This window comes from Haemaphysalis longicornis, unplaced genomic scaffold (assembly GCF_048455015.1).
Source record: "Haemaphysalis longicornis isolate Haplotype H1 unplaced genomic scaffold, Haemaphysalis longicornis Haplotype H1 scaffold_6, whole genome shotgun sequence".
Classification (NCBI taxonomy): Eukaryota; Metazoa; Arthropoda; class Arachnida; order Ixodida; family Ixodidae; genus Haemaphysalis; species Haemaphysalis longicornis.
In genome coordinates this window covers 89,000,462-89,072,550 of record NW_027526407.1, presented here as the reverse complement: position 1 = coordinate 89,072,550, position 72,089 = coordinate 89,000,462, and the positions used below count along the sequence as shown (strand labels likewise).

General features: G+C 46.5%; 1 long non-coding RNA gene across 1 annotated transcript; it reads right to left on the bottom strand.

Annotated features, from left to right (window-relative positions):
* Positions 1 to 13,943: 13,943 nt before the first annotated feature.
* Positions 13,944 to 48,962, bottom strand: LOC144141749 (uncharacterized). Its single transcript, XR_013316688.1, has 4 exons — positions 48,873 to 48,962; positions 31,410 to 31,561; positions 27,821 to 27,924; positions 13,944 to 14,203 (listed from the first exon to the last, which is right to left on the bottom strand). It is a non-coding gene; the product is annotated as an uncharacterized LOC144141749 (long non-coding RNA).
* Positions 48,963 to 72,089: the final 23,127 nt, after the last annotated feature.

Genomic DNA, 72,089 nt, shown 5'->3' with positions numbered 1-72,089 from the left:
TGACGATGTATACGAAATACTGCATGCTTATCAGCCAAGTGTAATGTGTGTTCAGGAAACACATCGGAAATCTAAAAACACAAATTTCTTGAACAGTTACTTGATATACTGAAAGGACTGGGATGGCTGCACGCACTCTTCTGGAGGTGTGGCCATAATTGCCCGGAAATCCTTAGCCTGCCACCCTGTCACTCTGAACACTGTCCCTGAGCCTGTAGCAATTCGAACAATAATATTTAATAGGTTGATAACGGTATGCTCCATATATATTCCTCCAATTCTTTCACTTTCGAGTCTGACTTCGATGCGTTGGTTGACCAGCTGCCCGAACCATACACCTTAACAGGCGACCTTAATGCTCACAATTCTCTATGGGGCTCTTCTCGCACGGATGCCCGGGGTCGCCTGATAGAGAGGTTTCTTACATCCTCTGGAGCATGCCTTTTCAACAATAAACAGCCTACATACCATAACATAGGACACAACACATACTCATATCTTGACTTGGCTATTGGCTCTGCAGTTCTCTTTCCTCTTCTCGAGTGGGGTGTGGGCACTGAACCATATGGCAGTGACCACTTCCCCACCTCACTAACATACATAGGTAAATGCCCATGCAGTCCATCTTCCCATAATAGGTTCAATGAAGCACGAGCTAACTGGAATACATTTACAGAGACATCCAAACTTCACCACACATCCATAGGACACCTACATGTTGAAGAAGCTACCCAACTCCTCACGGCGCGCATCCTCGACGCCGCCGAAAAGTCCATTCCCCACGCCTCTGGTGCCCCGCGCAACCAGCGGAGGCCGTGGTGGAATGAGGACTGTAGGCGGGCGCGAGAGGCCCAGAACAAGGCGTGGGGTATCCTTCGTCGGTACCCCACGTCGGGAAACCTCTTCTTGTTCAAACAGGCCAAGGCATTAGGAAAACGTGTGCGCCGTGAGTCAAAACGAGAGAGTTGACGTACATTCATAACATCAATAAACTCCTACACAGACACACGGAAAGTATGGACACGAATACGCAAACTCAAAGGACAACCAACACACAGCCTGCTTCTGGTCAGCACTGCAGGGGACACAATCGAAGACCAAGCTGACACACTCGCACAACACTTCCAACACGTTTCTAGTTCAGCACACTACACAAACACTTTCATGAAACACAAACAAATGGCCGAAAAGAAGCCCATACTAGATAACAATAGGTCAACATCTTCTTATTACTCGGAGTTTTCACTGCATGAGCTGAGGGCCGCTCTCAGCACTTGTAAACCCTCAGCTCCAGGCCCAGACAACATCACATACACAATGATACAACACCTGCACGCAGACACTCTTCTAACACTCTTACAACCTATATAACAAGATATGGCTTTCAGGGCACATTCCAAACTCTTGGAGGGAGGCCATAGTAGTGGCTTTCTTGAAGGAGGGAAAAGACCCGTCGTCCCCCTCAAGCTACCATCCTATAACCTTGACGAGCTGCCTGTGCAAGCTCTTCGAGCAGATGATCAATCGCACGCTCGTGTACTTCCTTGAGTACCACGGTCTTCTCGAGAGCAGCCAAGCAGGCTTCAGGGTGGGGCGATCGACGAACGATCAACTGGTAGCTCTGGATTCGTACATCAAGGATGCCTTCGCGCATAAGCAGTATTGTTTAACTGTGTTTTTCGACCTTGAGAAGGCATACGACACCGCTTGGCGTTATGGAATCCTTAGTGACCTCACGTCATTCGGTGTTTCGGGTAACATGTTGAATGCTCTTGTCAGTTACTTGTCAGACAGAATGTTCCGAGCAAGAGTCGGTGGTGCACTCTCAAAGGTTCACGTGCAAGAAAATGGCGTGCCACAAGGTGGCGTGTTGAGCTGCACTCTCTTCATAGTAAAAATGAACTCTCTTGGTAAGGCACAGCCACCTACAATCTCTTATTCCATGTATGTAGATGACGTCCAGATATCCTATAAATCATGCAATATGTCAATCTGCGAACGTCAAGTCCAGGTTGGTGCAAAGGAACGTGCCGGCTGGGCAGACAAGAATGGTTTTAAATTGAATACTGTAAAAAGCTCGCGTGTTGTATTCTCCAGGAAGCACAAGGTTCATCCGGACCCAGACATTCATCTCAATGGCGTGTCGCTTCCTGTGAACAAGGAGCAAAAATTCTTAGGTGTTGTGTTTGACAACAAATTCACATTCACTCCCCACATCAAGGAACTTAAAAATAAATGTCTCAAAACAATAAATTTACTTAAGGGACTCTCCCACCAATCCTATGGTTCCGACAAAGAACTCCTGCTTCGCTTGTATACACCTTTCGTTGGGTCTCGTTTGGACTATGGCAGCGTGGCGTATGGGTCGGCGACTAAGACAGCCATGCGAATTCTGGACCCAGTGCTACACTTGGGCCTTCGCCTTGCTTCGGGTGCTTTTCGCACTAGCCCTGCCGAGAGTCTTTATGTCGAGTGTGATAATCGGAGCCTTGAGAACCAACGAACGTACATGGACTTGCTTTATGCTTTTAAAATTTCGTCGCTGAATAGTCATCCTTTTTATCCTGTCTTTAACGATACATCAACATCTCTGCTCTTTGTAAATCGCCCATCCGTTCCTCTGCCCTTTTCACTTAGAGTGAGAGAGCGAGCTTCGGATCTCAGTGTTTCGTTTTTAGATGTGTACAGGTCATCCTTTTCTAACAGTTTACCGCCTTGGCAAGTTCGCCCTGTGTCGTGCGACCTTTCTTTTATGAGACTTGACAAAAATCGTGTACCACGAGCTGCAATACTGCAGCACTTTCTGTCTTTGCAGTTTAAATACACATGTGGAGAATGTTATAGTGACACTTCTAAAACCTCCACTATGGTGTCGTGCGCTGCTCATGGTCCAAATTTCAATGCAGCCAGAACCATGAGCGTGCACACAACAATTTTTTCAGCAGAAGCGTATGGAATTTTACTGATTGTACGACACATTCTCGAAAATCAAATTCCCAATTCCATCATCTATACAGCTTCTTTGAGTGTTGTTCGCGCACTGTCATCGCACAAGCCCCCCAAAAACCACATAGTTAATCTTTTATTCAACACTGTCGTGTCTGTGTATGCACAAAAGCATGAGCTGGTCCTCTGCTGGGTGCCAGGACACGCAGGGATCGCTGGGAACGAGTTGGCAAACGAGAGGGCCGCTGCTGCTGCACTCAGGAACACTGTAGACATTACAACGATACCCTACACACACCACAAGCCACACGTAAGACAACACCTGCGCAGAACATGACAAACACACTTTGACGAACAGACAAACAACAAACTACATGTAATAAAGCCACACTTGGGACGGTACACAGCTGACTCACACAACAGACACACGGAAGTCGCCTTGGGTGGGCTGTGGATAGGGCACCTCATGCGACACACTCGTATCTGCTGACGGGATCTTCTAGACCCAGTGTAGCAGGTGCGGAGAGGCCCTATCCGTAGTGCACATACTAATCACATGCAAGGCACTTCACACAACACGACACAAACACTTCAGAAAACTCTACAGACAACATATTCCCCTACATCCATCGCTGTTTCTGGGTGACAATGCCATGTTTTCTGTGAAACGTGTGTTTGAGTACTTGTCAGACGTGAAGTTTTTAAACCTCATTTCCTATCACGCATAATCAAATGAGGCCCTATACACCAGCCATCACCATTGCCATTAATTGATTTTATTGTTATTTTGGCTTTAGTAGCCACTATTTTCTTTTAGATACTTTTGTTTGGCGCTCTTTGCCCCAGCTGGCCTTGTGCCAAAAAACTCAAACCATCATCATCAAAAAACCGTATAAACATTGTTTTTGTCGATTATATTTTCATAATAGCATATCTAGTGTCCTTTGTTACAAAGAAAAATCAATAACGAACATCTCATCCCCCAACCACACATCCATATTTCTTGCTTAGTCCCTTTCCTTCCTGAAAAGTTTATTACTTTGATAGTTTATTCGTCGAAATAGATCATACAATAAAACAAAAATATTTGAGAAAAGTATAAATTGGAAAACTCAGCCTTAGGCCAAGTATTTCAACATATTGTGGAATTTTATGATGATTTTTTTACCTAAACGAGGAATTCGAATTCAGGTTTTTTCCATGTTTTTGCGCCAAAAATATGCCAAACATAACAAGATACCAATCCCGAAATTTGTACATGCTGGAGCCGTCACCGACTGCAGACTTTGCATTGAAGTTATTGATAACAGATTGAACACTTTTTTGATTGTGGCTTAAAAAATTTCCCACCCAGAAATAGCAGATTTTGCGCAGTCACTCATCTCTTTCCACATTCCGGCAGCTGTTTGGATACAGAAAATTTTGTGAACACTGTACCTTCCCTCTCCCAGTGCTGCCAGCATTATATACCGATCAGTTTAACACGAAAGTACAAGACTTTATGCACCTACCACAGCCTCGTGAACTCGCCGTCAGTTTTACATGTTGGAACGTGCGTTTTTGGTTGTGAGGGTTGGTACAGATCGCTGGAAGTAACCCAACGTACAACACGGGCATGCCGCGTCCTTCTTTACACATCGTTAGCTGTCATTTTATTGGCGTCGAAACGATAACAAACGTGCTTGTCATTGTTCTCCGGAAAAAAAAACTACCCGAAAAACTGCACAAAAGCTATTGCCCAGTTTGTTTATTCCAGGCTGACAAATACGAATGCAGAGCAACACTTTTTCCCTAACTTTCCAAAATTTGAACGAAAAACTAAAGCGCTACTTATAGTCAATGGTCAAAAAACCATGCATAATATTATGTATGACGACACAAATTTTCCCTCAGTGGTAACAGGAGAACAGCCCTATCCGAGTTTTGGAGTTCCCTCTAAGCTACTGGCTATTCCGATAAAATTACACAATGCCGAACAAGGTCCAGGCTCAAAACTTTCACTTGCACGTGCGATCCGTGAAGGCCAACAAAGAATAATGACACACATGGGGTTATTTTGAAAGCGAAGCTTTTTACGTCTACCTCCCTAAGAGTCTGTCGGGAACGTTGGTATAAACAGCAAACTTCCGCGAACAAATAAAAGATCTTACTGGCACCGCCAGGAAACGAGCCTGGAACGAATAGAAAAACGAAGCGAGGGCCTGTTGTCTTATTGACAGAACTACGAATCCATTCAGAGACGGCGGTGGCAGCCGGTACACTCACCAATCAAATGTGCGGTTTACCTCCTGCATTCCGTCAGAATGCTACGTGATAGCAGAGTCTTTCAATGTAAGACCTTAAAAGACTCTGGTGATAGCTAGACGCGACCTTTCGCGCCGCCGTGCGCTCAGCCCACGGCCGGCATAGCGGCCAGATGGGTGCCTTGCGCTTGCGCTAGGAGTTCCAAAAATTAAAAGAAGTTCATGCCAATTCATAGAATCGCACTTGCCCTCCGCCTCTGCCGCCGATCTCGACCCCTCTGCAGGCTGCGACAGAGACGGCGGAGAAGTAAGATCGTCGAACACCGAATTTGAGCTTCGTTTAATTTTATAAAAAAAGTTTCCAGACATTTTCTCAACCAACCACCGTTCGTGAATCATGCATTGATTTAACCTTAGCAGGGAATATATCTTTAAAGTAATAAAGAGTGTTTTTAAGTCATTGCACTAGTCCCTAGTTCCATTCTTTGTAGAGCCCCGCGGGTGAATGCAAGTGATGCAGGATGGGTAATTGTTCTGGGTGTCGTTTAGAGCTTTCCTTTCTAACCACCTTCATAGGGTGGATTAGCGTGCATTTTTTTCTTCCACCTCTTAGCGTAGAGAAAATAAATTAGACCGCCGCCATTTCACACTCGCCACGATGCAAGGAAGTGTAGCTTGCTGCGCCAGTTGTTTACCGCTAAAATGGGCAAATCAGCTAAAATAAGACGAAACCATGAACCAAGGAAAACAAAAAAGACAATACGCAAAGCGTGTTTAGTTTAGTTACTTTCATTTGTGTCTACCTTTTAGGTATGCTGGTTTTGCCAAGCTTCAGTGCAAGGGGTCAACGGAAACAGTAGTGATAAAAATAAAACGGTGCCGATGGTGCCTATCTTAACGTGATATTTATATTGGGATCACATTTTGTAATTTATTGATAGGTTTTGGTTTGCACGTTGTTTTCAGATGCTAGTATTTATTTCAAGTAGAGGTGTTAACATTTATTGAAAGAGAAAGTAACACTTCGGACACGCACTTTTTCTTTCTTGCTTGGAAGACGAAAGCATGCAGATATGTGCGAAGGGCTTCCTTGCAGAAATTGTTTTTGCTTGTTTTTCTTCACCTTCGCTTTTTTTCTTTTTGACAAATTGTGCCGACAAGATCCTTTTCCAATCCATGGTGTCTACAATTTCTTCTCCCCTTCTGTGTCATCCCTTCAGCCGAATACATTTAAAAGCAGACAGTAACTTGCAGTACAATTTCGCCGGAATGACTGTTTGTTGCGTCTGCAATGTAGCCTTCCAACCCACGGGCCGTCACATCCATGTGTCGCGCTGTGAAAACTATTTTAACTTTAGTTCCACCGAGGCCAACATGCTGAGATTGCTCGGTGATTTCCACTTGGCTCCCACTCTCACAAGGTATGAAATTCCACATGAACTAAAATGTTTTTTTTTTGCTGTGTACAGCGGTGGCCATTTTTTTACCGCACAACCACTATGTTTTTACGCACAACCAGGTACTATAGCTTTCGACAATATAAAAAGATGGTTGTGCTGAATTTTTCCGGGCGCAACGTACTCATTTCAGGATAGCCCATGCACGGTCATCGACCTGAACCCACAGTTATCATTTCCAACTTATCCTTGAGGTGCCAGCTCATCAACTCACCTTCTACTTCTCTTCGGAGACGGTCGCGGGATGAATAAAGTTGAATGTTAAAGCACTAATAAAGATTCTCGTATTGGCTGTGCACTAATGCCCAGATCTGCCATGCTGCATGCGACAGGGAAGATTTCTCTGCGGGGCCTATGGGACGTTTAAAAGGTTCTGATGATCAACCATTACCTATATTTGTTGGTCTGAAATCAGGCGTACATGGGACGTTAAATTGTAGAAAAAGTACACACAATGCCAGACACATGACACGCAAAATAGCTTGCTGCTCAAAAGAACAACATACCGGTCAATCTATGCTCGTTAGCTCACCCCATTTCTTAAAAAAGCTTCAATGAAGAAGGTATCTGACTATGTTGTAAAACAAACAAGTAAATGTGTCGCCTCGTGTAATTACAACCAGATTCCACTGAAGTGCGGGTATTGCAAACCCGTAAGACATTTTCCTACCGGTGAAAGACGGTACATTAGATAGGAATGCACGTCATCATCATCATCGGCATGCTCGGGTCCACTGCAGGACGAAGGCCTCTACCGTTGATCTCCAACCATTCCTGTCCTACGCTGCTCTACTCTATAGCTCACCCCCGTATATCTTTATTTCATTCCTCCATAGGATGAAAGGCATTACTCTGCTCCTCGATACCTCAATTGGTATCCGCTCTGTTACATTATTTTCTACCGGTTTTCGGTTCATCTCACTACATCGACAGCCCAAGTGCATTTCTTTATGTTTATTTGAACTAACCACGATATATTCTACCCCCGTGTGTTCTCTGACAAAGGTAGCTCGCGTCCTGTCCCCAGGTGTCTCACCAAACATTATTCATTCCATGGCCCGTTTAGTAGCTTCCTGGCTGTTTATTAGGGCGCCAAGTTACAGCTCCACATATTACAACCGGCAATATGCACTGGTTGTTTATTTTTCGTTTGAGAGAAAGCGGTAGCATGCTTTTTATTATTTGGGACTGCTTTCAAGGGCTCCCCAACTGATACCTGTTCTGCAGCCTATTTCAATCTCGTTCTTGGGGTCAGCTTAAACCATCTCTACGAGGTAGGTATTTTCCTTTACCTTTTCTAGGACTTCGTTTACTACGCTGAAGAGGACATTTTTGGAATGCTTTTTTGTCATTACTCTAGATTTATTAATTATTATTTTTACCCCTACAGCCGTGCTTTCTGGTTACAGTGCGTCAAGCATTATTTGCGCGTATACTGCGGTCTCACTCACTAAGACTATATCGTACACAAACCTCAAATAGCTCACGTATTCCCCGTTTATAGTAAATCTTAAGTTTCCCCAGTCAGGCTTTCTAAATACCCCCTCCAGACATGCTGTGAATACTTTTGGCGAAGTGGTAGCGACTTGCCCTGCTCGCTTTAGGATCGGGAATTTATCGCTTTGCGTGTGGAGGGTTTCCTGTCCGTGCATTTTTTGTACATGTCTTCCACAAGTCTTACGTAGATCTCCTTTATATCTTGGTATTTCATTGCTTCTACCACTGCTGCGGTGAGCAGGGAATAAAACGCTTTCTTGTAGTATATAAATTCCATATAAAGGGGTTTAGTGCATTCTCCTGACTTTTATATTGCTTCATCGACTACACAGATGTCAGCCGTGGTTGAGTACCCTTTACTAAACACAGTCTGCTCTCTGGGTCCTAGGAAATTCAGGCTGTCACCTGTGCGGTTATCTACGGGTTTGGTAAACAGCTTGTAAACAAGTGAGAGTAGCCTCATAGAACTGCAATAATTGAGGTCCTTGGGATTTTCCTTCATATGAAAGAGAATGTTTTTCGTTCTTCCAGGCTATGTGGACTTTCTGAGTTTTCACGCACCTGGAACATGCTACAGCAAGCTTTTGCAATACACTATACCACCCCTCCTTCAAAAAGCCACGGTTATAGCGTCGTCACCTGAGGGCTGAAAGTTGAGTTGGTCAGTCATGGGAGATGGCTGCCAACTATTACACCAGGGTGGTCAGATTCTTCTCTGGTGAGGTAGGGGTGTTTGTGTCCCTAAAAGCCTTCCTAGCATAGTTGAACCTTTCTATTCCCTTAGTTATCCGGGAGGGTGGCGGATCACGCAGCACTACATACCTGCACGCCAGTCGGACTCAGAGAACAAAACAAAAAATAGATACAAAGGAAGAGGCGTTTTACGTAGACGAAGTTGTCGCGCACGCTGGCAGTTTTACTGACCAAGCGTTTGCCGGTTTTGCTTTTTATACGCGTGGTTCTGAAGGACGTAGCTGCGGGACTGGCTTACTGGTGAGCTATTTGAAGCTTCCTGTCATGGCGAACATGTTTACGAGGACCTGCACGAACGTTCATATTTTTGTAGGCAACTGGGGCATGTAAGCTTCAATCCTGTCCCAACGCACTTTTATAACGTTCTGGGGGGCCACTATACTACATACAAACCACCTAGCACCGATAATTTTACAGATTTTACATTCTGTTTGTTCGGCAGGTGTGTGCTGCAACAAGTTAAGTGTGAACGCAAGTAAAACGAACCTAGCTAACTTCCGCGGCAGGGTGGACCCTAAGGTCCCACTCCCGTTATCGCGCGGCTGATTCCATAGTTTAGCTAGTTAAAGCAGTTTGCTGGGCGCATTTCTGGTAAAGTTGCAGCCAAAAACCCAAATGTAAACGAACTACAGTCGCAGTGACCATAATGAGCGAAGCCACCGGAGAAAATCACAAAAGAGGCAAGTAAACCACCTTCAAGGGCCTTTTAAACACTCAAAATGTGTAAAAACCGCTTTCGCTGCATTGGTCAGGCACTTAGAAACAAGAAAAATCCGAATTATCAAGGCGCTCTTCGAAACGCAATATAACCAAACCGCAGTAACCGACGCCTAACCAGCCCACCAACTCGCTCAATTTTGAAATACGAAAATTATTCAATAGTGAGGGTTTAAAGACCTTTGGGAACGCGAAATAAGACCTTCCGCAGCATCGCACACTAAGTTAGAAAGGCGAATATCTGGAAATAGGTTCAGCGCAACGTCAGAAACCTCATGTGCATACAGGGCTAGGAACTGGATGCCGACCCTCAGGGACACACGCAGCATCGCTAAAGTTTGAATAACTCCAGGAGCCTTGGATTCACAAAAAATTACAACCACTTGGTCTTACCGGCCGAGCCAGGGCTATCTGCATATGTAATCGCCTCCTTAGGTTTATATGTAGAAAATTAGTTCCGACACAAAACAATAAGAAAGTGTGATTTTTAGTATGGAAATCTATAAGACTAGTCTCTTTGTTCGCGGCACAGAGTACCATCGTATTATTAATGGCGTGTGAAACTTGCCCGGAAATCACAAACTTTCGTTAATCACCCTTAAGTTATAAAAACAAACTTCTGCTCAATTGATTTTTAGCAACGTACGGGCTATCTTGTCGAGTTAGATGGAGCACTCCTTAATGGTTGACTAGAATAACGTGCACACAAAATCATCTTATTCGCTTTGAGAATAAATAATTGCATTCAACCAGCATCGGCGGCTGGCGTTCTCTCTCTTCTTCTCTCCTTCGTTTCAAGTATAGTTGTACATCCCCCAATAGTTGTATGTCCCTCCATCCGAGAGCAATGCGAGAGCGATATCCGACAGCGGTATCCATTATCCCAATATCCATTATGAAAATATTAAACGTGTTAAAACGGGTATTTGGGAACAAAATGCATATTCAGCCAGTATTTTGCGGACAGCCATGCATGGTGGAGGGCTACGGAATAATTGATGATACCTAATGATCTTTAACGTGCGCTCAAATGCAGACACACTGACGTTTTTGCGTCTCCTACGTTACCCGGCATAGTCACCAACCGTAAGTTTGTGCTCAGTAGCACAGTCAGTACCTTGCACACTGAGCTTCCGGTGCGTAGTAAATTAAACATAAACGGGAGATCGGCTTAGTAAATTAAACGTAATTTGGGGATGTGCGCAATTAAGCACTGTGGCGCTCTTGAACCGAAGATTCCTGGTATTTATCCATTACGACACCGCTGTCATGATGTGGCGTAACATTTCAATATTTTGCAATTGTTCGTATTGTTTTTTGATTAAAAAACGTCTTTCAGGGCTAGTATGGAGTTTAGTGGGTGATCAAAGCCTGGCTCCATCGAATTATGCTGTTGCATTTGACCTTCTTAACCTCTTTAAAAAAGATAGGTTGGCACCAGGGGTTTCACTGAAATTCCGAGTATGTATGCGCATAGGTTGCTATTTCCGCTTAGTGTTTCCACTTCGCGCACAATTTTCTACTATTCCTTTGTTACGCTAGTCAACGGAACACAAGCTGAACGCACCTGCCGTTTGAAAATTCCGCTTTCCGATGCATAATTGCTAAATCTAGCGAGTAAGCTTTAAGGACAATTTTTTCTATGCTCTAAGGCTCATACCTTTTGATTGCGTAGAAGTCTAAAGAGATATAATTACTGCAAAAAAGTATTTACTGGCATCAGTGCAACACGTGCATTATGCAGAATGAAGAGCACCATTTATAGTTTTACCAAAGGCTTGAAGAAGCTGAAGAGCTCTATTGGACCACGCTGGTGCACCACGTTAAAAACACGCCAGGACTATAGATAGCCAGGACTATAGTCCCTGCAACCTAACCAAGAAGCCGAGCAGTCCTTTGGACACAGGCTTCAAAATAAAGTTTATCTCTCTCTCTCTCTCTCTGAGCCTATTTGGTCAAAATATTTCCCTTTTCAGCTTCCTGCGTGGTAAGAAGTCTAAAGCTTCTTGCGTGGTAAGAAGTCTAAAGGGGGAACAAATTTGAGACTAAATGGAAAATATCTGTTGTAGCTGTTCATTTTCTTTCCTTTTTTAGCGTGTACTTTACAGATAACGCTGGTCATCGCATTTTTGAGTTAAATGTATTAGGTTAGGCTATAGTGTAAAACTTTTGGAAAGGTACACGCAGATTGTTGGTGTACACCATGAAGCACTTTTAGGCCGAAGGTAGCCTAAGAAAGTATATCGTATGTGTTTTATATGTTTTGATGAAATATTGTTTCAGAACTTGTTCTCATGCGAACACTATTTTTAGTTGACTCAATAAAATGTGGTCGGTTGTGAAATAGGGAAGGCCTTAACACGTTCAATGAATCGAAATTATGGAGACGGAAAATTAATCCTGAGAAAGACAAGAAAGAATTGAAAGAAGCGCAGTGCGTGCACAAGGTTCACCTGAATTGCAGCTAGCTCTCTCTTCGGTCTTGCTCTTGCCTCATTTAATTAATGCTTCATTGGACTCGTTGAATAATGACGCCTCTAGGTCAGTCTCGCAGTTCGACTTCCTTGTATTGCTTGCTGGCAAACTTCCATTTGCTTGCCCATTGTTATATACTTACAATATTGTGGCTGCCAATATGAAAAGCTAGTAGACAGAGTAAGCCATCCAGAAAGCAATGAGCTGCATTTCTGACGCGCCCTCAAAGCCTCCGGAACTCTAACAACACACCCAAAATATCGCGCGTCCGCATGGTCAGAATTGTGGCTTGCTCTTGTGACAGCGTGAAGCACAATAACATCATTTCTATAAGCGGGTGCGAAATTTAAACGAAATACCAGAAGAGGAGATATTCAAGTTGGATGTTTTATCTCCATAACTGGTTAATATGTGAAATCAGACATGACAAATGACGCATCAAAATGGCGCCTTGGTGAGACCGAACCGAGAATATACAACCATCATCCGCATCTACCGCTTCTTACGGGCTGCGAGCAGTTGACGGACACTTGCGCGCGTACGCGGTTAGTGTCAGGCGACGGTTTAGCACCCTCCTTTTTTGGTTGGAAGAGCACGTGACTGTTTGCCTGTTTGCTTAGCGCTCGCGTGCCTGCCATGCGCATGAAGATCAGTAACGTAATTTCTTCGCTGATATTATTGCAAAAAAAAACAAGAAAAACCCTATAGATTGCCCGAATGATAAAAAAGGGCCTAATAGAAAAATTGAAGTCCTAGTTAGGCACTCTCAGCAACGTACTCGCGACCAAGCTTGCTGTGGACAATAGCGGTGCTAGCAGACTCAATATTTTACAACGGAAATCAGAGGTGCCAGGCGTGCATTTACTTCAAATTACCGAGTAAAAGTTATTGCACGTGACACTGCAGAAGTTCAAACAACAATATTGCGATAGAGGGCATTGAAGGAAACTTTAGAGTGCTCCGGACATTCATTTAATGGTAAGAGCCTGAATGTCCAACGAGATAAAAGATCCACCGAGACGGAAGGTCCAATCGAGCCTGAATGTCCAAAGAGACAAAAGATCCAACGAGACCGAAGGTCCGATCGAGCCTGAATGTCCAACGAGACGAAAGATCCAACGAGACGGAATATCCACTGTTGGACATTTTGTATCGTTGGATCTTTCACCTCGCTGGACATTTAGACGTTGAATCAGCGGTGGGAGAACCTAGTGGCCAGCAGCGATCTGAAAGTGCAGACAATCATGGCCCCCAAGTGAAGGCTGACCGCTGATCACATGGCTTTCTGGAATAGGAAAACACTCCTACTTTACCGGATCTATAACATTTTACTACTGCTACTGTACTACTACATTTGTAATTCACTTTCATGAGTTCAAACTCTCAATAATTCAAACTGCCCCAACTTCCCCTTGCAGTTCCAATTTGCCAGCTTTCACTGTACTGTTCTAACTGCGTTCAAAACTTGTACCAAAAACCTGGCACAGCGGAATTGATAAAATCACTCCCATTGTTCCATGCTACAAAGCTTTTTGAAGTTCCTGAAAATATCTAAGATTTCGCAAATGGAAGGAGTGATCGTGGTATGTGAAATAGTTCAGATAATAAGACATATTAACAGCAATTCTGAATTGTGGACGGTTGCAGTGACGTTGTGTGCGATACTGCTAATGGTGTATCTGCGGTTTATGACCCTCGTACTTTACGGTAAAATGCAGAAACCCGGCAGGAGTCGTGATTCTTCACCTGTGTCGGCAAATAATTGGTTTCCCCAAATTCTGACACCTTCCTCCTTTGCGGAAAACGTCGCTGCTTTACACAGAAATGCCTGATGCAATATATATCTCTTTTTTATTCGACCATAATGTCAATGATGCGCATTCGTCACTGACTGTCAGTAAACCTCTGGGTTCTTTACAACGGTGAGTTGGATCCAAAAAAACAGGTGCTTCCTCTTCAGAATGTGTCACCGTAATACAGTTTTCAAACTGAGAACGTTGAAATGAAAATACATCGAAACTCTTGGTGTGTGAATTTATAATTTTTTAGTTTTAAAAGTTCTTCCAATAACATCAGTTTCTTTTTTGCTGTTTATTTTTGGCTTTTCTCGACTTCCTGAAATAAGAAAAATAAACGATTACAGCACATCGTTTTGTCTGCTTTACAGACAATCTAAGAATGTTTCACAAAATTTGGGCATATCCGAAATCCGATACTCAATTAATCTTCTTGCAGGATATTTCATATATTTATAATTAGGGCTTTACTACTCAACCTTCTGCTCAGTCTTTAAGCATGTCGAATTCTGAAACTCCCAAGAATGGTCAGGAATCAAAACACGTACCCATCTTTGCAGCCTTTGATGAGAAAGTGCTCTTTCTGCTAGCACCTTCTGGCGGACATACAAACTAGCTCACGCTGTTGTATTACAAATTTGAGTACATTATTCTACTCGCCTGAAGTTCTCTTTTATTAAAAAATTGCCGGCTTGCCATTGCGAAAGAAACATTCTTTGCGTTTTAATTCCCAAACGTCAAGCCTATGCGCATATACTGGACCAAATTTGTGCCTACAGATAATACCCTTATCAAGGTTCCCAACACGGATAACTTTGTAAAGGGAAGTTCAAACATTTATATACAATGAGGGTAATATTGTGCAGCTATTTATTTATGGTGCTTTGTGATCATTGTTACCCATAGGACGTAAGCGTGTAGAGGCTGTATCTATCAACGGCGTCAACATTACCCACACTACGCAGGTAATCTCACCTGCAAGAAGGCCTCATTTGTAGGCTAAGGATTGCTGCTATCTGGCGTTATTCGAATGCAAATTCCTGCATACCCATTGAACAGCTTTTTTCTAGAAAATGCCGTCGATAAGAGAGTTTTTATACCTGTAGTAGCACCGGTATTTGTGGTAAGGCATATCTCTTTCACAACTACTTCGATTTTTTGTCTCATGCTACTCAAATATCCACATATTGCCTTTGTACAATTCAAAGTCTGCAAGGACAAGCGCACCTTATTTTTCTGGGCCTACCCAGAAGTAACTACAGTTCGAGCACTATTTTCGAAACACCTTTATGGGTTATTGGTGTAATTGGGAAAACTCCTACATGTATTTCCCAAGGTATAACGAGATCTGCCCAGTGTACCGGTATCTAACGAGACCTGCGCACCAGACTGTCTGTTCTTCCGACTGTGCGCTCCACAAGCAGCTTTTCGTCCGCATTTGCCTTGACGACACACAATTTCTTCAAGATTCTCCAGTTCGAATATAAATTCAAATTTATTTTTATTTTGTTCTCAAACATGCAAACAAACTATTATACAGGCGAGGGTCCCAGAGCCTCACGACTGTAACGGGACCCTCGATGATGAATGCACAACGCGAATATCATCATCATGATCACCAGCCTATCTACGCCCACTGCAGGGCAAAGGCCTCTCCCATTATTCTCCAATTATCTCGGTCCTGTGCCAACTGTGACCAATTTATCCCCGCAAACTTCTTGATCTCATCCGCCCGTCTAACTTTCTGCCGCCCCCTGCAACGCTTGCCTTCTCTAGGGATCCACTCTGTTACCCTTAATGACCAGCGCTTATCTTGCCTTCGCATTACATGCCCTGTGTCTCAGAGATTAAAGAGATTCTGTCTCCTTGTCGGACACCCTTCCTTATAGGTATTTTACTGCTCTCCCTATGGAGGATGATGGTAGCTGTAGACCCATTGTAGATATCCTCTAGTATTCTTACATAAGGACGTGTCCATTTCTCAGCGCCGTAAAGGCTTCGCCTGCCCTCCTAACCTCGCTAAGCCCTATTATATCCCATTTAATGCCCTCTAATTCCTCGAACAACACCTCGAGGCTTGCTTCGCTAGATAAGGTTCGCGCGTTGAACGTTGCCAGGTTCAGATTCCATTGGCGGCCTGTCCGGATCCAGGGATTCATATAAGGCAGCTAAATAAAACAAATATTCATAATAACACCTAGTCAAAAAAAAGAAATCCACATATCGAGCCACATAGTTTTGAGAATCAGAAAACAATGAAATAAACAAAAAGACATAAACAAACCACAACAAACGAAAATTAAGCACAACAATACAAAATTAAGGCATACAGGAGCAACCACCACTGCAGACAACCATAAAATGTAAGTGTGACTTACTCTGTTAACGACAGCAAAAAATCTTTGAAGCATTTTTTGGAGATCGCTATGGATGATGAAGACTTTATGTCGAGAGGGAGGCCATACCAAAATGAAATTGCCGCAACGCAAGCAGTTTTTTTGCTTTTATTAGTACGCACAGTAGATAATAAGAAGTTATTTTCTACAAACCTTGTGACATTTTTTGCCCCTAATTGAACAAGATCGATGGCGTTGTATGAAATGTAACAGTAAAGTGTCATGTAAAAAATATGGCTAAGGTATAGTAAATAATTCCTTTACTGGTAATATCTTGTTCCCACGCAACAGAGGTGGAGCTGAAGAACGATATGAAATACGTTTCATAATGCGGATGGATTGATTCTGGATGTGTTGCGCTGATCAGATATGTGAACAATATGCTTCACCCCAGGAGGCAATGATATAATTGATATGACTATGAGGGAAAGCAAAAAAAAATTATAGCAGTGCATGCTGAGAAAAAAAACTACCGTGCCTTCAATATTGCGAGGAGGCCAAATGCTGTTTTTGGCTTAAGTTGTGTAAAAAAAACAAAACGTAAGACTAGGGTAGAGCTCGATGACAAGAAATTATGAAAGTTCGGACGACGAAATGGTGTGAGGTCCGAGCATTATTGCGCGGAGGATGCTGGCCTGCCTTATGGGGAAGTCCTGAAAATCATAAATTTAGTAGTTGTGGGTTAATACCTGAGTAATTGTTGCTATACAAATTAACGATGTTTTTGAATACAGTATTCAGCTTGGAGGTGAGAGAAGTTATCGATTCAGCCCATAAAGATATAGTGATAATATGAAGTAAATTTGGTAGGTCATTACGATATGCAATAAAGAGCCGCGGAGCCTGAATGGAACCCTGGGAAACATCTCGGTTAAATGTTATCGTTTCAAAGAAGGTATCAGCCACAGATACCGTGTACTGCTTTTGAGCAAATGACGTGTTATTAATGTTAGAGGTGGCCCTGTTACCCCCAACGCTTCTAATTTCTGGAACAAAATATCGTGATTAATCGTATGAAATGCCTTGCTGGAACATGGATAAGCTGAACCCACAAAATTTCCGGTGTCCATTGATTTGTTTATATAGCCTGTTATGGAAAGTAAGGATGGTTATTAAAACGCCCTGATCGGAAACCAAACTGTCATTCAAAGGAGATTGAATTTACATAAATAGCTAATAAGGGGTCTAGCAAATTAATATTCAATTATTCACAAACAGTAGGAAGAATGGAGATGGTATATAACTAGAAATTATCAGCCGGTCACCTTTTTTAAAGATGGGTAGGGCCTGTGCTTTTTTCACGGAGGAAGAAAAAAAACACTGGCTTTGAGGATAAGGTTTATTATGTTACTGAGCGTGTGGAAAATGACATGAGCAAACAATGGTAAATGACGTATGGAAATCTTATACAGGCCTGTACTTGTATTTTTGAGAGAGGAAGGCGTGCAATTACTTCGTTTGTTGTAACCGGGAAAAGAAAGAATTACTGGCTAGCACACTAGTTGTTCTGACACACATTTATATTCTGACGGGTGTGTATGTAACAAGTAAATTATTCACTGAAAGTATTAGCAATTTGAATGGGCTGATGAAAATATATGCCATTGTGTATATTTTGCGTACAGGAGCGCTAGTTGTAGCTGTGAAAAGAAAGTTGCTGTGTAGATTCCACTAGTTTTTTTTTAATATTGCTTTTATATTTAGTGAATTGGCATTCATAGTAACGCTTTCTTGCCTGTTTTAATAGCATGTTTACAATAGAACATCACTTTTATAACGCAGCACAAGCTTACAGCTAAAGGGTTGTCATTTTGTTCTTCTGTAAAGGTAATCTTTTTTCTGAGACTTTTTAAACGCCAACTAGTCATCGAACGCTTATGCGGGTGTTTAAATTTTCTTTCACATTTCACCCTGTTTATATTTAAAAAAACCTTTAAAATGACGAAGAAAACTGCTGCAGGGCTTCTTCAGAATAACACAGAGAATAAACTGTCGACCAGTTAGTTTCTGTTATGGCTTCTACAACTTTTTCAGCATCAAATACGGATGTGTAGTGCATAGTATTTCTACATGGCGCTTCAGTGTCAAAGATGAACAAATATAAAATTGATCAGTTACGTCAACGTCCACCACGGCAGACAGGGGTTGTGGCGTTATATTATTTAATGCGAGATCTAAGAGAGTGCGCGATCGTTGTGACGTGCATCTAGAGAGGGGGACGGCATTAATATAGAATTGAAGGCCAAACCCTGAGAACCAGTCAGTGTCGCAGAACACAAGTTGGAATTAGTGCTGAGCAAGATAATATTGATATCGCCTGCTAAAAAATATCCTTATTTTCAACACTTCATTTATTGAGGATAACATCAAGGCCAAGAAAAAAATTCCCCCGCATTTCCCCGAGGGGGAGAATGTGAAAGTGCGAATGCACGGTTGTCGGCCCGCTTGCGGCGCTTGCGCTCGGCCCCCGCAGCCCACCGCCTCGCCGCCTTCTCTTCCATCTCTTCCATCAGGTTTGTAGTATCACGTGTACACCACGCAGTTATCAAGCCGCTATAACGCCGCTGAGTCGCCAACACACGCCGCTGACGACGTAGTTTGAATGCGTTAAAGATATAAGGCACGTCACTAACACTGATATCACCGTCGCGTCCGTGGCTTGGTCGGTAGAGCGTCGCGCTGCGGCCGCAGAGTCCTCGGATCGAAACCTGGCGCCGGATGCTGTTTGTTTTTTAAATATAGAGGAGCACTGCGGACGCCGCCGCCGCCGCCGCCGGCGGTGGATGGTTTGGGGTCGCTTATAAAGTGCATTCGCACTTAAAAAAATCACGGAGGGAAGATGAAAGCGAAAGATTGAAGCATCCAAGGATGAAGCTTTTACTATTATGTGATAAGAAAAAGCGGTCCAGCCGGACACAAAACGATTCGCAGTGGCTGACATTTAGTGAAAGATCATGTCTGCGCATGTACGAGACGTCACGCGAGATAAAAACTGCGGTTCCTCTATGGCTGTCTGTTGAGCGGTGGCAGTACTCCGTTTGGTATGAGGGCAAAGCGTGCAAGTTACCATCGGTACCTGAAAGCCACGTTTCGGAGGTGTAAATGAATGTAAAATTATGAATTAGCCAGGCGATGAATCCATTGTGTCAAAATTTTCCGGAGGGCTCCGTGTACGAAAGTGTATCAATCAGCGCTAGTGATTAGAAAGTCGACTTTCGCTTCATTTGGGCACAGCAAAAGGCATTGGCTACGAAGTGAGCAGGCATCCATCAGGAGGAGGGTGATTACGCACGAATTACGTGAACACGCGCAGGTCTCTCTCTCTGTCTATGCGACAGACCTTCCTCTGTCTATGCGACAGAAAGACCTCTGTCTATTCAGGTCTATGCGACAGACCTTCCTGTCTTCTGTTTTACGGGCCTTGATACGGCAGTTACCCGTCCACAAGAATCGCCACCTAGATTCTTTCTTTAGTTCCAGGCACTTAAAAATGTTTCTTGTTTTCGAAGGTCAGGTGTTCGTTGACAAAAACAGGGGCCTGTGTTTTACCAGAGAAACCAATATTGCTTGTGTTTATCCTGGTCTCCCCCGCCTTCCGGACAAAGTCTTTTTTTTCTTTTCACGCCTGACGAACCGTGCGATAATGTTCTTTTTATTCTTGGTTTTCGACATACTCGTGACGCGGTGGACAACATCGACTTCCCAAGAATCGACATGGCACTCAATAGCACACATGGCACACACTCTGCAAAACGCCGGTGCTGACTTCTCCTACGGTTACAGCGATTCCCTTGATCTCGATATTTCTAGCTGTTGAGTATTCTGGAGCTTGGCCACCCTTTTTTCCTGAACTGCGTTCTGCGCCATAAACTGTCTGTTTCACAATATTAGTTTTTCCTGCTTTGCCTTCATCTCGTCATATTCCTTGCTCGTAAAATTGACACCTTCATCAAGTTTCACTTCTTCTGCAAGACCTAACGTTTCCATCGTAGCCTTAACCTCGAGCATACACTGAAGTTGCTCATTGAGCAGGGACTCAAGAATGGCAAGTTTCTTAGCAAGGTGCGCTGTTGTAGGCATGGTTGGGTTCACCGAGCACATAGAAGAGAAAATTTTGCAGGACAGCAGTAGCGGCAAACGTAATGCCAGAGAACATATGTAGCAAGAGACCCGCCTGCGGGTAGAGCAGGCAGCACTTAGCAAATGGGCCTTGTTGTTGCAACTGCTGCCGCCATGTGAAGCTGGCGGTGCCTTGAGGGTTCATTTTCAACATCCTCGGTGGTCGCGACGAGTTGACGGCACAAACGCGGCAGGCTGCAGACGGCTCAGGCGCAGCTGTTATTCTTGCGCGCCAACACTTGATACACACACGAAGATGCGGCACAGGCGCGCTAAGATTTTGACCACGGCGGCTAGTGATGACTCAGGAACTAGGGGATGTTGAGCCGGCGACCGAAATGCCTGCGGGTAGAGCGGACCGCACTTAGCAAATGGACCTTGTAGCCGGCTGCTGCTACTTGATGCCGCCCCTCTCAGTTGTTCATCCAGTTTCCTCTGTACGATCTCTCAATACCTACTTTCTGCTTTCATGTATTGGCATCATATACGGTTTGTACAGGTTCTCATGCAGTTCATTCAAGCGTCGTTGAGAAACGCATACGGCGCAGCCTCACTTGCACATTCCCATTCTTACTGACAAGGTAAGGTACACGGCTGCTTCAGGGTTGTACAAATTTCTAGTCTGTACCTCGCTCGTCACACTACCCGAAAAACACTAATTTTGCTGCAGCAACATACTTGGTTGCCCCAAGGGGACGACTCGCATGTTTTCCGTTACCATCCAAAGGAATGGTCGTTTCTCTGTAATGCAAAGCGGTTCGTCAAGGGCCTCGATTGCGGTACATGAGCGAATGGCAATGCAACGAACTTGCATAAGTAATAAAACCATAGTCAGGTGCGTAGCAGTGAAGGCTTACTTAAAGACGAGGAGACCCTTTCTTTGGTGAACGCAGCCAGAACCTGTAAGGAGCATCCGAACAATGGCGATGATGAACTAGCGTGCGCGTCTAAGCAAAGATATCGTGATGGTGAGTACAAGCCAGTTCCACGCCTGTGAAATCTGCTGAAACTACGTAGCTGACTTCGGCACGCTAGCCGCCACATTGCGCACAGACGGGGGTGGCTAAAAACGCCACTCGCCGCGGTGTGTACCCACTCGAAGTTGGCTGACGGAGATTTTGCTACTTTATCGGTGTATATAAGTGGGTCGTAGTCCGCCGCGTGCTGCGCTGCGCGAGACGAGATTCCTCATTGGACGGCCATCGTATCGTCTCGGGAGCACTTCTGGACCCACTGAAAGGGTCCTAAGGTAGAGGCTGGCGGTGGGCGCGTTCAGAAGTGCGCCCCTCGCGACAGTGTACGCCTAAAGTTCATTTGACTCCGGCCGTGTCACTAGCGGCGGGGTTGCTCACAACACTACTCGCCGCGGCATCTACGGACTGAATAGTCACGTACGGAGGTGCTGTAGTATATCGGTGCATATAAAGGTGATGGACGTGCGCAGGAGCCCAGATCGCGTACCACATGGCCGTCGACGTGATGGCGCCATCTGTCGGCAAAGCGGAGTACTTTCGCCTCGCGTGCCCATGCGTACCACTCAGATCGCGCCCTCGACGACTGTTGAGGCGGTAGCGTCATCTTTTGGCCATGCGGGGTACCTTCGCCTCCCGTTACAAGAATCAACAGACATTGCATGCGTCTACGCAAATCCGCTGATTCAAGTGTGCAGGAGGGCCACAATCACGAAGCACTGGAGTTGAATAAATGAAGGGGAACGCCAAAGAGACCTTTAATAATACTTGCCGGCGCTCACACATTACGTAATCGCACAGCATCAGTCATCCTGGCCGCAAGCTAAGTCTAGGGAGAGTGCCTAGTGAATCTATCCAAGCAAGAAACATGCACGACTTCTGGAGTATGCAAGTGGCTGTCAGAAACAGCGCGAACAGGAGCCATGCGGTAATTCACTGGCGATACATGTTTGAGCGCAGTGTAGGAGAAGAGTTTACCGCACAGTCCGCTGGTGCGAACGGGTGTCCACAGAACTTTGTCCTTCGGCATAAACGATACATCCGGGTGGGTAGCACCGTAGTAAGACTTCCCGAACTTGTGGCTTGCGGCAGTGTTCTCGCGTGAGCGCTAGCGGGAGTGCGCCGCCCGAGGTATAAATTGTCTAGAAACATTTGTCGTAGAAGGAACAGACGTTGAAAAGAAACGTCTGTTCCATCACCATCAACGTCTGTTCCTGACGTTGAAAAGAAACGTAGTTGAAAGAAGCTTTCCTTTCGGGTCAAGGTCAAGCCACAACCCGGTTGAGCGGATGCGCTCTCCCGCTCTAGCCCGGCCGTGATAAAGCGCGTAGTGCGTGTGAGATGGGCAGCTCTGAGTTACGTCAACACGTGGGCATGGTTTTGCAGCGCTTCGCAGACGCCACGATCCAGATGCGCATGTCCTGAGGTCTTAATAACTCAGCCCATAGTTATGCGGGCAATTACGTGATCGTAAATATTGATTGATTTGATTGATTCTGGGGTTTAACGCGCCGACGCAACGCACGCGATGAGGCGCGCCGTAGTGGAGGGCTCCGGATTAATTTTGACCACCTGGGGATCTTTATCGTGCGCCGAAATCTCGTACACACGGGCGTTTTTGCTTTTCGCCTCCATCAGAAAAGCGGCCGCCGTATCGTAAATATAACGCTGAAGGTCGCGTTGACTGATGATCCTCGTCAATTTCCACATCACAGTCACGCGCCTAGCTGCAAAATTAAAAAATATAATTGGAAAATACCCGGTAATTATTGTCCAAATAGCAATAGGCACTCGTTTTATTGCATCCGCATGGTGTCTCACCACTCCGTGCAAGAAAAGCAGTTTTACCTCCTAAAGGCTATTTTTATAACTCGCTTAGTCTTCCCTAAAACACCTTGTATACTGCGGATCAACGGGAAATATACGGATCCATCCCACAACTTTTAAAGTTCTTATACAAAAAGCCGTCGGACAAGGGGACAGAATATTCCCGTAATTATTTACAGCCTGTCTCAAGTGAGTGTTCAGAAAGCATAAGTGGGTGGCAAATTAATGGGAACTATCTCAGCCACCTCAGGTTCACCGAATTCTGTTAAAGCAACCGCGATTTGCAGCGCGTGCTTCACGAATTGTTCTCGGAAAGTATTGCAGCAGGCTTAAAACAACTTGTTCTCATCCACGCTGTGAAGGTGTTTGGACTGCGAAGCTATAAACGACACCTACAATGATTACCCATGTGACGTCACGTGAATTTATTCACATGGCTCTACAAAGAGTGAAACCAGGCACGACAGAACGCACTAGCGACGGCCGAAAGAAAACGGAGAGAAGCGCCCCGGAAGTGGTGAAAAGGAGTGGCACGCACGGATATGACGTTATCTCTCTCACTGCCTCTTCATAGCTCTTCATTAATGCATCTCCGCCAAAAAGCTCCCTCTTCGCCCCTCTCTCCCTAGGCGCTGTTCCGTTCGCCCCTAATCTAAACAACGGGAACACTGTTACCATAAATTACGCGGTTCGCCCTTCCCACAAGGTAGTTTGAGCAGGTGGTAGACCCGCCACTGTGCTCTTTCAGTGCACCGTTTGTCTCCCGTCTCATCGAGTGGGCGTAGCTCAGTAAGACGACGGCCTGTGGCTCCATTACAATCTTCGAGTCCAGGTGCGATTCCTGGGAATGCCACTAATTTCTTATGCTACTAATTTGTTCACACCGACGGTCGCGGCAGAACCCTTCGCTGTAGTGGCAGAATCCCCGTGTGCGTGATTTACGTGGTTTCGTGTGTGTGTGTGTGTGTGTGTGTGTGTGTGTGTGTGTGTGTGTGTGTGTGTGTGTGTGTGTGTGTGTGCATGAGTATGTGCGGGTGGGTGTGCGTGCGTGCGTGCGAGCGTGTGCGTATGTGCGCGCGTGCGTGTGTCTGTGTGTGTGTCTGTGCGTGCGTGCACGCGCGTGTGTGTGCGTGTAGGTGTACGTGCGTGCGTGCTTCCGTGAGTGCATATGTGTGCGTGTGTGTGCGTGTGGGTGCGCGTGCGTGTGTGCAGGTGTGTGTGCGTGTGCGTGTGCGTGTGTGGGTGTGCGTGCATTTGTGTTTGTGTGTGTATGTGTGTATGTGTGTGTAGGTGCTTTTGGGTGCGCGTGTGTGCGTGCGTGCGGGTGTGTGTGCGGGTGTGTGTGTTTGTGTGTGTGTGTGTGCGTGTGCGTGCGTGTGGCTGTGCGTGCGTGCGTGCCTCCGTCTGTGTGTGCGCGCGTCCATGCGGGCGTGTGTGTGTTTGTGCTTGTGGGTGTGCGTGCGTGCCTCCGTGTGAGTGTGTGCGCGTGTGGTGTGCGTGTGCATGTGCGTGTGTGCGTGTGCGTGTGTGTTTGTGTGTGTGTGCATGTGGGTGTGCGTGCGTGCGTGCCTCCGTGTGTGTGTGTGTGTCTGTGTATGTGTTCGTGTGCGTGTGTGTGTTTGTACGTGTGGATGCGCGTGCGTGCGGGTGTGTGTGTGTGCGTGTGTATGTGTGTTTGTGCGTGTGCGTGTGCGTGTGCGTGTGCGTGCGTGCGGGCGTGTGTGTGTGTGCATGGGTTTGTGTGTGTGTGTGTGTGTGTGTGTGTGTGTGTGTGTGTGTGTGTGTGTGTGTGCGGCTTGCGCGTGCGTGTGCTTTTTAGTGGGGGAAATGCAGCATGCACGTATGTGTGTTCGTCTCTGTGTCCGTGGCCACATTAGCACAAATGTCAGGTTCCTAACTCTACTGTAATAAACATTTGTGACTTATAATAGATATTTTCAGTGGCAACAGTGGTAATACTCAAGTTCTTGCTTAATTCAAGTGAAGGTATCGTGCGACCGCTTTTTTAGCGGGCGAGATGTTATACTGGCCCAAATGTCTTAATTCTCCCTCACAAGTTTAGGTTGCCATTGTATAAGATATTTATCGCCTTTAACACAGAAACCCATCTTGGCATTTCTGCTTTCCTGCGCTACAGCGTTTTGCCCGTGTTTGAGGCTTCTGCCCAGAATCTCAATATTATAAGAAAATCAAGACGCTGAAAATAAATACTGCACAATTCCTAAAGATCAATAAAAACAAATTATATTGATATATAAAAATAACTATATAGTATTTTAATTCATAACAAGGATTTTGATTATGTTGATTGTAGCATATTTCTCTCTCCATCAGGGACAAAAAATGGCTGCGGCTTGGCTAAGCTAACCTTGCTTATGTAAAGAAAAAGTTCCGCTTAGCCTGGTTGAGTCTTGGTTTTGTTTGGTTAATTTTTGATGTAGCTGCACTGCCGACTATGCCTCAAAGCCCTTCGCTCCCGTACACGCTCACAGAAGGAGCCCGGTCTCGCTTTCATTCACGGCGAACGCAGCGTTCCTCTTCGCAGGCGTAAGACGAGTCACGTAGCCAGAAACGGCCTAGTGGAGCATGCGTGGAAGGCTGCGGCATTGTTCGGCTGCCTATCCGCTGAGCGGTCGCGACGGCCACCGCTTAGCTGATCACTTGAGCAGAACATTAAAACGGGGCCTTGTGCGCAGCGCCGGAAGCGGGCCCGACGAGTCACGTGATGCGCTGTAAGGGGTGTAACACAGAGGGTGTGTCTGCGGTCAAATAAAGGTTACCTTCCCCATCCGCTGTGAAACTGCTGGACGGGAGTAGGAAAATTTTGCTTTAAAAACAGTTCCGATGCCACTGTGCACAGGCCATCGTCGGCGAATAGAATCAACCCCTCAGCGTTTCCCTGGCCAGCATTTACCTCTCTCCATTATTGTTTCCGGAGCCATTGACGTAGATTTAGAACACTGGCAATCAAAGAACATTCTGGTCTAGCGAGCAGAGGGCGAAACACTCTCTCTACCGAATCAGATAGCCTGCACGGCATGCAGAAGAAACGGAAACACGCCTTGTTTCACTTTCAACAGAGATAAGACAGCCGGTCACGGCCAGACACTGGAAACAAAAACCTCAATTAAACAAAACAAAGGGTACATTTGGTGGCAATATTTCTAGACATTTATGTTCACCCGTGTTGGATTTCCTATCTTTCCTTCCATGCCTTATGTTTGTATGCTTTGCGATCTTCATGTACACAGTGCCCAACCTAGAAGGGGGAGTTCTGTTGGCGAGCACGATATATAAGTACATCTTAGGCTCCTAAATACATTTGGGCCTCTCTTTTTTTGGGGGTGGGGGGGGGGGACATTGCTGCTGATTTCTTCGTGGAGCGGCACTTTAACAATTAATACAGGTGCTTGAGTGATAAACTCCCTGTTGAAGCTCTTATTATCCGAAAAAGCGGAAAATAAGAGCTTTACCAGAGAGTGTGCCGTCTAGGTGACTCAAGCTGCACACTAGAACCTGAAGATCTAATAGCGCACATTTTATGGTAACGACGAAACATAGAAGTACACGGTACACTTAGTGCTCACTTGCAACTGATTGTCTTCATTGAAACGAGAGTAATAACGCCTACGCACACTAAACGTCACGTTACTAACACGTACAGAGAAAAGAAGTGAACATTGCAAACACAATTGCAAGTCAAATGAAATGCTATCGCCACATCTGCCTTAATGATCCTCCTTCAGCGACATTGTTATAATTACATATAAATGCACTTATCTTCCACTATTTCTATTTTGGCAATGTTAACGCGTTCCTTATTACTCTGGTTTTGGCTGCTCAGGTAACAGTCGTTTTCAGTCTGTATGTATTGCGGACACGTCATTACAGACAGTCAGGGCAGTACTGATCCCGACCTACGTGGCCTTGTGTTGTACGATGGCCGCTTCAATGGTGTTCCTTAAGCCTTTCATGTCGGCCGCTGCTGGTCTGACTTAAGTATTCCTTACGGCAAGTCATGGGAGCCCGTTCTACAATGCATGCAGCTTTACCATCCTCAAAACGGTTTTTATGCGTCGTGGTGCATTTCCTGCTATCGCAGCAATCGGAATTGCCCTTCTTAGTCCGCTGCGATACTATGTAAGGGAGTGAAAATAGACGTGAACACCACCTCGCTATACAATTTTTTTTTCTTTTACGGCACCGGTTTCGTTTTAAAAATGACACAAACACTTTAAAATTTTCATCTCTCCGGCTGTTATCAAAATGAGATGTACTACAGTTAAGTGTGTTTTCCATGACATAATTCGAAAATATACGTTCATGTACCCAGTGTACTGTACCATCAATGCTCAACCTCCGAGTAGTGCGTTCAGTAACGCAATCAAACAGCGTCACTACTTGTCGGGTACTGGTGTTTTGGCATAAAAATCACATTTCAACATAAAAGAATTGTTTTTTGAGTAAACAATTCCCACTGTTAGACCGCTGTTAGCTCCAGTTTGGATGTCATAACCAGAAGTGGTGATGTACTGTACCTGGACAGCAGTAAAATTATTTCAACGTTTTAACCCTTCAAACAAAAGACTCTCTTTGGATGTGGAACCAAGTATTATATCTTACCTGTTGCAGGGAAGGCTTTTAGGCTTCTGAACACCTGAATATTTGATACCTTTGCTATTGCCTTTACGAGCACAACAAATTTCGCATGATGCATTTCTGCTTAGCTGAAAGAGATAAAGAGGAACCACAAAGATTTTAGAAGCGGCTTCAAGTATCACTGTAAATACATCATTCTTTAAGTAGTTCCTCTTATTGCGCTTATAAGTTTGTACCGAGGAGACAAGTGGCTCTTATGTGTTTGAATGTAAAGAGCCATTAAAAGAGCGCGCTTAAGCCACCCGCCTCATTGGCGCAGAGTTTACACGTAAGACTTAAGGCTAAAGTGGCGAGAATGTTCTGTGAACCATGGTAGCTGTATTTCTGGTGGAGTAAAATATTAGATAGCGCCATGTAAAATTTTTCAAAAGGAAGCGGCGTATAAAATTTTGTCACGCAGAGTAACTCACGTGAGATAGTTCCATAATCCCCCCCCCCTTTTAATTTGTGCGCATATAACACCTCCGAAGTGGCGTCAACCCGAAATGTTCAGTGGTGATGCTCCTATCCCTGCCGTCAGCTAATACAACACGCCTATTCTCTAATTTTTGCCGTTGTTATTTATAGACAGCACTATTGGGGAACATACTGGCCCGTAAACTTGGCCTGTTGACTATATCAAAACTCCTTCTCACAGGGTCTTGAAAGCTTTTGTGAGTTCTACAGCCTTTCCCGGATTCAGCTGGGGACTTCATTCTGACTTCATGCCGACAATGGCGTAGAGATATATGGTGCTTGTGAAAACTCAGCCTAATCCCCGCCCCCGCTACTAAATTTCGAGGTCACCGCTCTCACGGGAAAGCCATTCTCCACAGGAAAGTCACATACCTTATCACACAGGTATGGGGCCCACCTGAAAGAGCATGTCAAAGGTGGGGCCGCCGAGAACCCTCCGCCCCGTGCACGCACGGACACCCCCCCCCCCCCCCCCCCCATCCCCTATGGCACACACAAATATGGCAGCTTCAAGATACACGCCGTGCGTGGCGACCAGCATAAACGACTCTGGAAGGATGTAACGGCGGTGGAAAGGATAATGAGGTGGTACTGTACCCACACATTCTCTGCAGATTGTCATGCTTGTCTACGCGAAACACATGTTGGAAAGCCAGCTGAAAAAGACCAATACTCGTGCCACACGTGCACGAAAATGACATTACCTGCGTAAGTCCTTAGGGTTTAATTCCATTAATTCGCTGACACACGCACAAATGTACTTCCATTGGCTGTAATGCCATTACTGGTTTCAAGTTCCCCTCACAACTAATTTACTTTCACGTTCGCCGTAAATCTGCCGCTCTTCGGTCGCGATGACCAACAAATAAAGTCAACGAAACTCTTGACCCCAGAGTGTTGACGCGGAAACGTAGCCAAAGCAAGGCGCTTTTTGCGCCCTGTTGGCCACCTGCTTTTCATCTAACGCATGTGAGCAGTGTGAGTCCTGTGTTTTACCCGAGAAAAATATCACAGCCGCCAGAAACAGCACCGGGAAAGGCGCATTGGACGAGCACCATGGTGTTTGTCTTGATACAGCTCCCTTCTCGTTGCCAGCGGTCGGCTACACAAGGCCTCAATTTCTTCAACTTTTCTTTTTCGGTTTGCCGTTTAATGCGAGGTTCGAAGAGGCGACATTCAGAATACGACGTTCACTAAAACAGCGTCGACAGGCACAGCATGCTATTACTGGTAGTAAAAAGCTGTAATTTTCTTTTATTTTTTTTTGGGGGGGGGGCGAGTTGAAGCTGTGTTTCCCTGTGTTTTTTCCGTGCTATACCGTATTCTCGCTTCTTGCTTACGTGACATTGTGACTTACTATATATGTTTTTTTTTTGCTTTATGATTTAGGTGCACAGATAAAACTTGACGACTAAACAATTTTCAGCTGTACAATCGACTTTTTCGTCCGAATATATTGGCTGTATTCTATTAACAAAGAGCGCAGTACTTGTCAAGCCTTAGTGGCTTTTTGTCTGTGTTCCCTGCAGTGTCATTTCGTTACAGGAAAATCAAAGCATAAATTATTTGACTTGATTGATTTGATTTGATGTCGCCGGTATCGGAATCAGTATACCCCACTACGTGCCGTCATTTTGAATACTTTTGATTTGGCTGTGGCTGGAACGCGACTGCAGCAGCTCAAGCCGTTATTAGAAACTTCTCACAGCTTTTTTAATAAAACATTATTTCTCGTTATGTTTACTTTCGAAGGAAGGTTTTCAACCCTTCAGAGATGTTTTTGTCTGCGTGCAAAGCCTCTAAATTATGAGTGGATTTCTTGTTTTGGTCAATATCCCAATAACGCCTAACTCCTTTAGTGCCTTTGTGTATTGGCTTGTGGAACGACCCGACGAAATTATGTTATTCGGTTTTTAATTGTCAATAAACAATAATGGCTTTATTTAGGTACGTATGGCACGGGTAAACGCTTAGGACGATGTCCTTAACCCTTTCGGGCATGGTGTCGTCACTTGAATACAACGCATAAAATGTCCTCGAGCGCACTGAGAACAGAAATACAACTGCTAGTTTTTTTAGGCGCGAGTTCTTCAACGGTGTCTCACGCGGCAGATATCCCCATTTTTGCCTTTTAGCGGAGTAGTACGCCATGAAAAAGATGAACCTCCAGTGGGCATAGCGTATGGCGATGGTGCGCCAAGGTAAGTGAAATTCTGAAATTTAAAAGTGGCCATAAATCTGTAAATGCTTGCATTAGCAGCTTTCCCCCCTGTAGGCTGAATATGTAGTACCTTTTTAGGAAAACTAGAAATAGTTTTCTAGTCGAAAAGTATGCTTTAATTGCCTTGTGACCTACTCACTTGTCAATCCTGTAAATTATATACTACTTGCAGTTTTAGCTTAATTTTTCATTTCTAAGTTTCTGAGATCCAACGCTGTACGACAACATACAAAAAACAGTTCTTCCTAGCACTAAACATTCCACGGCTGCAATAGTTGAACTGGGATTCACCTCTAAGCACTTGTGCATTGCGGGAAGACATTTTTTTTTCTGGTTCATTAGAACACATATCGAAATGTTGAGGCCCTAAGTCCTTTGTTATTCGTAGAAATTTATCCATAAGCTGAACACAAGTCCCTGAGGTTCGTCCGCGCTCCAAGTTTTTGTTACATGATGCGAAACTTCGGTGGACTAGACATATAACGCTCCGGCGTAAAATATATTTTTCAAGTGCATCCAGTTCGGCCATTCTTTGTGTTTGGAAGTAGATGTGTCGAAAACCAGGTATACCGGAGCCTTTAAAAGTAGCTGGAAAACTGCTCCACATTTTAAAATATTTAGCCATTTATTGTGTGTCAGTTATCATCCTTTACAAAAGAAAATGACTTCTACCACCAGCATAAACTCAAAATATCTGAAACATCATGGGGGATCAAACTTCTTGGAGTTTTTTCTGCTTGTGGTGGAATGTTCGCAAGCTAAATAGCCCGGTTCAAGAGTCATCTCCTTAGGAATTAAAAGTGCAGCATTCACAAAGATTAACCGAGGAATTTTCTATTTTGGGTTGTTTACCGTAAACAAGTAATATGTTCCTACCGTTCCAACCCATTGGTCACCGTCAACCTCCGTTGCAGGCCGTTGCTTGCTTTTTAAACGACAGTAACTCGAAAGAATTTTATCTCCAATTGTCGGATGAAAGCTTGTGGGATTAATCGCGTCACATCCAGGTACGGGGCTGTCATATTCCTCTGAAAAAGTGTTGACAGAAATCATAAAAGTCACATTCACACTTTACTTATTAAAGCATTTTTGTGGTGTAGAAGCCATGTAATGCAATACGTCTTCGAATAATTAAGCACCTATGTGGAAAGCAAACTAAAATATCGTACGCAACTGCTCCATGCCATCGTCACCATAAATAAAAATAAATAAAAGCTTGTAAAATAACGTTTCAGCTGTATTAAACACAATTGCTCTCACTGGCCTACCTACACGCAGAAACGTTGCACTCTCTCAATTTAGCCGCCCTGCAAAATCTATTACCTTTGTAATTGATTCTCGTCACTGCCACTGTGCACATAGTGGCAATCTCACGACGAAGAGATAACGCGTATTAAGCAGGCGCACTTTGCTGCCCTACTAAATAGCTACAAGTGACTCCTATGTGCCTATTTACATGTCCCTAACGCATTTTGACGTCAGACGCCGTAAGCTATTCAGTGGGTTTACCATTATCTTTTTTTTTTGTCTTTTTCTCCCGCCGATACCCTGACGTGTAATGTACCCGTTTTAGCAGAGGACAGCAATAAAGGGAACATATTGTGAGCGTAGATTGGTACTCGCGTAATTGCTAAATCTTTAATTAGGGCCACAAACTTACTAATTTACGCCTTAATACGTCTTTCACCAACATTTCTAAATAGACGGCCACAAGGCATTCACTGGTTATATGTGAAGTTAGCAACACGCTTTTATAAATGCCTTTAATAGTTCTTTGCTGAAAACAGCGTGTCGGCCAGGGACCCGTGCGTTATTTCGGGCAGAGGAGATATGTAAAAGTACTAGATTGTTCTTCCCCATTTCCTAATCTTCAGTCTGGCGTTAAATTCCGTTTTGCTGCATACTGTTTTGAAGGGCCAGATGTTGCGCGGTCTCAACTTTAAGGGTTCCATGGCTTGTTTGCTTAACCTACGGACGCAATGTATTGATCATTGTACAGTAAAAAAATACATCTTGTTCGGATGCTTACCTGCGTATCTAATATCATCAAGTAGAAGGTCACTTAACCCGAATACACCACCGTAACGGGGCAAAACTGCATGGTGCTTGATTGGAACTAAAGAGACCTCAAAAAATAGCTGTATCGGGGCCGCGTTATATAAAAATCTGTGTTACAGGTGCGCAGGAACTATTTCAAAACTACTTAGTCTGTCAAATGAATGGTGATGCCATGCCTTCAAATAGATCATAATGCCGCGAACCATGCATTGGTTTTGCTTATTTATGTTTTTGATTTTACCGCCCGGCTGCACTGGGTTGTGCTATCGAGTCCCAAGTGAAGTGCACGTTCCACTCTTTCTTTCTTATACCACCCCTCTTATATAATTTTATAGGGAGATTGTTTCGCCCTAACGCCAATAGCCTACAATTGTCTTCTTTTATCTACTGTGTTCTCGATGTAATGCGATGGTTCGAGAAACACCCGCGCTGAAAGATAAATTCCCGCAGAGCTGACTCCGTGGCATTCCTTTCAGCGACACTCGCCTGCGCACGTCACTTATTTTGACTGCTGCTTCGCCGCCATTTGTATTTTTCAGTTGTTAGGGGAGCACAAGTTTGCTTCAAAAAACATGTTTTTCCTTCAATCCAACTCCGTAATTTTTGGCTTTGTTACAATAGGGAGGCTGTAGTTCTGTAAAAGTCAGTAATGCTGAAAAAATTAGCAGTGGCGTAGCTCGGCTATGCCAGGATATACGTAGTATGAGGTAAGGTTCAGTTGGTTATTCTTAGGTTTTGTGGTTGTCTAGGATAAGCCTGATTATCATGCTTTCTACTGCTTCAATGACACACACTTGGTATACGCATTATGTGACCCATGTCAGTTTATCAAGCGGCTCTGGAGCAGCGTCCCCAATCGCCGCAGAGCTAAGATGGTTCCACAGGCACGCGCCGGTGTTGCTGCGACGCACTAGCCATCGGTTTCACACCAGGCAACCCCTCGCATGACCGAAGTGCGCGATGTGGACTCCGGTGATAGCCAAGCACGTGTGCCCGGACGTGTATCCGAGCGATGTGTGCGCAGTGTGTAGGAAGGACAGGGCCGTGATGGCTCATATCCTGTGGAACTGCAAAGTGAACTACGGTGCTACAGAGACGTTACCGCCGCACCTAGCGGATGCGGTGGCAAGCAATGACTACGACGTGCAATACAGGGCCGTCCAGCAAGTGTTGGAGGCTCTCGAGCGTCAGCGGCCAAAAGCACTGTCCCCTCGGGGGCTGGGTGCGTGTAGGTAGCCGATGCCAAGGGACCAACTGAAACTAGGTTAGGTAGCGTCAATTTTGCCGGACAATAACGATGTTTTATCTCTCTCTCTCTCTCTCTCTCTCTCTCTCACATGATCATTAAGTGGACCGGCCGACCCGTGCTGAACGGCGGTCGGCGAAGACGCTGGACGCGTGGGGTGTGCGAGAGACGCCGGGCAGCGAGGAACGTTCTGTGCGCCGTGTGACGTCAGTGCTCCTCGCGCATGCGCAGCACGGCTCTCCAGGAGCCACGCACAACTACTCAACCTCGGCCAGTTTAGCTCACGCTACAAAAGGGTGGTGCGGCCGCTATCATGGCGCATACGGGAGACATTTTCAAGAGCCACTATATTGTTCTAATTGCTGACAGATCGCCTGCGTGTCGCGTTGCAGCAGGATTGAAGACATGTTCCGAAAGTACCAAACACCTTAGTGCTACGAGTGTCTACGATATGGTCATGCTGCGAGAAGATGTGGCATCAACGATGCTTGTAAATTCCGCCAGGGTCAGAAAAAACCAACCACTTTAGATGTATCCGGTAATGTCGCATTTATGACAAGGGTCGGTGACGTATCCGGCGAAGTCAGCCAGTCAGTCTGTTGCAACGTGTGTAACCGGAACAGGTACCGAACCAAAAACCGGAACCGAACCCGAATTTTTGCCCGGAACTGGAACTGAACCCGAAGCGAAATGGATCGAAGGAACCGTTCCTAAGATTTCCGGGGCCTCGAAAATATGATTCCTAGTTTTCCATTTCGGTACCTACGTTGCGGCAGTACATATTTTGCCACTCGCCAGACAGCACCATGAAATATTTTGCATAGACTGCAGTTCCCAAGGCCCGTCATGTTCTCTTCTAACTATCGCCCTCACTTTAATGTAGAGTTGTCCGCATATACTCTCAATTTGCGTTGGGTACTGCCCATCTCTCCCAATTATCTTTTAAATTTAGCATAACTTAAGTTAAAACGCATATTAGGAGACAATATATCATGGAATATTCTTCATGGTTTCTATCTGCATCCTGTTTAAAATCGTTTAAAGTTTTCAATGTGCGGTTGATTCGCATGCATCCCTGCCCGCATGTGAAGGCCTTCAGGGACACCATCAACGATCAATTCATATCTTCCACTGATTTTAGTTTGAATGGGCAGTTGCATACAAACAGCACTGCAACACAAACACTCGTAGTTCTCAAAGTTAACGTCACTTTTTTTGTATACAGCGCCGTTGTGTCCTTTGGTTACTGTTCCAAGAGAACATGAGACACAATAAAACGGAGGATACTAATTTCCACTTTTAAAGTATATTTGATAGCATTTTCATGTTATCTTGAATCTGCTCAACCTTGAACTTAAGAGGCGGATGCATTAAAGTAGAATAATGCGGGTTAGCGGGTAGACTGGGGTGGATTACTTCGGTGAGTGAATGAGCTAATGTGAATTAGTTGGACTGTTGTGTTGATTAATTTGGATTACAGAAATTAGCGCGTCCGTTAAGGCGGATTAGACGGTCGGACCACACATGATATTTTTGGGGCCCTTGGCATTTGGAAATTTTGCAGCGTTCTCCTTCTGGATCAATCATGAAATTTTGTCAAGCACAAAGTAGCCGCAATGTTATGTAACGACCACCTGAATGCTATAAAAGGTTTTTCTCTATGCCCGTATTGCGCTGTTATGTTGTTTCTATATTAAAATTGCAGCTCGCACTAAAGTTAATAACTAGTGACCTAATGCACCTTGTATATTCATCAAAGCGTTTTCAAAACGTGTATATATATGAGGGGAGACGGTTGGAAAGAAACTAACAGAAAACAAAAGAGGAACGATCACCTGGTTTGGTGCAAGAGAGGCCCGACAGCATTCTTCAATACCTTCTCTTTCTTTGTGCCACCCTTCTGCAGCCTCCCACAGGTGTAGAATCTCAACCCCCGAACACAGCCCCCGTCAAGCTGAGGAAGCGGTGCCAAAACTCTCATTACAGGCTCTTAGCAGGTGTGGCCCAACTTTGCCAACGATCGATTGCATGTTACAACACTTCCAATGATCAATCGAAAACCACCAACAAGACAGTCACGATTGTATGGGCACCAGGTCATACCGGCATCCCCGGCAAACAAGATAACCAACCTCGTGGCTCGAGATTTGACCCGCTTAGCCAGCGCTGATAAAGCCGGGCCCGAGTGCATGCATCCTGCAGTCACAGACCAGGAAGTTACTCAGCACAATAGCCTCTTCCGTAGAACGTATTCCTCCCCGCTCAAATCGCTACCAATTAATCAGGAAAGATTACTCCACCTGCGGGCATACACCTTCCCACACACCACCAGGCTCCACCTCTTTCACGGGACACAACTCTCTCCATTTTGTCGCTTCTGTGGAGAGCATGGGAACCTCATACACATAGAAGGCTGCTGCGACAAGTGTACCGTAGATCCACCCAACCTCCACGTTTCCACAGAGATTTGGGAGACAGCCATGGCCAGCTCCGGCCTGGAAGATCAGTTGCTCTCAGTTGAAGATCAGGTCAGTTGAAGATCAGGGAGCACAAGTACGCGTGCTCGTTGATAAATGCGCCGAGAAACTTGGCACAGCATTGTGCAAGGTCTGGATACACGCCTGAGTACGATAAAACTTCAGTGCTCCTGAGGTCCAGAAACAAGATGCAGCGCGAAATATGGGAAACATACAGCATGGTGTCTGGTAAAGAAGGGGAATACGCCAGCGCACCATCTATCACATTATCAAAAAGAGAAATAGACTTCTTGTCGCGCTAAGAACTGAGCACGCGCTCCTTGTACCACAGTGTGCAGTTGTAATCACATACGTTCAAAATTTTTTGTATCTTTTGTATCTTTTTTGTATCTCCTTTCACACAAGCACGTGTGTATATATATGTTCATCCACGTAAATAAATCAGTTGTTAGTTTGCACCTTGTCCTGTGTTGTAGTTTTTCTCGTCCTTGTTTACTAGTCAAAGTTTAAGCGCTTTCCATTCAAGCAATGCAGTTGCACTTGATGGAAACGGCTGTCGATTCGGCCCCCTCGAATAAGGACGCCTCTCTGCACGTTTGCCTCGATTTAATTAGACGTTATTTTCTCTCTTTCTCTACAAGTCATCCTTACTGCTGCTTGTTCATTATAAGTGATCATTACTGCGCCACATACTCGTCACGCTACGATAGAAAACGTTTTGCGGTAGCTTGTACAGTTAAAGGAGGTATTAAAAACTTGAGATAAACTCGCCGCGGTGGCTCAGTGGCTAAGGCTAGGCGCTGCTGAGCCTAACGACGCATGTTCTATTCCCTGCTGCGGCGGCCGCTTTCCTGATGGACGCGAAAAGCGAAAACGTCCGTGTGTACGAGATTTCGGCGCACGTTAAAGATCCCAAGGTGGTCAAAATTAATCTGGACCCTCCACTATGGCGCGCCTCATTGCTTGCGTTGCGTCGGCGCGTTAAACAATAAATAAATAAATAAATAAATAAATAAATAAATAAATAAATAAATAAATAAATAAATATACAAATAAAAAACACTATCTCATAAATAAATAAAAAATAAATAGCAAAAAAATAATCTACACTTTCTACAAACTCTTTCGCTCTTCTGCGCATCTGGAAGTACTGCGAAAACTATAGCGATTTCTAGCACGGAGCAACACTGCGTGATTTGCTCGTCGCTGCGGATGCAGCTTTCGTTTCTGCTTCGCTTTTGTGGCTTTATTTTTAAAGTGGCTATCAAATGCGTTCTATTCTGCAACTTAACAAAAGCCGGCAAATGGCCGCTACACTGTTGTAATGACGTCATTCAGCGGTCGAAGAAAGCCAAGACCGGAAAAGAGAGAAGAATATATAAAGCAAATTTTTAAGTTATCTGGTGAGGACAGAGCAGTAATTTTTGGCTGAGGCACTTTCGGCCCCCTTATCTAAGTACAGGATGCGTTGGTTGACTACTTTCTGCAAGCACTCAATATTTAGAAAAAAGTTGAAAAAGTGTTCTAGGGTGTTTAGTTTGGCCAAGACAAACTATTTGCACAAAGAAACATTCATTATGACTTTGTTTTTATGCCGCCTTGATAAGGAAACAGAAAACGAGCACAAAAAAACTAAACAGAACGAAAACACGCCTGCTTTTTTCTTCGAACCCGTTTGAACCCGTTTGAACCGGTTTGAACCGGAACGAAGTGGTGTTTTGGAACCGAACCCGAACCGAACTCGAAAGGCTTGAACCCGAACCCGAACCAAACAGGAAAAAATTCCTGTTCGGCGCCCTGGTCTGTTGGGTAACTACATGCTATGACACTGTAAAGTTTAGCAAGAGATAGCACGCACACAGAGCCACATCAATGCTTTCGCTCAATACAGAAATAAAAGTAAAGAGTCAGGTGAGCGACGCACGAAGGCCGAGTTGGCCTATATTCGGTGAATCTGAATTACGCTTAGGCGAAAGTCCAGTTTGCCTAGCAATATTTTTCCTCGGGACTCTGGCTTTGGCGCTTCAGTTCAATGTCGCCATGGCTGCAATGCCCTCGTCTTGCGCCCATGCAGTGCCTCTACGAACGGCGGCTCCGGGTGCCAGCAATGAACGGATGGACAGGCCTCCTCCGGCTGATGCCAAGAAAAACTCATCTGGACTCAGCAAAAAGCGGTTTACTATTCTGGAATTCCTACGCGCTTGTTCCGGCTACTTGTGTCGCGGCATCGGCTCACTTCGGGGAGCCGGTTCAGATTCAGTCATTTATAGTTTCCACAAGGGCGCTTTATCTCCAGCAGGAATAACAACTTGGGCTAATTTGGCGAGATGACATGTTTTACAGAATTTGCTGCTGAATAACCTAATGTGAAAATATGAAAAACAGAAGACAGTACCAGCACTGACTAAGCGAATGGGGGTAAGTATTGCGGTCATTCAGGAAATAAATGATTCCAGTAATAACGACACCGCGGCTGTATTGAACTGCCTTTAAGAAAATTACAGGGCCTGTATCAGTCTCTCTCGTGCGGTGTCTGGACAATGTCTTCTCTTGATGGCAACAAAAAAGCGTCTTTCGTCTGTGCTACGGCATAGATTCCGGGAATTTTTTAGCTTTAACATCATTATAAGTATTGATTAGCGTAATATTAGCGCAACTATCATGAATTCTCGACTGAGCCCTTTGCACACAGAAAAGAGTCCTCCTTACGGCGAATATCAATTGTATGTGCACAATGGCGGATCAATCTAGGTTAGTTGCGAAGTATGACTGGAGCGAAGCCACGCCGGCCCCATTAAAGCAGGAACATGGTCTTCATGACGGTGGCAGATAACAGGAATTACGGGCACTCTAGGCGCTTTCAGTGCAGTTTCAAAAAACGCCTTGACGAAGTAAGTTATCCCCGAAGAACGTTTTAGCGTTTCTGACTATATAATCAGGCCTTTTAGGTGCGGGGTACCTTAGGACCTCACAATGTCCATCCGCGTCCATGCGCATAGCATTTACCATCGCAAAAAAATCACACAGGCACCGGACGGATTCGAGTATGTGTCTGGTAGACCAGACATAGGTAGTGTCAGTCGTCTTACCCATTGGGCTATGACCGTGAGTTAGTGGGCAATGACCCGAGAGTCAAATGGCTTACTCCCTCGCCTCTAACGTTGCGGAGTACATTAGGATTTCCCAATAACCGTCCGCGCCCATCCGTGCGCAATCTACCCGACCTGCGCCCCGACCGTCATTCGAGCTTAGCCGTGAGTTCCAGTTTCTTTTAGGGAATAATCAAGGTGCAACTCAAGGCTCAAATCGAATGACGGTCGGGCGGCAAATCGGATGTCACCCGGGGCGCAACTTGAATGCCATTTCGAGTCCCCGTTCTCCGCATCCTCGCCATCATCTACGGAGTGGAGATTCTGCCATTTTTTTCCTATTCACCGTTATACGAAGTCTGTTAGTTTTGGTGCGGAAGACCGCCTGTTGCGCTCTTTCATCGAGATTTGTGCAAGCCTGGTTGTTTTTCTGGCCTATGATATCTTCAGTTAAAGTCTCTTAGAATCGTCACATTATTTTGTGCATGACCCAGCCCACCTCTCACGGAATATTTTTAAACAGGAAGTCAGGAGCGTTGCAAGAGAACAGACCGTTCGTCTTTCGTTTTAGTTCACTGATCCGGTTTAGAGTGAAGAGGGGAAGAAGTACACTGAAGATGCCAGTAAGCTCAGCTGGGAGATAACGTGCATGTAACTAAGTTCTAGGATGGAAATATATGGTGAGAGAATTTGGTAATGTAAACTTAGGAACATAGAGGCAGCAAATAAAAGTAGAAGAGACCTTACAACTGGGCTTGGAATTGCCACCAAAAAAAAACACCCACTGGAAACTGGTCGTTCTCGTGCGCCGTCAGGTACATGCACCGCGGCGGAGACGGGGAAGTGACGACGCCAGCTTTTGAATCTTAACCTTTTTGCGCCTCTCCCATTCCGCACCCTTGTAGATTGTGGGAATTCTCGAAAACCGCGATCCCTACTCGGTACGCGGCAGTGCCCCGACACCCGCGAGGCTCTTCTACGACCACGCGGCTTGCGCAATAAGATGGCAAAAGTAGGGGAGTTTGCTCGCGCCTCGTGAGATGGCGCCACCGTCGCGCTTGGAAGTGGGGAGCTCGAAGTGGCTTCGGCGAGCCGAGCAGAATACTTCAGCCACATGTGCTACGGCGCTTGGCGGCGGCCGCCCCGAGCGTAGACCATGTTGACATCACAGCGCGGGGCGGCGGGGGAGCAACCCGGCGAGTTCCCCTCCACCGTGGGCCGGCCATCGTCCACCGGTAGTGGCGGAGTCGAACGACTCCTGACCCTCGAGCAACGGGAGACCCGTCGACGACATGGTTCTATCTCACTACGGCGGACAGTCGCATTACGGCTAAGAGTGCATTACGGCTGAACGTCGCAACACGGCGGAGAGTCTCACTACGGCTGAAAGTGCATTACGGCTGAACGTCGCAACACGGCGGAGAGTCTCACTACGGCTGAAAGTGCGTTACGGCTGAACGTCGCAACACGGCGGAGAGTCTCACTACGGCTAAAAGTGCGTTACGGCTGAACGTCGCAACACGGCGGAGAGTCTCACTACGGCTAAATGTGCGTTACGGCTGAACGTCGCAACACGGCGGAAGGGGGACCCTTTCAGCCGATCAGCCGTTCAAATGATCTGCAGCTAGTTGCGTTCAGCATTGTCGCAGCTGGGCGTTACGGGCAAAAGCCTGGATATATATTTCGGCGTGTCTTTCCCGCATTTTCATTGTTTTCCGGCACTTGTTGTATTTCTTGCGTATTTCGCGTGTTTATTTTTTACGGCTGAAGTAGTGGTACGGCTAAATACGCGTTTAATTTTTAAATACGTATTATTTATAGAAGAATTTGAAGTATCGAACAATATTCCTTTACTCAAAAAAGGTCTCGCGGGGTTTATGCATAATTATCGCCCCAAATCTATCCTTTTCTTCTCAGATAAGGTTAAAAAAAACTAATTGAAACCAGCCTTTTTCGCCATTTTAAAAACATCCGCTTGCTCCCCCTTTCTCAGTTAGGTTTTCGTGTTGTCCTATGGACTAACATTATGACTGTGTGCCTAACAGACAAAACTAAATCGTTCATTGACCGCTGTGACGCTGCTGCTGGGTTTTCTTAGAGTTCTCGGCAGCATTCGACACAAGGGACCATGACGTTCTTTTCATTTTGCTTGAGCGTTATGGGGTAACAGGTCCTGCCATAACTTGATACGAAGCCGTCTACTAATCATGCAACAGACATTAATTTCTACAGCAATATCATACCCTGTCACAGTTACTAGAGGAGTTCCACAAGGCTCGATCTTGGGCCCATTGCTCCTTTTAATTTAACAAATGATATTCCTCTCTGTTTTAATTCCTCAATGCATACTGCATATAGACGGCACCACCGTCTTTAACTGCCATCAAAATAGCTGTGCCTTGATCCAAATGCTAAAGGCTGACCTGTTTTCCTTTCAACTATTGTGTCCTCTTAAAAAATTATCTTAACGTACCTAAAACTTGCTTTTAGATGCGAAGCAGCTTATGGAGATGACACCGGAGCATGAGATAAATTGGGTTTAATAAAACAAAATGAGTGGTTAACAAATGGCGCAGGATGGGCGAAAAGTGGACAGAGAAAACACTACAGCATTCAATCTTTCAGTCAATCTTTCAAACAACGCCGCAGTGGCTCAGTGGCTAAGGCGTTGCACTACTGAGCACGAGGTCGCGGGTTCGATTCCCGGCCGCGGCGGCCGCTTTTCTGATAGAGACAAAAAGCAAAAACGCCCGTGTGTTCGAGATTTCGGTGAACGTTAAAGATCCCCAGGTGGTCAAAATTAATCCGGAGCCCTCCACTACGGCGCACCTTCGGGGTTGTGGTTTGCGACGGGAAAAGGAAAGGAAATTCACTGGGGATATTTTGAGCTTCATCGCCTGTGTTGCGTCGGCGCGTAAAACCATCAATCAATCAATCAATCAATCTTTCAAACAGACAATCTTACAGGCAATCTTATCGCTCTTACGAAATCTTTGACCTGCATTTGTCGGCGATTCAGGAAAATACGCATGATTCTGTCTTGTGCAACGACTGCTTTTTTTTTTGCGTTGGCAGCTTCTGCCACAATGTGTATATTTTACAATAGCAATCTAAATACACTGAAGAACACAACTAAGGGATATTGCGCGCGGGGTTAGGGTTGATGGCATAGTGGCTACTGTTTTTAATGCAAAAACGTGGAAGATATACGTTGGAGAGCTATTAATTAACAAACAAAAATAAAACAAGTCCCAGAGAACAATGAAAATGCGGGAAAGACACGCCGAAATATATATGCAGGCTCTTGCCCGTAACGCCCAGCTGCGACAATGCTGAACGCAACTAGCAGCAGATTATTTGAACGGCTGATCGGCTGAAAGGGTCCCCTTTCCGCCGTGTTGCGACGTTCAGCCGTAACGCACATTTAGCCGTAGTGAGACTCTCCGCCGTGTTGCGACGTTCAGCCGTAACGCACATTTAGCCGTAGTGAGACTCTCCGCCGTGTTGCGACGTTCAGCCGTAATGCACTCTTAGCCGTAATGCGACTGTCCGCCGTAGTGGGACGATGCCGACGACATAGAAGATAGAAGCGCTGGGGTGGTTTTGGGAATAAAGCCCCTTGGAAGTTGGCGTCGGCTGCATTTGTGTCTTGCCTGCCTCGCTCGCCGGCGCTGTCTACACGACAGCCGCGTGTGGAATATAGTCCTAGTCAGACCCATACCCACACTATGCTATGAGTTTGGTTCTTAGTACCAGCTGTGCTCACATATTTTCCTCTCATCTTCGCAACAATCCTATACCACACACACATTCTCCACAGTTCTGTGTTCGGACGTGTCCGTTTCGCTAGTGAGCCCTGTTCCGGGCCATATCGATTCCGTGATTTCAACCTCTTCCAGGCAGTGCGCTTCGTCTTCACCTTTTCGCGGCGCTTCTACTCCGCAACCTTAGCTTCACCGTCAATTTGGTTTATCCAAAAGATTTTGGATTGGGCATTATTATGAATGCCGCACGATGTATCCCTCAAGAAAATTTTGACATTCCGACAACTCTTAACTCTACCCGCTACTTTGCGGTCGCGCTCAATCCTCGCGACTGTTATTTGACCTCTAGCGCAGTGAGGCGCAGGTGCTATCCCTTGACGCTTGGGATTTTGCTACCAAACTCGCACTTCCTCGCACTTCTTCGCACTTGCTCGCACTTGCTCGCACTTACTCCAAACCGTGCGCACGAGGCAGGTCACTCTATGCTCGCCTACTTTGGCCGCGCAACACTAGCCCCGGCACTGATTTCCTGTTCTTTTGTTGAGGCCCCATTCTAACTTCGAATATCTTGATAAGAGGGCATGGTGCCAGTTGTTTAGGTAGCTCGAGATACGGCTACTCACCACTGCTAACTCCTCGCGCATTCTACTCGTATGCACGCGGTGCGTCTGCAAAAGTGCATGCCTGGGCCAGGGCTCAGATCCCCGCTTTGCGCGCACCTTTCACTACAGCGTTCAACTGCTGACAATCTTTGTCTTCTCCTCTGGTGCACGCGGCCTCATCGCTGTGTGCAACTCTGGTGGGGTCACCTGCACGTGCCTCGGGTTTGATGCTCCCATTTCTGCATGTTTTTGTTTTCTCAAGGCGACGTTCTTGTTTTGCAAAATCCAGGTCTAGGTCTATAATTGCTCCTTGCGATTTTCTCTGTTCTGCTAAAGTATCTTGCGGGCTAGCGCGTCGCGTTGAAGCTCAAGCCCGTGAATTTCGGCCTCTCTCGAGAGCCGTCTTTCCTGTCGGGTGGCATTTGCTTCATTTTCTAGCCATTCCTCGAGATCCCTGCCCGTCAGACCTAGCGCTTTCCCGAAAGACTGCAATTTTTTCAAGTCGATATCCGGCACCAAGTACTTGCCTCTCCGTCAATCCTTTTCTCCTCAACTCTCTGGCATTTCGTCAGAGAATGCTTCCCTGGATACCATTTTCGTGAAGCAGGTTGTTTTTGAGGAGGGTATAACGAATTAACAGAGAGGAAGCGAATCGAGTGACGTCAGATTCGGCCTGTATTTTCGAGAGAACTGCATCAGCAAATAGACAAACTACCCACACACTAATCTAATCAGTAGACTAAATGTCCCATGAAATGGTCCCACTCAAAAAAGTCCGGGCTGACGGTTGGATGATCACCATGACGTGGTTGAGCTGCAGAGTAGTGCGCTTGCTCGCTGTGATGGCCGTTGGCGCTGCCATTGCCAAGTCGTGGCACTGTTGCCCTTGCGCTCACGGATCCAGGAAGAGGGTTGCGTTGCGTTCTCTGCGAGGGCTTGCAAACTTCGAAGGGGTGGAGGGCGATGCGGTTTCGCTTCGAGTCTCCTGGGCGTTCGCGTCCAGCTGAGATCTCTGCGAACCGCCAGTCTCTCGCCTCCGATATGCCACCGCTCCTTCCTCTTTCTTTACCCCCGCGCACTGCCTAAGTATCCTTGGCCGGTTCACATGTATGTGCTTCCTAGTCAGTACAGTCAGCCGTCATCTGAGCTTGCTATTGGGGTTATATCACAGCATAAAGGTGCCTAAATCAGGCAAAGCAACCCGAACATAAATAAATAACAGACAAAACGGACTTACAATGGTTAAAAACCACGGTGTTGAAAAATATTCAACAGAAAAGCCGACACCGGCATATAAGGGGCCAACCCACAAAAACGTAAAGGAATCAGTAGCTGCAACTGGCCAAAAGGCAATGAAAATACCCGAAATCCCATTTATCAATCATAAAAATGTCATACCAATATTATATGCTTGATAAAAATGTTAATATTCACCTATGAAAAACCGTTGAAAATAAAAAAAATATTGTAACGGGATTTGAACCAGTGTTAGGACGTTTGCTTCGCAAGAGCGGAACAACTACACTACGAGAGCTTTTTTTTCTTTAATACCGTTTGTCTCAAACAAAAAACCATGTTACAGTCGTTTCATAACATTCACCTCCTTTGCGATAACACAAGTTTAAAATCTCTTCAGTTGAACAAGCTCATCTATCATTGGTAACCATTCAGGTGGCTCGCTCAGCGCTCTGTATACCTCACGTATGTTGACCATACTCTCAATAAAATATTCTCTGGCGGGCGCCGCATTCGTATCGGCGTGCCTGTCAGCCATCCTTGTGCCGCACAAGTTGTGCATGCTGATCAACATAAACATGTCGTATAGCACGCCTCCTGTATCACCTACAGGGAGAAAACGGGTCACGAAAGGGTTTATGGGCAGGTCCTTTTTAACAGTACGCTGCAGGATGTCCCAGTGAAATCTCCCGTATGGGCAGTCTAGAAAAACGTGGTTAATAGTTTCCAGCTTTGAGCATATGCGAGTGTTAATTTTCCAAGGTATGTCTAATCATTACTCTTCGAGCCATGGCTCTACAAGAAGCGTGCCACTGTGGAGCTGAAAAAAGAAGCTTTTAACGGAGGCGCGCACAGGCGTTCTCTTTACCCTCTTAAGCACATCACCTTCCCCTCCCACTGCAAACATAGACCTGTATTGGGGAATGGGTAACATAACATCAATGAGGGCCTTATACCACTTTGTGCGTGTTACATTGCCCAAGTACTTTATCGAAAAGCACACTCTCAATAATTTGAAAGCACATTTAACTTCGGGCATTAAACCAAAAAGACATACTCGTCTACCCCCAAAAGAGGTCGCAACAAATTCAGGTATGTAATCACGAAGACGCACTTGAATGACAGTACGTAGAAATGGATTATTCGTATGCCTTAACAAACAAAATCTGGACTCAATCTGCTTCAGAAACAGATGGAAGAACCCCAATCCTCGTTTTCACACCCCGCGGGAGAGGTTCAAACGGGTGATCCGCTCCCAAGTTGATCCCCAAATAGAAACAGCATATAATCTGTGTAGCTTCTCAAGAGAAACGCTCGTCCTCGCCAGCTCCTGACAATACGACAGCCAACGGTTCTGAGCGGTTAAATTGTGAGCCGCAAGCACGTATACGTAGCTTCAAACATGCCCCTAGATGGCGCCATGCGTCGCTTGGCTGTGATGACTAGGAAACGCCTATACGGCCGGTTCACGTCGGCACGCGCACGTTTTCTTTTTTTAATTCTTTAGCGCCCAAAAAAGCGCCTCCTAACACATGGGTTTGACAGCGTTCAGCAACCACTCCGAAATAACGGAACGTAAGCTACCTCTATTACACAAAAGAAAAATATACAACCAGTGCATGCAGCCGGTGCTCACATACGGGGGTGAGACTTGGCACCGTACTCAACAGCTACAAAGGAAACTTTGGTCATCTCAACGGGACATGGTACGAATAAGGTTAGGATTGACACTCAGGGACAGGAAAAGAGCTACATGGATCTGAGAACAAACTAGACCAGAAGATATCATAATTGAAATAAAGAATAAGAAATGGGCTTGGGGTGGCCATGTAGTGAGACGAACCGACAAGCGGTGGACAATTAGGTTAACAGAGTGGACACCAACAGATGTGTCTAGAAGAAGGAGAAGGCCATAATTTCGATAAAGGGGTGAAATGCGGATATTCGGGGGTAAACAGTGGAATCGAGAAGCGCAGGACAGGAGCGGTCGGGGGTCAATGGAAAAGGCCTTCGTTCTGCAGGAGCCTGAGAAAGCTGATACTGCTACTGATGACGATGATTATCATGATGATTATGATGATGATGATGACAACGAAGGCGACTCTACAAGCTTGCATACTGTGGACGTTTAGGACACAGCTCGAATGTTTTGAGTTGTGTTTGACCTATTGCACGCTTTCGCCATAGGCGTAAGACCAGAGTGCGTAATTCACCCCGGCAAGTGGCCATTTTACCAAATTGCGTTATTGCCATATAGAAGTGCATTCTTTAGCTGTGCCGGTAGTCTTCTTAGCATTGCCCGCGTTTCGCCGACACATAAGAGTGGTGCAGTTTTACTGGGGCTGCTACTCCATGCTGCTGAGAGATGAATAGTCGCGTGAACTGGAATTCTCGTCGGCGCAAATCTAGGTGTTCTGTACGCCGTACCCGCTCACGGTGCGACTTTCCCATGCTTAGAAATGCCGGGACTTACAAACGGCAAACATTCATGGAACGAGATTGGTCGTTCAAAGTATAGGCCTCAAGAGGAGTAGTCACGTTGTCACGTTGACATTCAAGATCAACGTAACGTCGTGTCATTTCACCCCAGGTCGAGTCATCTTCCCGCAAATTTTAGGTTCAAAAGGTAATTCATTGCACATGTTCAGATGAGCATGTCTGTTGCTTCCTGGAGTTGTAGTGCCTACGTCTCTACAGCAAAAACATTTACCAAGATAATTTACCTGTTCAGCTAAAATAAGACACATTTAGAATGTATGTGCCTGCCACTACGCAAGCACTTGAATTAATGTCATTGTTTCTATCAAACGTTATAGGTTTTTGGCGTGCAATTTTGTCCACCTAAAATATGTCGTGAGAAAGTCGATGCTTTGTTGCCCATTTTCAGCTCCTCAAAGGACCTTGCTAGCCAGTGTAGTCACGGGGCGTGAATCAATCAATTTGAAAATGGCCTCTCCTGAGAGTAGCAATATTAGATCAAACGTGCCACAACGACGGCGGCTGCGGCCAAGTATGCTGCATATAATATGCATTGATACATGGTACTATACTCCACGGCTAAAAATGGCTTCTTTTATTAATTACATCTTCATTCTTCCTCCGAAATGTCATTGCGGAAAAGTTTTTAAACATGCATATATTTTTTTCTAAAGGGCTCTTCTTGTTTAAAAATTTTTTATTAGCCACTCAGCCCGATTATCTACCACTAAAGGAGCCATGAAGACAAAATACAAGTTAGGTTTATTAGAAACAGTGCTTAGTCCCGATAACAATGATACCAATATCATCGCAATCTTCGAACAAATAATGGAGATATTAAAGAAAACGTTTGAAGCAGTCGCGACCCCCTAGCCAATTTCCCGCAACTTTTCTATGACGTCACGGAACCTTGTTTGTGTGATTGGCGGCCGCCTAACTGACCTATCGCGACCACATATGACTGGACGTCTGTAATGGGGCCTCTAGTTCCATTTTATCGTATCTCTTGAATGCTAACGTGCAGTTAACGCACTGAAAATTATGTATTATTGCTGGCCCGTATGACGTCATTCTTGCTCATAACACGTAACTGTGGCGCAAAATTCGAAAGTTTTTAAATATGTCTTGCATTTTTTTTGTTAAAAAAATAACTTTTGTGGCAGTAATGGAGCTGAGTGAGATACTGAATCTTTGTTCTTTCAAATTAAACGAAGTTGCATTTTCTCTTCATGGCGCCTTTAAAAAGGCACTATAAGTTCATAACAGCTATTTTATAAAACCTTAGTGCTGTAGGTTTAATGGTAGCTCGTCGTAACTTTGCCTTCCTTATTTTCTCTCGATGCGTTATAAAACCTTGAGGTATAAGTGAAAACGTCATCTTCAACTCACCCAGTGCAGTCGCGACTAGAATTACTCCCGTAAACAAAACTGCCAGAAATATAATTGCTGCCTTGTCTCGGGTCATCATTTAGAAAAACGTTTTGTCTTAGCTCTATGAGAAATGGTTGCCTTTATATATACATACCTACCGAAACTTAAAAATGTAGTAGTCCCAAACCTACTCAAATTTTTATTGTTTTCCTCCAACAGATGTTTGTACGCTGGATGATAAATAGCGGTTGTTAGCATTTGTTTTGAAGTGACCTTTTCAAAAAGTCTGGTTTGCTTTTGTTGAAACGCTGCTTCAATTAATGCCCCTCTAGGACGGCAGTAGCTAGAAATGCTGGGGTTAAAACATTGCCCCAGATAAGAGATTCCATTGGCTATCACAAAAGTTCCGTTCTGGTTTAGACACGTTTATACGAAAAACGTGTGCGCGATTTAACGACGTGCCTGAAAGAACTTGGCAATGACTGATCAAAACACTTGGCTTGAACAGTCTTCAATTTTAATAGCTTCTCTTAGTGAGCCGAGTACTGGGTATTCAATCGTAGCCAAGCTTTTCCGGGTGCGAGGCAGGTTTCAACCGATAGCCTATTGATTGCTGATGAATATGATTTTTGATCATAGTGACCTTCACTAAACGGGCCGGGCCATTTGGAATAATTATATACTAAAATGTTTTGAGGGATGGCTATCAACGTGAAATTATTGTTACGGGGAGAATGGTATATTGCAAGCACTTCAAAATGTCGCATGGTGCGGAGCACAGCAGCACACATTCTCAAGTGGGTGCAATCAGAGACCGGTTGAGTGCTCGTCACTCAACCGTTCACCAAACCAGCTGTACGTGCCGGGGCAAATCCCTCGATGTCTACATTCGTTTCAGAGGGTGCATACCCATCACGTCATATAACCGCCGCCCGTAAAAACACCGTCTCGGTGCTCATGAGCCTGGTGCGGAAGTTTGGTGATAGGGCTTCAGACGCGAGACATGCGCTACGTCCGTACGAATGTGGCGTGACGTGTCAGGTTACGGGTGTAACTTCACGGAGTATACGATCAAGCCCAGAATACGGGGACAAAAGTTTTTCACAAAGGCCAGCACGGCGTAAGGGCGACCAAGGGAGTGCAAGTGACCAAAGTGTAAAGGGGCTATCTTGGTGCCAACTCTCATAATGTGTCTTCTGAGACTGTTGGGATGAGCAGAGGCGGGTACGAGGAACTTGAGGGGCGTGATCAGCACGAGCTATGGGGGTGCGGGCACAGTCGGCCGTGTGTAAATGACGCCGTGAGACTGTGTCAGTGGTAATGCTGGTTCGCGGACGAAAAGTAGATAAAAGGGAGAGTAGCCAGCAGTGTCGTGACGCGACGAATTGTAGGCAGACGTAAAGTAGGGCAATGTTACGTCCCAGTCGCGGTGTTCTGTGTAGACGTACGTGGACAGCATGTCGGTGATTGAACGGTTAAGTGTTTCCATCAGGTCATTAGTTTGAAGACGGTACGAGTAAAGGATGGTTCGCTGTTGTTGATTGATGATCTGCCTTGGTGCCTGATGGTTGCGGCACTGTTGACTCGACGACGATAGTTGGCGAGGGTTTTTAAAAACTGTATATTTAAACAGAAGACAATACAGAATATTTACAGACTGAAGGTAAACATATCAAAGTAAGAAATAAAGTGAGATTTTTGGTCACCTAAGACTTTGTGCACGCGGCACCCCCTTAAGCGACAGACCCTGACCTAAGACTACCCAAGTGGTGAGATCCTCCCTAGCCGAGCCTGGCCAGCCCGACAATACGCCGGCCGTGCATAGCACATTAAATTGTTAGGATTCGACTCCGAGACCTCGTGTCTCGTGCTTTTGATGGGTTACTCAGGCTCCACCCCCGATACCGAGGCCAATCAGTATCTCCTGGTGACCTGATTGGATGTATCACCAAATACGGGCCTACACCGCGGCGGGCAACGCCCCTCGTAACACTGAAAGGCTGGTCACTCTGTCCCACCAGAAAAAAAGGAAGAGATCAAAGCAAACCATACAAATACAACAAACACTCAAAGACACGAGGAAACACATGCAAGCGCCCGGGGCAAGCTTTTACGAACGGGGCCTGTGTTGCCCGTTTCCACGCCAGCACTTTACGCGTATAACGCCTTGTCCAAAGTTGGACCGTAACCACAAACCCGGGGTGACCGGTATCCGTTCCCCTTAACGAACGCAGCGCGCCCTCGAGGCTCCCCGCCATTGACAGGCGATCCTCGGCAGAAACCGTATGGGACGCGCGTACCCCGCGGCGTCGCATTCCAAACAAACCATCTTCGCGTTTCCTTTCTGTGCACGCGAGCCAACAAAGGCAGAACAACCGCCGCAAATAGGCCGCCGTCCAAGCACAGTTGACAGCCCCTTGCTACCCCGTTATCAGAAGCACGTCGGGCCACTTGGTTTTACAACCATCCCTCTTGCTAAACGCGCGCGCACGCGGCCCCCGAAACAACCGCCGCCCGTCCACAGAAAGCGCAACGAGCATCCGACCCACGCTTTCCCACGCTCGTACTGTGCTTTGCAACTGGCCGTTCAGAACAACGTCACAGCCCAGCCGAGGCTCAAAACAATTCGTCTCCACGCAGGCGGCATGATCTAAAGACCGCCTGCTGTTGACAGGCTGATGCCATAAAGCCCTTCATGTGCCCTTCACGGAACCGCTGCTTCCCGCGCGTTCGACTCTGCAGCATCACTGGCGCCTGCAACCCTTAGTGTAGGCAGTGGTGATCTTGTGATGGGTGGAGCAGGAGCGAAGATTGTTGGCAATAGCTTGCGATAGAAAGGAGCGGCCACAATCTCTAAGGAGCTGTCGTGGAGCCCTGTGAAGAAGGATAACGTCACGAAGCAGAAAATTGGCAGCGTCATTAGCGCAGCTCGTAGGAAGGGCCCGTGTTTTTGCATCAAGCGTGACATAGTCGGTGGCGACGGCTATCTAATTATTGCCGGATGTGGATTGGGGAAATGGACCGAGCAAGCCTAACCCAACGCGTAGGACTGGTTCGCTTGGTATGTCCAATGGTTGAAGAATCTCAGCTGGAGGAGTTTTGGGCGTTTTGCGTCGTTGGCAGAGGTCGCAGGAGTGCATATACTTCTGCACAGATCGGTAAAGGCCGTGCCCGAAGAAGCGGTGTCTGATGCGATCCTAGGTGCTGGAAACACCGAGGTGACCAGCAGTTGGGAGGTTATGAAGTTCTAGGAGAACGTCCAGACGAAAGTGCTCAGGAATAGCAAGTAATAATACAGGGCCGTCAGGAAGAAGGTTCAGACGATACAGAATTCCTTCTTTCAGTGTGAACATGCGAAGTGAAGGCGCAGAAGGTAGAGAAATAAGGCTCTCATTAACAGAGCGCAGACGAGGATCCCGCCGTCGTTCGTCCCCGAACGTGGTGAGGGTCGAAAGAGACATTATGGCGGGCTTAGCAGCAGGATCTGGGTCAGGTTTATCTATGCGGTACCGAATAAGCAGTCAGCATCCTGATGCAGGCGACCAGACTTCAATATGACAGAATAGGAGAACTCCTGACGCCGCAAAGCTCCGCGACCCAGGCTTCCCGTTGGGTCTATGAGTGACGACAACCAGAAGAGAGCATGGTGGTCAGTTATTACCGAGAAATTGTGGCCTTACAAGTAGGAACCAAAGTTAGCCACGGCCAAACTGGAGCAAGGCATCCTCTCTCAGTGATGGAGTAAATGCATTCAGATGCCGAAAGAAGGCGGCTTGCGTATGCAATGACGGTCATATCCGGCTTGTCTTTGGCTAAGAATGGCTACACTTCCACGTTCACTGGCATCAGTGAGAGTTTAGGTGGGAGCGGTGACATCGAAGTGGGCTAACGCAGCGGCACATGTCATCCGGGACATTAATGCGTCAAATGCCTCAGCCTGCTCACGGGCCCACAAAAACGTGGCATTCTTCTTCAGTAGATCAGTGAGAGGTTTGCCGATTTTTGCAAAGCCTTTTATGAACCTACGGAAGTAGGAACGAAGGCCAACAAAGCCGCGAATGTCGGGCATAGAGCGTGGCACAGTGAACTGCTTCACGGCTTTGGCTTTATCAGGGTCAGGCTGAAGACCTTGCGCGTCAACAAGATACCCGAGAATGTTTATGCGGCGCTGGCCGAAGTGACATTTGGTAGGTTTTAACTGAAGGCCGGATTGGCGGAAAAGTTCGAGGATATCAGACAGGTGGGTAAGATGGGAAGCAAATGAGGGCGAAAAGACTATAACGTCGTCCGGGTAGTACAAACACGTGAACCATTTGAATACTCGAAGAAGAGAGTCCATCATGCGCTCGAATGTTGCAGCCGCATTGCACAAACCTAACGCATTACTTTGAACTGGTACAGTCCATAATGGGTGACAAAAGCGTTTTTTTTTTCCTCGGGTCATCTACAGAAATCTGCCATTAACCGGAACTGAGGTCAAAAGAATAAACGCATTGGGAACCAAGTAGACAATCGAGGGAAGCATCGATGCGGGGCAGCTGATACACATCCTTCGTCGTGGTTTTGCAGAGGTGGCGGTAGTCGACGCAATAGCGCCAAGTGCCCTCTTTTTTCTATACTTACACCACAAGAGAGGCCTAGAGACTGCAGGATGGTTCAATGATATCCTTTTTCAACATTTTATCGAATTTCCCCCGTTGCCTGCACCCGCAACTGCTGGTACTGCCGTCAGAGGCGTCAGCCCCGGCCCGGTCAAGACCGTTAGCTTCAAAGCGCCGCCTCGTGGTAACCAACCTGACATAGGTTCCACAAAGAACGACAGTGTCAAGACAAAGAAGAAGAAAGCAACATCGGCTGAGCTTCGTCAGCGCATACAGGACCTCCAACGTGAGCTCGACTGTCTAAAGTTAGAACTACGAGACAATGAAGAAGCTGAAAAGGAAGAGGCATGCCAACGGCAACGCCAGGCTGAAGAGCAGCGGCGGCGCAGGCAAACACTGCTAGCACAGCGGCGGCGTCAGTCCCAGTCACGGCGCCCATAAGGCTATCCACACCCGTAACTCAAGCGACCCCAGATGCTTCCGGCGTCAGGAGTGAAATCGAGGAGATAGTGATTAAAACACTACGCACGCAACTACCCACATTGATGGCTGAATATTGCCAACTCACTCAACTGACCCCGCCAACAGGCCCTGCTTCCACAGCCTCTTCCATTCAGCATGGCTTCGAATAACATCCAACTGTTACAATGGAACTGCAGAAGCCTCCAAGCTAACGCTGCCGAACTCAGTGAAAGATTACGTACAGCTGAAGAGAAACCCTACGCAATACTCCTGCAGGAGACGCGTGGCACAGGGCCAGGATTGTGTGGATACAAAGGGTACTTCACTCCAAGCATTGTACATGAACCAGTTGAGGGCAGAAAGGAAATTATCGCACAGGCAGGGGTCTATGTCCGAAATGATGTCAGGCACTGTCAAATAGACACGAAAGAGTTCTGTACCGAATTTATAGAAGTGGTGGCCGTGCGCACTCGAATAGCGCAGGGGCGCACGTTGCTGATTATCTCCGTCTACGTCCGCCCTGATACTGGGCGGCGGTGCAGAGTCAGCTTCGAGTGGATGAGCAGAATTAGGACCTTGTTTCCAAACGACGAAATTGTAATAGGTGGAGATTTCAATGCTGCGAGCACCACCTGGGGGTATAAGAACACTACGGTTCGTGGCCAGAACCTCGAAGACGAAGCAAATGAAGCCGACCTTTACCTCATTAACGACTTGGACTACCCAACCCGCATCGCCCTTCACTCAAGGCAAAGAAACACTACCCCTGACCTAACGTGGGCGACTGAAAATACGATTCGCCAGTGGCGCTGCAATAGCGATCCCTGGAGCAGCGATCACTACCCAATTTGGCTGGAACTTCGTGGCCTCGTTCAAAAGAAACGCCGACAAGTGACCTGCATAGACTGGAATAAGTTCCGTGAGCTTGTCGAGGAGGCTCACGAGAGCTCCCTCGTCACTCGAATCCTCGACGCAGCAAAGGGGGCAGCGACTACGGTCACTGTGGACGTGGAGACCCCCTCGCCAGACAAGCACCTACTCAACTTATGGGCAACGCGAGAACAACTTCAAGTCCAATACCATCAAGGGGGCAAGGCATACAAAGACCTCCTCCGCATAAGACACAAAACGGCTCAAATTAGAAGGCACACGAAACAGTTAACTCGGCAACGGTGGGAGGAGCACTGTGCGTCCTTCGGAAAGGACACGGGACTCCGCAGACTCTGGAGTACATTTCACGCCCTCAGTGACAAACGTAAAACGCAAGGTGTCGTCGAAACAGTGCTCCTCACTCAGGGGATCTCCCAGAAGGAGTTTGAAAAACAGGCAGCGAACGTATTTTTCCCTCAGCCCGTACAACCCCCATCACCCGATATATACGAGAATGAGCCGGTCGATGAAACGAACGAGCTGGAAACGCCCTTCACCCTCGCCGAACTTTACACTGCCCTAGAACAGGTGCGGATCCAAAGTGCCCCAGGTAAAGACGGGGTCACATGGACAATGCTCCGTAACCTACCCGCAGCTCAAAAGGAAGCCCTACTTGACGACATCAATGCAATTTGGATTAGTGGTGAACTGCCCCCTTCAATGAAACACGCCGTAGTGGCGCCAATACCGAAGTCGGGTAAGCGTCCCACGGAGACTCCTAATCTACGTCCGATTTCCTTGACTTCCACAGTGTGCAAACTCATAGAACGAATGTGCACAAACAGGCTCAATCACTACCTGGAAGAAGTGTCAGAATACTTTCACCCAAATCAGACTGGATTCCGTCCAAATCTTTGCACTCATGATAGCCTCTTTCTTTTAAGGAGAATCTTGAGCCCTCGCCGGTTTTCCCAGCCGAGCATTCTCGTTGCGGTGGACCTCAAGAAAGCGTTTGATTCCGTGACTCACCAGGCCCTTCTACGGGAACTTCATGAGGCGTATCCCGGCAAGAGGATGTTAAACTTCATCAGAAGCTTCCTTGCAAATCGAACCTTTGAGATTCGCTCTGGGCATACAGAACCAACCAGCTTCACGAACTGCGTTGGGGTTCCACAGGGGTCGATTCTCTCGCCCTTGCTCTTCAATGTGGTTATGCGTGGGCTCACCCAAGAACTCTCAAAAATTCCAGGTGTGCATTTTACTCTGTACGCAGATGATATTACCATCTGGACTGAAGCCCCTGACCACAAAAAGACGGAGTTGGCTGTGGCCGCACTGCAGGGGGCACTCTCCGCCCTGGAGCGATACCTCAAGCATACCGGCATGCAGCTGTCGGTCGAGAAGACACAGTATATCCTGATCGGAGGCACTCCTGAAGAACGAGCCAAGGTATCCCTTTCGCTAGAGGGGAGACCACTCAAGCGACCAGACGCAGGCTGGATCAGGATCCTCGGTATACCCATCGCGGAGCGGGGAGGTGCAACCGAATGGTTAAGACAACTGGCGCCTACATGGAAAAAACTCCTCCACCTTATCAAACGACTCGCAAGCAAATTTGGAGGAGCCACGTCGGAGGTAGCCCGCACTCTAGTTCAGGCCGTGCTCGTCTCACGCGCCACGTATGGTGCTCTGTGCTACCGCCTGACGAAAGCACAAACTGAAAAGCTCGAAACGATGTATAGAGCTGCTCTGCGAGTAGTGACCGGCCTGCCACGGCACACGCGCATCGACGAACTGTACCGTTATGCGCGACTCCCACCTTTGCGGGAGCTAATAAATGATCGACGGAAAGGTGCGGCTGACCGCCGTCAGAACACTCTCCAAGGACAGCGGCTCCTACTACATGAAGACCCTCAGATGCAAGCCGTACTAGAAGATGTTCCACCCCACATTCCTCCGTGGCAAGACATCCAAATAACAGACCTCAAGCCACTATCGCGCAAGACAAACGTACAGAAATACGCCCAGCAGCGAAAAACAATAGCACAGGCCCTTAACGCACATAAACCTGACCCGGAGGAGCTACGCATCCATACAGACTGCTCATGGGACCCCGAGACCCGAATCGCAGCTATGGCAGCGAGAAGAGAGGACTGGGCCCACCGCTCAGAAAGGTTCCTTCTAGAAGAGACCCCCTCAACCACAGAACTCGAACTCCGAGCCATTCACCTTAGCCTCCTCTGGGTGATTGAATTCTTGTCTAAAGATGGCACCAAGGAAGTACGACGGATCAGGGTTTTAACGGACAGTGCTACGGCACTCAAAAACCTGGTTGGACCTCCGCGAGTGACCTCCACGGAATATGCCATAAAGCAGACTTGCCGCGAACTACAGCGGGACAGAAATATTGATGTCAAGGTCCTCTGGGTACCCGGACACTCTGGCAACACGGGCAATGAGACTGTGCACAAGCTGGCCAGTGAGGCTCGCTCTCCCCACCACTCGCAGCTTGAGCTCACTCCTCTCAAAGCCCTGAGTCATAGCCCTGAAGAGAAGCGAAGAAGGAACAAGCTTCAAAGGTCCAAAGAGCTCCTGACCCACGTACCACCCCTTGAGGATCCCCTACCTAAAGGTCTTCCCCGGGGCGCCCAAGTGTTCGTGGTGAAAGCACGAAGTGGCTTTGCCGTCACGGAGGACGTGGTGGCAAGGTGGAACCACGCACAGAAGTACGCCAAGCAGCCGAACCCGCCACCTTTCTCGCCGCCCCAGTGTAGTGTGTGCTTGGCCGCCCAGCCGGCCAACATGCGTCACCTGGTGTGGGACTGTGAAGAACTGAAGGACGCACGTGACAAACATCGCCCGTCATCTGTATCAACATACGAGGACTGGATCCGGCCAACACACGACCACAAGAGAATTCTACTCTCACTGTGGACATTTGCGTGTGAAGCCTCCATAGTGCGACGCACGTAACCCCCTTCCCTTTTCCCCCTCCCACCGCAACAGGCCTAGTGCCGTCCTATTCATAATAAATTTTACAACAACAACAACAATCGACTTAGACGGTGGCGCGCTCGGCATGCGACACGCGGTACGGTCATTGGTGAGTGGCACTAGAGTCACCAGTGTCGATACCGTGCTTTACAGCTGTCATTCGTCCCAAAGAACAATCAGGGAAGTCAAAAATGTCGGAGTAAGAAAGCAGCAGGGGACGAAGATCACGGGCTTGCTCTTGCGAAAGGTCCGGGCGCAGCATCATTATCATATTTTCAGTGGACGCAGGGCCAGCTGTATGAATAAATTCACTGTCAGGGAGAGTGGGGGCCAAAGTTGACACTTCGTAGTCATGTGAGGGGCGCACTGACGCAAGCGAGATTCCTTTCGGTAATACTTGTGCATGAAACCCGATGTTTAGAATAGGCTGAGACAGTGTCCTGCCAGTGATCGAGACGACTGTGTGAGGAAGCGTTACATTTCGTGTCAGCAAAACCTCATTCATTAGAGTAATAACATACTCGCTATGAGCAAGAGGGCCAGGGGCTGCCAACGAAACATACGTGATGGCCTGAGGCAGGAGACGGATGTGCGTTGTTGAACACAAGCGGTCGGATGAGTGTAATCTGCCACAAGCGCACTAGGTAGCTCCAGGCTAAGTAAACCTGTGGAACAGTCCATGAGCGCTGAATGGTCCGCTAAGAAGTGAAGGCCGATGATCACGTCATGTGCGCAGTTTTCTAATACGGCAAACAAAACAGGTACAGTACGGCCAGCAGTCGTAACACCAGCCGTACACATTCCAGCTACTACGTGCTTTCCACCATCAGCTAGTCGGACATGAGATGAGGCAAGCGTCAGGACCTTACGAAGGCGAGAGCATAGATTTGAGCTTATCAGCGTTATTGTCGCCCCAGTGTCAATCAGTGCACTAAGAGGAGTACTGTCACCTTCAATTTCTAGTACATTGCCTGTGGTAGGCCGGGTCAGAAGAGTATTGGCGTTGAAGAGAGCTGCATTCATTAGTTTTCTGGTGAGTAGCAGTTTGAGGTGGTCGGAGATGAGGGTCTCCGACACTGCGGCGAGCGAGACTAACGTCGGTGCGATTAGAGCGAGCAGTTGAATCGGGACGTCGACGTGGCGGCGGAGTCACCTGGTTGCTGTCGGTTTCGAGACGTAAAGCGGCAGGACGTACTGTCGAAGCGGTCAGGAGAGAAGTTGTCACCAGGTAACTGAAACCAGCGAACAACATGTCCCACACCCCTGCAGTTGAAGCAAATTGGCTGGTCGTCTGGTTTTGGCCACTCAGCTTGATTGCGATAGCGGGAAGAAACATATACGCTGCGGAAAACGGCTCGGGGAGATGCTTGTCGAACCGTTTGGTGGCTCATCGAACAGACTGGATGGGATCTTATGTTTGCGAATTCTTCCCGAACAACCGCTTGAATAAGAGAAATGGCTGGAATGTTGCTGTCCGTCATACTTGGCGGAACGGGTGCGGGAGCCAAGGCTTCGCGTTCGCATTGTACTATCCTGGTCACCACGTTTTCATAAGGCCCACTGTCTATGCTGCACGTTGCCGGGAGTGAAGGCAGTGGCAAAAATGCTGCTTCGCAGGTTAAAGTAGCCGCGGTATTCGGAAACCGTGCGAACTGAGTCGTGATAACCGGCTCTTGGCTTGTCAAAGCGCCGGCATTCCTTGATCATAGCGTCGACCATGTTGCACTCCTTGCAAACCACCAGATTGGATGCATCATTAGTGATTCCTTTCAGTACGTGGCCGACTTTTTTTTCTTCATTCATTTTGTCATCTGCGCGGTGGCAACGGAACAGAACATCCTGTATATATGCCACGTACGGCTTGGTCGATGTCTGAGCAGGTGTCGCAAGCAGTTTTTTCGCAGCAAGCTGCGGCCAACGCTCTTTCCAAATACCTCACAGAGCCCTGCTTTGACGGCGTCCCAACTAGAAAGGTCTGCGTCGTTCGTTTCATACCATCTGAGTGCTGCTCGATTCAGACAGAAAGGAACATTTGCGAGCACGATAGTTGGGTCCCATCGGTTCAGGGCACTTACTCGTTCGAGCAGTTTGATCCAGTCTTCAACGTCGGTGTCAGTGGTACCGGAGAATTTTCCAGGATCACGGGGCTGCGCCATGACTAAGAACGGGAACACCTCGAACACCTCGAACACCTCGAACTGCGAACACCTCGGGTGCCCCCGGTACCCGAGGTGTTCGCAGTAATCACGTATGAGCCGATGTGACACCCTCTTCGGAGATCGGTGGCGCTGGAACGTTACCCGGCTCCTCCACCAAAAGATGTTACGGGGAAAATTTTATATTGTAGGTAATGAAAAATATCGCGCGGTGGGGAACACAGCAGCACACAGTCTCAAGTGGGTGCAGCCAGAGAGCGAGATTGTTCGTCCTCTTCCTCCTCGTCACTCAACCATTTACCACACCAGCTTTCCATGCTGGGCCAATGCCCCTGTGTCTATATTCCTTTCAGAGGATGCATAGCCATCCCGTGACAGTATTTATCCGTAGCAATACGTAGGATGTCTGTTCCTTCTTTTAAAATCGAGTTTTTACCTCTCCGAATCCCCACCTGCTTTTACTTTTCAAGATTGAGTAGCCGGAAATACGTTACAGGAAAGGGTGATTAAGGGAAAAGAAATTGTATGTCATGATGGGTGACTCTTTCCATAATCACCTCGCTGTTTCATTAACACTTCGGAACCCGTCGGCATAGTGATGCTACTGGCTATCTAGCTAGATCTATACTGTTCTACTAAAGAAGCTGATCTCTAATTGCCCTGTTAACTATGACAATACAAAAAATGAAGAGCAAAGAAGGAAATCGTAGAAGCTACGTATTAGGCAAAATCACAGGCCTTCGGCTATGGGTCCATCACAGATAGCGCAATGTCTTGTGAGTCATTTATTAATGCATACGTTAACCTTAATGCAAAAAAGAAACCTCAAACCTTCAAAAAAGGCATAGAACAAAGGGAGGAAGCCATTCCCGAAGGAACAACAACAACAACAACAAAGAAGGTACCCAAACCAAATAAGTCAAAGCAGGACGATGAACACTGGTAATGGCCTCACAGCCGTTCAGGCTGGCATATGCCCTTCAACAAGTGAAGTAAGGTTTTTGTAGCCTTTCACGACTGAGACCTGGAGCGTCCGTTAACGAAAACTATGTGCCCTGCAGTGATCCCATACAAAAATGCCTTAAGGCATCTATTGAAAAATGTATGGTGAGCTATGGCCGCCAATGGGTCTCTATGGTCACCCATAAAAAAGCACAAATTAGGCTATAGCCAGCTATTGAAGTTTTTATAGATCCTGCACTAAAGACTGTAAACCATACAATTCTCTTTAGACGATTATAGAACATCCTAGTGTGTTTAGTCTATAGGGTCACAAGGTTAATGTAGCCAGCTAAAGAAATATGTATGGCTTTAGTTCTATAGACCAGCCGCGCCAAAGCTCTTTTGGCTGGCTATAGACCATTGTTTAGCTTGAAGTCTACAGACTTGAAACCATTCAGCTATCTTTTGCCAGCTTTTGGAAAAAAATGTGTCATCAAGCTAAAGAGAGACAGCCCCAAAAGCACTTTTGGCTGGCTATGGGCTGTTGTTTAGCTCTAACTCTACAGACTCAAAACCATTCAGCTGTCTTTTGTCAGCTATTGAAAAGAGTTCGTCCTAAAGCTTTAGAGAGAAATCCATAAAAGCTCAGTCAGCTGGCTATAGGCCGTTGTTTCGCTCTAAGACTTCTAACCATTCAGCTGTCTTTTGCCAGCTATTGAAAATAATTCGTCCTAAAGCTATGCAGAGAAAGCCGTAAAAGCTCATTTGGCTGGCTATGAGCCGTGGTTTAGCTCTATGTCTATAAACTTGGAACCATACGGCTGTCTTCTGCAAGCTAATGGACGCAATTTGCTCTAAAGCTAAAGAAAGGCAGCCATAAAAACTTCTGTGGCTGGTTACAGTAAAATATAGAACTGTAAACCTTTAGACGTGTGATAATTAAGCAACATTTTGCCGGCATTGAGAAAACGTTTGGCGCAGAACTTACAAGCCTGCATCCATAAAGGCATCTTTAGCTAACTACATAGTAACATCAGGCTCCAAGTCTCCAGCCGCTAATCGAAAAGTGTTAGCCTATAAAGGTATGATTCGAGCAACCATTAAATCCTATTCTGCTGGTTTCATTATGATTTATGACGCGAAATTCATATACTCATGATTTACCTAGCTACATCTACAAAAAGATTGGATAACGATGATGAAGTTGATCGGCCGGTTGTATGAACGTATTTGTTCATTAGGGTGGGTACTTAATATACCAACAATACGGGAAAAGTACAATTAAAGGAAGCTACTGACGAACGCTAAAATTCAGGTTGCAACTTTGGACATTGTGCGTCGGGAAAGCTTGCAAATGAACGTTGACCCGAAGACGTATAATTTCGGCGAATTCTTCCTGTGCGGCCCTTGGCTGCCGCCGTCAAGTGAAAAACGGGCTTCTCTGAAACCGGCCCTCACAGCGTGGGAGCAGATTGGAAATAACTTTCCCGCCCCTCGGTACGCTCTCTCAGATATATGGTGGAAGATGCGAACAACCGCATTCTTTCTCCCGCGGAGCCCACTTTCAGATTAGTCATTGAGAAAGGGGGAGAGCGACCCACGCCCGACCGAAGGAGGCGCGGTGAGGAAATTCTGGGAAGCGATGAAAAGGTAGAGGGGACACCCCGGCTTCCTGTTTTATTTTCTGTTTGTTTGGAATACTGGTTTTGGCGATGGGTACCGACGGTCACGGCCATGCGGCCCGCGCTGTGTTAGTATTCCTGCGCGCAGCAATGCTAGTGGCAGACAATTTTCCCTGAGTACTGAGAACAGATACAGCTTTTTCGGATGAAGAAAACAAAACGTTAAGCGATCCTGTATTTACCAAAAAAAATAATTACCAGCGAACAAGTTAGAAAAAGGTTGAAAGATGGGCACGTATCTCCGCACTATTTGCTATCGCGATGGACCTGCTTATACCTGGATGTACTCAGTCAGCTACATTTCGTCTCCTTGCTCATGTGCGGCGCGGGCATGGCACGTATTGCCTGGTGCTGGGAATTTCGACTCGACGGCAATGTGCTCGTGTAGATGGTGTGACGCCAACAAAATGTGTCGCTTTTCGGTGTCGTAAATTTTGGTGTTTACGGTGACAGTGTCACGAATAATTTAACATCAACTTGAGGCCATGCGAAAATGGATACCTGCGATACCGCGACAGGAATTTCCCCTTATGCAAAACTCCATGGTTAGTGTTCTTACGAACTGAAGAGACTCTATAGTGCGAAAAATGCAGGACTTTTTTTGGTGTTCACGACTATTTTTCTAAACTACCCTGCCATTGCAACGTACACAGAAGTGAAGATTTGGCCGCGGTGATGCGACAAACACAATTATTTTTTCGAGAACTGAGAACACTTACAAGGAACTAATTGAGGCTACTTGGAAAAACGTTTTTTTATCATTGCATTGTGTGCGACAGTCTTCATTGTTTTGTTGAGAGTGCATTTCCATTTTAGCCACCGTACTTGCAGCTGTGTCAGCGGGCGTTCGCGGGGAATGCGCCGCGTAGTGTGGCTGTCGAGCGAATCCCTTAAAGGGGCACTGACACAAAAATTTGGCATCTTGTTTTTTTCGTTGCGATAAGTAGCTAGTGACCTACTTATAACCTGTAGAAACCTCATTTGCTTCAGCGTGCGACGGTTGTTTAATTAGAGGGATTTTAAATGCGGCCAGTCGCAGTTTCGGTTTCAGCGAGTGCCGTGAAACGATGGATTTTGTGGATTTTGTGTGAACAAAGCTGACCACGTGACCGTCGGAGGGATATCACAGAGCAGAGCCGCCGTAGCACTGTCGAATCCGCATCGACGGCAGTTTCTGCGAATGCCCCCACGTACTGATCTCGTGAGGCGCTTAATTAAAAAGCGACCGTGGATGTGACGCAGGCGCTGCGAGTGCAAATGCTACTGCGGCTAAAGAACGACGCGCGACGCTCGAGACGGTGGGTGGCAAGACGCGCGCTGGGAGCAGCCGGCCGGTCTGCCTACAGGTCCGCCTACAGATGTGTTCGCTCAGCACTGCGGCGGATATTCGAGTGCCGCTCTCGTAAGCGGTGCAGATGACAATTTTTAATGCAACCCGACATCGCATCATTAACTCCTTTCTCATGTAAGCCACTATGGTCGGGACTTGTGGACAATTTCGTGCAGCGGTAACAAACTATCACTCGAGCTACCTGCGCCGGCCTGTGCCACTTCGCGGCCGTGGCCGCCGCCTGCACAGCGACCGTGCGGCTAGCTCAGTTGGCTTTTCGTGCCTCCGGCGCGTTTTCGCATCCAATGGTAATAAACAGTAATAGAAACAGAGTGCCTGGAATCGCTGTAGAACTTTGGTCGCGGCCAGCTGCCCGATTAGCTGACGAAATCACGGCGCCTCCGCCGCCAACGATCGGGTCGTTCGTTCTCGAGAGCAGAAGCTCCGCCCTCCGGCCCTCCGATTGGAGCGGCGAGCCGGGCGAGCCCGCGTAAAACGCCGGTAGTGCGGAAGCGGCAAACACAAACTCGTGACGTGTTTGGATGTTGTTTATTTACAATTGCGCGTGGTCCTCTGCTGGCTGCTCGGTTGCGTTTCGCACACTTTAAAATTGATTTTAATTATGTTCTAGGCTGTATTCGCCGCTGATATTTTGCAGATGATGTATATGTGTTCCCACCAATCTATCTCCGACGTTATCTCGCCTTCAAAATTTTGTGTCAGTGCCCCTTTGAGCGTGAGCCAGAGTGTTGGGATGCGTGTGCTGTGTTTTTCGATCGGCGTATGTGAGCAAGTGTTTACTGGTGGTGAAGTAGCGTCTACTATAGTAGCCCTTTATGTAATCAATGGAATGAATAAACACGCTTCATTTTGTTTTCCTTGAATGCCTGTGTTATTTTCTATAGCCGACCATACAATATTTTTGTATGGGATAGTTTTGTAAATGAAAACTGGCGAAGTGTTTGCAATCGCAACCTCGCCCTCCCCTATAACGCTGAAGTGTTCACGGATCATATATTTCAGAATGCAGCTAGGCACGCAACCTAAGTGCCACAGGAGAAGTTCTAGAGATCTGCAAGGCTCTATGCCGGCATGGCAGCGTGCTAATAATTTCTCAGCGGCTGCTGCTGTCGCTGTGCTTCAAGTAGTGGTGATTCTCTTCTGCCTGCAGCCCATGCAAAAATATTGTATGGTCGGCTATTGAAAAACCTTCTTATGGTTGTCTTTAGCTATTTGGCCCAATTATCTTTAGACTTTTCTATGGCTGTCTTTAGCTATTCCTATCGAATTCCTATGGGTGTCTTCAGATTCTTCTATAGCCATAGCGATATCGAAACAAGAGCTAAAGACAGCCATAGAACCGGCTATAAAACAAGCTAAAGACACCCATAGGAATTTCGATACGAATAGCTAAACACAACCACAGAACCGGCTTTAGAAGACGCTAAAGACACCCATAGGAATGTCGATACGAATAGCTATAGACAACCACAGAACCGGCTATAGAAGATGCTAAAGACAACCATAAGAATGTCGATACGAATAGCTAAAGACAACCACAGAACCGGCTACAGAATTTGCTAAAGACACCCATAAGAATGTCGATACGAATAGCTAAAGACAACCATATAACCCGCTATAGAAGAAGCTAAAGACACCTATAGGAATGTCGATAAGAATATCTAAAGACATCCGTAGTACTGGTTATACAAGAAGCTAAAGACACCCATAGGAATGGCGATACGAATCGCTGAAGACCGCCATAGAAAAGTCTAAAGATTATTGGGCCAAATAGCTAAAGACCAGCATAAAAATTATTTTCTATAGCCGACCATACAATATTTTTGTATCGGATAGTTTTCAAATTTGCGCCGTGTGGTTAGTAAGTGCTCCTTGTGCGTGTGAACCGATAACATTAGTGAGTGAGTGAGTGAGTGAGTGCTTACTCATAGACGAACCTAGCCTTGCGGGGCCTGTCGTGTTTTCCTCCAACTGTGTAGCACCTTTTAAAACTATTTGCGTCAAATCACCAAGAGGTACGAAAATGGGTGTCCATATAAAAAGTGAGGACAAAGTGTCAGTTATCACGTCTAGGGTTCCCGTGTCCCTATAGGTATAAAATGTCTCCAAAAATTTAATTCTAACGGCTCCACTTCAAAGTTTTTCAGATGCTGACCATTCCGTAGCATGCTCGTGGCAGTCCATGGCGGAATGTCTGACGTCACTGACAACACCACACGACGCGCGCAGAGGCGTTGAGTTAAGATAAGCAGCGCTTCGCAATCCAAGTTTGGTATCGTGTGCTTTATTAACACCTGAAATATTCCGTAACTTTCTGTCTTACAATGCATCATTTGCCTTGGACCAATGTTGTCAATAGGGTAGATGAAAGCGCCCCTCAGGGAGACATTTTAGTGACGTCGTTTGTTTGCACACTAAGTGTAAAGGGAGTCACTTTGAGTGAGACCTAAAGCAGTTAGTTTCTTTTTTAGCTCCTGAGCAAGAGGTGAAGATCGTTGGCATATACTTCCAAAGAGATTTTCATGCTTTATTATTCGTAGGGCTGATTTTTAGTGTGATAGCGCGACCGCAGAAAGCACTAGCCAGCAATTACTATTTTGACAGCTGCCTTTATGGCAACACACTCGGAGCGGCCTTTCCGGGATCTCCGGTGGCAGCATCACTTTATTTTTGGTCCGTTATCGGCAAATGAAGTTCTGTTTTCTACCTATCGTTAGTGGTCGGAAAAAATCTCCGTGCATATGCGGTGGCCCTTGCTGAAATGACCAACGGGATACGTAAACACTATCAAAAAATGAAGAACAAAATTGCAGCAGCTATACAAAGACCATAGTCAATTCAAGGAGTCCGATTGTTTCTATTGTGGCACACAGCTTAGCAGCATTAGCCTAATACTTGACGACTTTTCTTTTCAATTCAGGGATGGCTACTGGAGGAACTACTGCAGATATGAAGCAAAGATAACAGGGAAAGGATATCTATAGCGAGTCAACAATGTTGGAGGCTTTGCTTGTTTCCATCAATGAAACGCACTCTGCAATTATGCATTACGTCATATGGTCTACATGAGTTGTCTATAAAGCATTCAAGGCAGGGAGAACAAATGCCGCAACTCATCTCCAGTCTGTCGACAGAGCCGTCCTTACTTGTGTCAACCTTGCTAACCATATACCTATATATATCGAGAGAGATACGTTCGGTCCAAGTCCTTCAGCAGTAGCAGCTTCCTCTCGGCTACTTGTGTAAATCACTTGAAACAGATTCCAGAAATGGCTTGTCCGCATTGCTGGCTCTCAAAATAACAAGGCGGTTCCCAGTGCTGCTTGAGGCGGTTTCTACTGCTCCTACAAACCAGATATTTCACAAGGGGACAGAATACCCCATGGTGACCTCAAATCTTCGGGCTTATTACTCAGCTAATGTGAAGTGCCATGAAAATAGGGGACCACTTCCATCTTTTTTCTTCCATCTCCCTCTCGGCTGCTTGACTTAAAGCAGGCTTTTTTACTTTTATGGTCAAAGATTCGCCTACTTCCAGCAAAAAATGACAAGGAAAACCAAGCGTTCAACTGGTTCTGCAAGACTGTTGCATTGCAGGCGGGTGACTTTCTCAGAGGTCTAATGCGCTTTTGCCACAGAGTTCGGCGCACTCGAGGTAATAACGCGGGGTATAGGGAACCTGTGCTTTGCGAACGCTCTAAACACAAGTTATCAGCATGTGATACAACAAAGTCTTGCGGAACAGGTTGAACGTTTGGAAGTGTCTCGTTTTTCTTTACGTTTTTATGGCATTAAGGCGAGTCTTTGGGCAGGAAAGTGGAACAGCCTTCTGAAAAGTGCCGAAGCTCACAGGAAGATCACAGGAAAAAGATGGAAGTAATCCCCACCTTCTTAGGACTTCATACAAGCTGAAGAAAGTAGCGCAAACATTTGGGGTCACCCTAGCGTTTTGTGCCCCGTAAACTACCTGGTATGTGCTCCCAAATCTTTGGCAAATCTTTGGTGCCCAGAAAAAAGCCGACCTTTGCCAGAAAAACCAGCAAAGTTCACGACGTGTCCGCTGTGTGTAGCGTATTCAGTCCCATTGTCCTGCGGAAACATATCTATCGGAAAAACGGGTGGGTGCTCCAATGATCGGCTGAGGCAGGTCCGGGAAACTTGAAGCTCGAGCACGAATAGTAACTTAGCTTTCCACGTAGACCAATGCAACGACTGTATTCCCAAGCCTCCCTTTCCATCTCAGTAGGTCGGGGAAACTCAGGACGTCAGCGTGAGCTGCTCGAGACATTTTTCATTGCCATCATCATCATCGTCACCCTTCTCAGGTTCACTGAAGAATGAAGGCCTCTCTTTTCCACCTCCTATAACTCCTGTCCTGCGCTGCTCTAGTCCACTGTTTCCCCACCAATTTATTTATTTCATTATTCTATCAACTTAATGACCTTCCCTTCCTTCTAGACCGATCTCTTGGTATCCGCTCTGTTACCGTAATTGTCTACTTGTTGTTGGTTCATCTCAGTACATGCACAGCCAAAGCCCATTTATTTTCTTTTATTTGAACTATGACACCATCTGCTCTAGTTTGTGCCCTGATCCAGGAAGTTAATTTCTTGTCCATGAGTGTCACTCCTACCATTATTCGTTCCATGGCCCGTTGAGCCGACCTAAGTTTGTTTTCTAGTTGTTTGGTAAGGTACCAATTCTATGCTCAGTATGTCGTCACCGGCAGTATTGACTGGTTATGTATTTTTCTTTTCAGCTTACTTTTTCAACTCTCCAGCTTACTTTTTCTTTTCAGTCAGCTTACTTTTGGTCATTTGGGAGTGGTTTTTGAGTGCTCCTCAACCCGTACCTATTCTGCGCCAGATTTCTCTCTCGCGGCTGCGGCTGGCACTGACCATCTGTCCGAGGTAGCTATATCACTTCTTCTAGCGTTTAACTTTCTTAGCTGAAGAGGACACTTTCGGCATGCTTATTCCAAACTATATAGAATATATTGATACTTATTTTTAGCCCCACGTCCGTGATTTGTAACTGTAATTCCTCAAGAATTGTGTGCAGGTGTTTCTGCGTATCACTCAGCCAGACTTCGTTGTCTGAAAACATCAAACGGTTCAAGTATTCCCCATTTCTCGCTAACCCTGTGTTTTCGCAGTCAAGCTTTTTGTAGTATACCTTCCAGACGTGCTGCGAAGACTTTTAGCGAGATAGTTTCTCCCTGTCTTACTTCCTTTAGGATCGGAAATTTATCGCTTTGCTTGTGAAGAATTATCTCACCAGCGCCTTTCTTGTTTATGTGTTCTGCAAGTCTTTTGCCAGCCTCCTCTATTCCGTGATGTCTAAATGCTTCTAGCACACCAGCGGTGTGTACGGAATCAAAAGCTTTCTTGTTGTTTCTAGAGGCCGTGTAAAATGGTTTATTGTATTCTGTGGATTTTTCTATTATTTGATTGGCGATATGGATGTGATCCATGTCTGAGTACCTATTTCTAAACCCACCGTTCTCTTTGGGTTGTTGTAAATCCAGGCTGACACCTGTAAGTCTTACTGTACAGGTAAGTAAAACCATGTATCTCAGCACGCTCGAATTTCGTCACTTACACCATCCACCCATGTCTGACCCCATCCCCCCATGGCAGTTATGGGTGCTAAAGGGACCCGCGAAAAGTTATTGTGCTTGCTATGGCAGTTCGGGCCTACGAGGGGAGGAGGAGTGACCGCTGACGTGTCGAGGTTGCACGGTGGTCGCTTGGGGAAGTGCTGGCCAGGTGCACTTGTCGCGTGGCAGACACCCCATGCCAGGCCTTGGGTTCTTTGCATGAATCCATGTCTCCGCTCGGACCTAAGCCGCCAGGCATATTCAGAACACAAACGGGATGACCAGGGCTTACCGTAACAGCACTGAAGGGGCCACCAGAACGGGCCTGGCACTCGGCAACGGCGGAGATCTAACGGCAAGAGCTCGGAAACCCGGCCACCACGCATTCCAGCCGCTTTCAGGGGATTCATTCCACCAAAGCCCCACGAGCGCACGCCGTATTAAAGCAAAGCTATTTACCTCTACCAGCCAACGGTTCTTTCGTGGAGTACGGGACAACAAACTCCCAACGCGGGGGAGGCAGCTGCGGGCGGGGGCACCAAAGGTGGATGGTTTCACTCACTGAACACACTGTTGATGGCGCGGTAAATTTACCCGACTTTCCCCGCACGGAAAAGCTGCTCTCCGGCGACGGCGTAGTCGGTACGTCATTGTCATTCTGCTTTAGCGACGGTTGTATTGGGCCTGTTTTGGCGCAGCTTCGCGTCCATTGCGCGCTTCCTTAGCAGGGCTTGATTAACTTGTTCGACAGCACCTCCAGGGTAACCCGCACCCGAGGGAATTAAGTGGTCGCACAGCAAACATACGTTGAGGATTAGTTTACAGGGCAGGAAAAGAAAATGCACAAACCACACACAACATCCAGCCACTAGAGAAACGCTACCTTTTGCGCACCTCTTAAAACGAATGGGTATCCAATTTCTAAATTGGTGAAAGCAATTCGGTTTAGTTTTAAGAGGGGTTACACGAGGCGAATGTAGCCACTGGTTTTAATAAGTAGCAATTATAAAAGTTCCCTCAGCTTTCTCGCACTTCTAAAACTTACTAAACTAACTTGTTTAAATCTGTATGAATAGGGATCGCTAAGCTCACATGCCGCATTGTTTCTATGTGTGCCATTCTGTCGCGCGGTGGTGTAGCCCCAAGCGAGCCCATCAGGATGGCTAGGTTCCACTGTCTCACACTTTGAAAGAAGCTCCTGTGCGTTTCCTTTCTCCCGACTCATGGCTGGGCTACAGCGGCGGCGTCCGCCTCTCTATCCCGGCCGTGGCCGACGTTGCTGCAGCGTTCAGGAGGCCGCCCCCACGAATTCCATGTAATGGCTGGCAGAATATCTGGTTTCACTCTTTGTAGAACCACGTGTGTGAATTCGAGTGACGTCGCATGGGCAATTGATGTGGGTGCCGCTTAAAGCTGCTCTTTCTAATCGCTTTCACAGCGTGGTTTGGAGCCATTTTTTTCCTTGCTCTTTTTTCGTTGCGGCACCTCACGTAAATGTTCGCGGGAAACGACGCACCGCCACGCTTGGTCAGAGTACATAACCGCAGCACCTATGGGGTTAAGTATGACTTTGGTAAATCTTTGTAACGAATTCATACTATTCTGATGGGTCAGTAATTCTGAAGGTCCTGGGTATCCCAATTCTTATAAGTCAGAATAATGTTAGCCTTTCTGCGGGCTATGGGCACCATGGTTGGCAGGTCCTCATAGGGAAAAGCCACCTAGATATTGACAAAAGTAGCAAAAAAACTCCCCAACTTAAAGTGACTGTTGGAAAGAAGTGGTAAAAGTTGCCATTCTCAGCAAGGCTACGCTATTGGCGACCCCGTGTGTGTGCGCAGCACCTGTCGGCTGTCACGTTAACTGCCCTAGTCAGGTCGGGTTGCGGACTTCTCTGCGGCGTACCGTGCTTGTTTATCGTCGTAACTGCATAGTTGGGATACCGCTGAAAGAAGACCCAAAGACAAAAAAGCGGATGTGTAACGAGTTTCTATGCGGCCCCTTTTGTGAGTCGGCTAGATGGAAGTATACCAGTGCCAATTTCTACCACGTCCCGCAAACATCAGGCGACGTGCCTCGCAAAGCGTTGTGGCACTGAACGTACGTATTAGAAAAAAAGTGAAGCCCACGAGGCAACCTTGCCAAAGCAGTTTTCTCAGAACAACTACTACCTTCCAAGTCAGCAGCGCCTTGCTTTTTCTTTGTAATAACGCCAATTGCATGTTCGCAGCGTACTTTCTGTCGGCGCGCTTCCCCCGTGTGCTCTGCTCGAACTTGTATCAGCCTTTCTCAGAAATATACTGCACCAAGAGGGCAAGCTGGGCGAGTTGGTATTGGTTCATGATGATAGAAAACAAGCAGCGTAAGAAAGACGAGGACGATGACGCCGTGTCTGTTACCTTCCTCGTCCTCGTCTTTCTTGCGCTGGTTGTTTTTTACCTTCTCAGGAGTCTTTTGTTTGCTAGTTATGTCAAGAGACATGCTTGCTATGAATCCTTAATTTTCATTAGCTTGGACAGCGTGTTTAATCCGTGCATGAAGCGGGCCTCAAATGCGCATCTTAGCGGCCGACGCACGC